Here is a 72,089-nt window from a genome sequence, read left to right as displayed (position 1 = left end):
TTACCATGTTAGTAGGGCTTTAATGTTTTTAGTTGTTTTGATCATTTGAGTAGACATCAAATTAAGAAGTTTCTAGATTCATCTCAGTAATTATCTTTTTAGTTTCTGCCGTAACATGTCAACTACCTACCGTTTTATATATTTTATATATTTGTATTGATACAGCATTTTTTTTTTTTTTTTTTGGCCATTTTGTAGACATTTTGTAGCAGCTTAAGCAGTCATAGTTGCTGAGAATTCTCAAACTATATGGCAGCAGATTATCTGCTGGAAAAACCCAGAATTAGCATGGGATTTTCTAACACCTTTGGATAGCAGTCATCAGGAGGACATTTTATGCAGCAGTCATGACTGCTTTTGTAAATAAAAAATCTATATAGACAGATTTTTAGAGCGAAAGCTTGTAATAGCAGATACCTGTCTCAAAAAGGTGGCAGTTCTTTTAACCTTTGTCAGCTGGACTCAGCAGATATGTCTACTGCTATATCTCATATTTTTTGTATCCATGAAATCTGGTGGCTATTGTATTATACCAATCAAGGTTTGTCATATAAACTCTTGACGGTTCTTTGTAGATTTAGCTGAAAGAAGTAGGAACCTGAGTTAATTGATTGGTGGTAGTATTAATCATCACAAGTTTTTTTTTAAAAAAAAAAAAAAAAAGAATAAATAAATAAGTAAAGACAACAATAGCCTTTACGATTGCCTGAAGTAAGCTAAATACCTTTCTTATTTTTGGCTCGGTAGAGGTGGGAAAATTTGGTGAGATTTGCTTCAATATTTTAGGCAAACTGCTAAGATTCAACTATGATAAGTCAATTTTTGCTCAGGAAATGAAGAAGCTGCAGGCCGAGTAGTTTCAACTTTCAAGTCTATTGAACCGGTGATTTTTAAATTTTTCGAAGGGAACACCATGTTGTGTTGTTGGAGCCTACTGTGTGCCATAAGTAACAAAACTTGCTACATAACCAATTTGCGCTTCCTTGCCTTGGTATTAGAGTGGATTTTAATTCGTGATTCAAGAGGGTTAATTCGTGAATTAAGAGGGAGATGCCCTTCATCTTACTGAAATAATAATAGGATTTCTTGTGGGCGATAAGGTGAGAAAAATTGATCTTCTGCAGTTGATTTTCTGTTTCTTTGTTTGGTGGTTGTGAAATGAAATGGAAATTGTGCCACATGATTTTTATGGTTTTTTAAAGCATTCTTTTCATTTTAAGAATTGAAAGAGAGAAAAAAAAAAAAAAAAAACAAATCTGGTTGATGTTTGTTGTAATTTACATTGCCATGCAAACAATACTCTTAATGTCACTCCCCCAAAACCATAGGGCGTGATAAAGTACGGTTCCCCAAAAATAAATAAATAAATAAGACAGCTCATTCTAATTGGAAGAAAACTAAGCAACGATTAATCAAAAATCCGTAGCAAATTCATTTTAAGTCGAAACGGAACAAACGAAAATGATTTGAAAACTAGATTCAAAGTGAAACAGAACTGAGCAACTCACGGAGGCTAAAGATTTTCCAATTAAAACAGATTTGAGAAGAAATTCAGTAGTGCTTAGTTCAAAGAAAATCTAGGCCTGCGTAAATTGTAAGTTTTCCTCATCATCTAATTTAAATACAGAGGAACAACAATACTTCCCCACAATTTACTCTAATAGTGAACCCGCACAACTTAGCTAACTAATTGCGTCTTTGACCCACCTTTCTACCTAAAACTAAGGAAAATAACACAACACCACTATGAAAAAAAAAAAAATCAGCATAATAGAAATAAAACAACTTAACTCACATAGAATAGGAAAATAAATCTTGATGCATTTTAAATATTAAGGATAAGGAAAAATAAATTCATATGGCAGCAAGAGAAAAAAAAAATAATTGCAAAGAAAAATAATTTACTTAATTAAGAATATAAAGACCCTAATAAAAACCCAAGATGTCACACTCAACATGTTTCATATGATGTATGTTGTATGGGTTGGATAGCAGAGTTCCTTGAACAAGTGCGACATTTATCATTCAATTTTTATAGCTTTAATGTGAATGTGGTTCTATTAGGAGTTATTAATCTCAGAAGAACAATTATTTCATCATACATAACTTTTTGCCATTTGTATTTGATACTTTGGAATAATGCCAAGGATTTTCAGAAGTTCTTCCGATGGTGAGGATAATAGACATTTTGTTATGTTGATAAACAATAGCTGATGATGACAATGACAAGGACATGGGGTTTTTAATACTTTTATTATCAAACAGTTATTTTTATGAAAAACCAAATTAGTATGCGACATATTTTCTTTGTGATTTTATTTTAGTTTTTTAACATGTTTGCATGAGAAAAAGATAAATACATTGGCAAATTCTGCTTCAAATCAATGTGGATTTGCTTCAGGAAATCATCTCCTAGGAAAGATTGTTATCAGCTTTGCTGGAACACATGCAGGCAGACCTGCAGCATGCTTTATATGATGTGATTAAGCTACACAAAATTCCTAACAAAGAAATTCTTCAAGTGCTTAAAATCAGTTTCGACGAGCTAGATGAAATGGAGAAGGAAATTTTCCTTGATATTGCATGTTTCTTCAAAGGGAAACACGAGTGTTTTGTAACAAGAATACTTGACAGTTGCGGCTTCTGCCCAGGGATTGGAAATACCTGTTCTTATTGACAAGTCACTCATAACTATTTCAAACGATCAGTTTTGGATGCATGATTTGATACAAGAAATGGGTTGGTATATCGTTCGTCAAGAATCTCAAGAGTCTGGGAAATGCAGCAGGAGAAGATGTTTGTTGTGTGTTGACAGAAAATACATTAAGATATCTTGTGAAAAATCATCCTTTTTACTAACATACTTTTTGTTGAAGAAGCCATATTTTGTAATCCTAACAGACATTTTATATTGTATCTTTTACTTTTGCTTTGTGGACTCAGTTGTTATGGCACAGAAAAAGTTGAAGGCACAGGCTTGGGACTGTGAACCAGAAGTTGTTGACGTTAATTCTGAAGCCTTCACAAAGATGAAGAACCTAAGGCTATTCAAAGTCCACAATGTGTTGTTCAGTAAAAGCCCTGTACATCTTCCAAATGAGTTGCGGTGGCTTGATTGGCATGCATACCCTTCAGGCTATCTACCAGCAAGTTTTCAGGGAGAGAATCTTGTTGAACTTAGCATGTGTTATAGCTGTAAACTATAATTAATTCGTGTTAAACCATTCATTACAAATAAACATGAATCCCATAATCTTATAATTTCATTATTTTCACATTCTACTATAATGCATAAATAAATATAGTTAGATATAAATACCTCGATTTGTGATTGCAAATATCGTAGAGATCAAGTCCAACATCGAGATCCTTTCTGCCACGAACTAAACTGCAACTCTGATCAATAGGCAAAGCGTGGAAACCGATTTATCTCTCTTGGCCTTTTGCACACATAAACATTATAAGTGTTGTTTTCATTAATCGTACATAATTGATGGAGTATATATACTTTTATATAAAGATAGAGAGAGGACCAGTTTTCTTTTTAATAACATAATTCTACTTTCCATCAAAGTAAGGAATAAGAAAGAAAAACACTTCTCCAATAAGTAATTACCAAAAAGGTAATTATAAGTTGACCAAAAATAAATAATATTAATTGATATCTATTTACTTAGCCACCAAGTAATATGTCACATGTCCAAATCATGTGGGCCACAAATAAATAAATAATCTTACATTCTCCCACTTGGCACAAATGATAATTTCTGTAGTGGTTTAGTAAAATAGTCATTAGTGTGCACCATAAATTAGATTAAGGTATTAAGTTGGTCATCATAAATACCATGGTAAATAAACTACCAATGTGAGTCATGGCGGTTGTATGTCCCTAAATGACACAGTCACTTCCATGTACCATAACACTAGTAACATATTCAACATAGTCTATAAATGAGAAGTATCAATAATGATTTAAAAATAATATTTTTTCCAAGACTATTCCTATTACCACTTATTAAAACAATACGTACATGTACATTAACTAATAGGAAATATCAGAAACACATTTAATGAGCGCAAAATGTCAATTATATATAAGCACTGTTAAGCAATCCACAATTAAAAAATGATCATCATTGACTACATTCAAGACCCATTTTTTTAACATGTTCCATAAATGTTTTGGGTGGTAGTCCATTCGTTAATGGATTGCAATCATAAATTGTGTGCTTATATATTCAATAGATATTCGTTGTTTCTAAATATCTTCTTTAATGATAAAGTATTTTTACTTTAGAATACCTATCATTTTTCATACCAGACTATCAACAATTGTAGCATAAATTTTCAACAATCTGAAAATGGTACCCATAACTCCAAATCCTGAAATAAATTCTGCAATAATAAATTGTAATCTCGAAGCATGTTACAAATTAAAAATTCATAATAGACAAAGTAATAAAAAATTACTTTGTACTTTTTCATAATATTGTTCTTACAACCAAAAGAAACAAATAACCAATTAAAAAATGTCTTTCTAAGTTTGAGCATATAATCTTTTATTCCATACCAATTTGTTTATATATCAAACTCCACAATATATGCATAAGGAAATATTTCTATTCCTATCACGTAGGATACCTCATCCATATATTTCATTTCAAAGTTCTTAGAGATAACTTCTACTTCTAATTTCATATAATAAACTAAGATCACTACTGCTAAACAAAATATCATCAATATATATAGAATTAGAAATATAAACTTACTCCCACTAACCTTATAGTATATACACTGATCAACAATGTTTTATTTAAAACTAAAAGAAATAATGGTATCATTGAACTTAACATACCATTGTCAGGAAGCTTGTTTAAGTTCATATATTGACATCTTAAGTTTACAAACCATGTATTTTTTACTCTCTAATGTAAAGCCTTCAGGTTGTTCCATATAGACTTCCTCTTTCTAAACTCCCATTCAGAAATCAATCAAAATCAAATTCTTACAGATATACCACATAGTCATCCGGAATAGCAGATCTCCTTTTTGAGATCGTTTTAATGTTATTCCTTGTGGTTCTTTTACATTCTATTCATTGATGACAATCTCATCATGGAGTTGTTGATCATTCAATTATTCTTCGTTGTTATATGGTTCAACAACTGAAAGAACAATTATTTCCTTATAAGTTATGGATAAATAAATTTATCACTCCCACTAACTTCACCATTCTCAATGAATCTGACATTACCGGTTTCAATAATTATCGTACTATGTTTAGGATAGTAAAACTTGTACCCTTTAGATTACTTAACATCACAACATTATGGGAATGAGGAATTACTTAACACACTCCTAACCAATTCCATAAAAGTACGATTATACCTTACAACTACACGCTTCTGCTGTGGCATGTATAGCAAAGTGTATTGAACATAAATGTCATATATTTCAAGGACTTTAGCAAATGGTTATAGTATTAACCCGTTTCATTATACTTTCCATAATATTCACCACCTCTATATGACTTTATGATTTTCACTTTTCCATTTCAACCTCATTTATATATACTTCAAGAGTACCCACTGCTTGAGATTTTTCATACAACAAATAGATATATCTATAGCGTGAAAATTTAACTATAAAGGTAGTAAAATATTTGTCTCTACCAAAAGATGGAACATTAGAAGGTTTACAAATGTTTGTATGAATAATTTCAAGAAACCCTATACTTATTGTGGCTCATTTCTTTGTGTGCTTGGTTTGTTTACCCTTAATATAATCTACACACACACAAAAATCAGTAAAGTTTAGATTCAGAAGAATCACATCCTATACTAATTTTCCTAATCTTTAACTAGATATTGACCTAGTCTTTTATGACACAAGGAAAGATAAATTTTCTATTAATTGAGTTATGCTTAATTCTAACATTATGATGTAAGATCAAAAAGGTTTTTAATAAATAAACTATTAAGTTTGAATTTACAAAAATCATCAACAATAATACCATAACTCACAAATTAGAATTTCTTGAATAAACATTATTATCAAATTTAAATAAAAAACCATTAACATAAAGTTTTGAAATAAAATCAAATTATGGGAAATTAAATAAACATAAAAAGTTTAAAATAATTTAAATAAAATCAATTGTCTAACATTAAACATAATGTCACAATGGTTTCAACAAAACTTTTTTTCAATTATCATAAATAAGAAATTCTTATTTGAATTTGTGATTTAAGCTATAAGAAATTCTTGCATCTATTAGAAACACAAATATTAGTACTTAAGTCATCTTATCATGTATTAGAAAGAATTTCAATAAGTAATTCGAAATATACAGAAGCCAAAAGCTTACCATTCTTTTTCGAATCATTCTTTATATTTCATGTACTCTTTCTAAAAGTGTTCAATACATTAATGACACTTTTTCATTATTACATTCCTTTCTTTTATTGAATTGACCTAAATCTTTTAATTTTGGGTGTTGCTCACTTAATGCCTTTTCAAACTTATTCCCAAAATTTATTTATACCTTCTTGAGTTATTAGATGACCATAATGATTACCAACTGCTTAAGTCTTGTCTCTTCCTAAATTAACATATGGTCAATTCATTCACTTCCACTTGTCTTAATTCGAAATGACCCATACCGAGTGGATAAGAAATTGAGAATAAATTTAATGAGAAATTTCTCATCCATAATCATTCATAAGGTTCTCAATTTTGTAGCAACATTAGTCATCTTAAGAACATATACATACATGGTAAGAATACCAACAAAATTGCATAGTAGTGGTATAAATTAATAATTTTCGTTTTAGATAATTATATACAATACGAAAACATTCTTCTAGTCAAAATATTCCTTAACACTATCACTATGGAAAACAATTATTCACATAACTATAATGCTTAATCTGTTCGATCTCTCTCAAATTTTATGGAGAATCTTTTCTCCCTCATTGTCTTTATCAGTAATAACAGTAGGTTTCTCAATTTAAAATGCTAAATCAAGATTTAACACATCTAAATTTTGAACTCAACTTACTCATTCCATTATGAAAAGTTAGTCCTATTGAGAATTAGAACAGATGTAGCATGCGCATTAAGAGATATAATAAAACAAATATAATAAGATAAAATACTCACAACAATAATACTTTGAGTTAACAACACGTTTATATAACTTAAAAATATAAATACAATGTATAATTATAGTACCCTTTTGGGTGGCAACTATAAAATACTAATAATGATGCTTATTTGTATTTATATGTATACCTTCATTGGTGATGCATTATTTAATTAAACACATAAGTTACATTTGGATATCCTATATCTACCTAATTAAAAAATACATGCAATCCCTTCATTTTCATTTAATCACTTGAAAATCAATTCCCTTTGGAGAATTATTTCTCATAATTAAATAAACTCAATATTCATGAATATCACAAAAAATAATAAGCTTCATAATTCATGAAATATTGCAATTATGTTTACTACTAAAATTAATATTCATCAACCATTATGGTTAGGCTACTTTGATAGTTACTAATCTTTACATAATATTAAATTAGATAGTAACTAATTTATGATAATTATGTCTACTACAAAAATTAATATTCATCAATCATTATGATTGGGCTACTTTGGTAGCTACCAATCTTCACATAATATGAATATTAAATTAGACAGAGATTAATTCATCATTAAGTTATATTTACTACTAAAATTAATATTCATCGACCATTATGGTTAGACCACTTTGGTAGCTACTGACCCTCACATAATTTGAATATTAAATTAGCTAGTAACTAATTAATCATTAATTTATCCATTTAATATTATACACTGATCGATCCAAATTTAGGTACGTTCGATCCCAGAAACTTAATAGTCTAAAAATTCAATAAAAAATATCTTTTTACTTTATATACATAATAAAATATGTTATTTTTATTTTCGGACTTGAAGATCATAATTGAATCAATTTAAAATTGATTCTCCAATATGTATTGTCGTGTTCATGAGGGTCAGTTACTCTAATTTTCTCCATTTGTTTCCACAGCCTCTGCCCAAGTTGAAAGTCATCAACCTTAGTCACTCCCAGGATCCCGGACTTCACAGTTATTCCAATCCGGAGACACTGATTCTGTTGAGGTTCATCCATCCACTGGAGTTCTCAAAAGGCTTGTTTTTCTCAGCCTGAAAGACTGCAAAAATCTGAAGAGATTTCCGAATGGTATTCCCTTGGAATCTGTTGAGACTTTTATTCTATCAGGCTGCTTGAAATTAGAAAAGTGTCCAGAAATCTGGGGTGATATGGAATGTTTTTAAGAACTTTATTTGGATAGAACTGCCATTAAAGAACTGCCTTCATCAATTGAACGTCTCACTAACCTTACTTTGATAGATTTGAGTGAATGCAAATACCTTACGAGTCTTCCTAGAACCATTTGTAGGCTCCTGAGTTGTCTAACAACTCTCCCTGGGTGCTCAAAACTTGAGGAATTTCCGGACGACTTGGGAAATATAAAATGTTTGGAGGAGTTTCACACAAATAAAACTGCTATCAAACAACTACCATCCTCCATTAATCTTTTGGAAGGCCTCAAAGTCTTGTCCCTCGGTGGATGCAAGGGAACAATATCTGAGTCATTTTTTTCATCTTGGTTTTTAGCAAGGAAATGTGAAGATACTCTGTTTTTTGTGCTTCCTTCTTTAACAGGTTTGAATTAGTTAACAGAACCCCCATTGATTGCAATCTGTCTCAAGGCGGGATCCCCAGTGATCTTGGCAGCTTTACCTCTTTGAAATATTTTAATTTAAGCAGAAACAATTTTGTCAGTTTACCTGCAAGCATCCCCCGGCTTTCTCAACTTGGAATCCTCGAGTTAGTAAGCTGCAAGAGGCTAGAAGCATTACCAAAGCTTCCATCGTGCAGAAAAGAATAATATGCAAGTGATTGACAATCATTAATAAGCATCGGAGAACTTTATAAAAATAAAGGATCACTACAGTCGGTCACATTCAGTAATTGCTTTAAGCTGTTGGAGGATAAATGGAGTGAAAATGTGGTTGATATGTTGCTGAGATTTCTGTTTCAGGTTACTCACTTTCCCTCTCTCTCTCTCTATATATATATATACATTTGTGCACATCCATATATATGAATGAATGACATGTTTTCTTGGTACTGAGGCTGTGTGTTGTAAATTGTGATTTTCAGAAGTTCTTCCGATGGTGAGTCTTTGTTTGGCATGCTACTGCAGCATCAACAATAAATGATGGCCAGCTAACAAGTGCATGTTTTAGAGCGAGAAGGGTGTTGTATACAAAATATATACATGGGTTGGAATTGAGAGCTGGGTATCTTTTCTGCACCTAGTCGCTAATCCAATCATTGCTCGCCACGTCAAAAGAATGAGTTGTACATATTGTAATTTTCCTAACAAAAATTTATTTATGTGGTACATTATTTGTGTTCTTTTGGTTATGGATAGGTCTTGTGTCAAGTCAACAGCAGCATTTGGAAAGGAGTAATGTTAATTAATGCACACTAATTGTTTGTGTGTGTGTTGTTTAACGTGTTTTACTGCTAGTACTGGTATCAGCCGCATCACTATAATCATATAATGTGATATTTTAATATATATATATATATATATATTTATCTCAAGAGATGTAATGGTTTCATAGTCTTAGATAGCACCAACGATGCATTTATGAGCACATGAACAATGTTATATTGTTCATGTATGCTGTCAAGAAAAAAAAGAAACATTTAATTGCCAATTCCTTTCCTCCTGACTTCTAATCCAAAAATTTGAGATATAAAAAAAAAAAACAGAACAAATGTACATTCTTATTATACATATATAAACACAATTTCCCATAGAAGTGCTCACAATCTTTATATCCAACGGTAATTATGCAAGTGACCAAGTAAACTCCTGCAAAAAAAAAAAAAAAAAAAAATCAAATATTAAAAGAAACACATATCTATTACCCGCAACATGCTTCTATTGAAATTCGAATTATTTAAAAAAAAAGTAAAACATAATTCATAACATCCGAATTGAAAACCTTAATAATATCTTGTAACAACTTTCTTTTAGGGATAACTTCAGTTACACCCCTTGAAATATGTCCAAACTTTAAGGAGACCCCCCACGTTTGCAAAAATTCAGTCAGACCCCTGTCAGACATTGTCGACTGACAAAAACAAATAAAGGAATGAAATGACTAAATTACCCTTTTATCGTTTTCCTATATATAATAGACCAAATAGTCAATCTCTTGAACCAAACATGTTTTATAGCTCTCGGTTAGCTTTATCTCTTGAACCAAACAGTCAATCTCTCTCATCCCTCATATCTCAGTAGTTACAAAAAAACTGGGTTTGCATGGCTCGCCGGAAAGCTCGTCGTCGACGAGCACCTCCATCACAATCGGTTCCAGCTCACCGTCGTCATCCATTGTGCTCGTTGGGCAGTAGCCCGTCATTTCAGGGGAAATTTTTTGCTTCGTTTTCAACAAGCTTCACAGTTTGTAAAATGTTGCAGCACTCCTAGAATTCATAACATTCTAATCGAATCTGTAAAACTGTGTATGTGTGTGTTTACAACCAGGAACCAACTATAAAGAAACTGGAATAATTTTTAATAAAACAAAATCACCGAGATATTGATTTTGAAGTTTTCAAAGTGACAAAAATCTTTAAATCTAAAAAATTGAAAAACCTCAAATTATTCAAGTTCAGGGTAAAGGAAAAAACAGAAACATGCCAGACAATATATTAAACAAAGATAATGAATGAATCATTCTGCTCAGAAGAGGCATTAATCATAGACAATAGTCATATGTCCAGACATAATTTAGTAACTTCATCATCATTGCAGATGGATCAAAGAAAGAAACAATTCAACTAATAATTCAATGATTATAGTAATAGTCACCAAGATAAGTTTAGTTTCTAACAAACTAAGCAGAAAATATATTATAATTTTCAAAAAACACAAATAATCATTACAGAGAAGCAGGGTTGTGACTCTTAGAGACATTCCACAAGTGGAAAATGTGCAAACAATCGCAAAGAACGGCATCAGATTCAGACCGTTCGTTGGACAGTAGCCCGTCATTTCAGTGACTTGATCTCAAAGTCCTGACTCTTCTTGGAGCTCTCTATGTACACCGACAGAGTCGCAAAGAATGGCGACGACGACACCCCATCACCGCCCTCATCATCAACACCATCACCACCCTCCCTCCACGGCTTCATCATCATCTCCACCTGATCAGAACCGTACAATCTGAGCGTGCATAGACGAGGCTGTAGCATGATTTTCACCTTATCCGTCCCCGTCGATGATGCGGACGACACATCGGAGGTCCTTACCCTCTGAACCGGAACAAGAACCGCAAGTTTTTGAGACGCGAGCTCGCAGAAAACCGGTCGAGCCACCTTAGCCATTGGAGAGAATATTAGACCAAGAAAATGGGTTCGCAGAGAGACAAAGTTTAGAGAGAGAAATGGGTTCGCAGAGAGAGAGAGAGAGAGTTTTCAGGGGAATGTTTGGTTAGATGGATAGTATGTAGCCAAACATAACCGTTAAGGGGTAATTTGGGTATTAAAATTTATTTTTTTGCTGTTATTGGCAAAAAATAACTCTGACCAGCTTTGACCGTTGATTAAGAGGGGTGACTGATATGTATCAGAAAAAGTAGGGGGTCTGATTGAATTTTTGCAAACGTGAGGAGGTCTCCTTGAAGTTTGGACATACCGTAAAGGGTGTAACTGAAGTTAACCCTTTCTTTTATGAATAACAGTGTTTGAAGGCACTCAAAAATAATATAGGGCTAAAAACTCTCCTTCTCTCTCTCTCTCTTCATCTCCCATTGAAACATATTTTCAATACATGTGTTTTTAGCACTAAATAAATAAAGAGTACTGCTACTTCGTCGGATTTAAAAAAATTGATATTGCATGTTTTCTTGTTACTAAGGCTGTGTTGTAAATTCTGGTTTTATTATTCATTTACTCGGAAGAGCAAGCTTGTGAAAAGCTCATAGTCCAAAAAACATCTATCACGAACCAATTGAGTCCTCACCCATTGAGCCCAAAGGTTATGTTTATGGTTGGAAACAAGAGTCCAGATATGCTTGGTGGCAACGTTGAAAAAGTGTTCTTTTGCATGATTAGCTACCTATTGAAGCAGTTAATCCCCTAAATTATTAAAAGTTAGATTGTTAATTGCATGTAAAATGACATTTTTAACTATGTACAATGAAAAAATCTAAATAAGAACATTATCTTTATTATACATTCATAGCACCAAAGATGCATTTCTAAGAACAGTGAACAATGTTAAGGCAAGTTTAGCCCCATCTTCGCTCACCAGATTGTGGTTGGCATATTTGCTCAACAATTAGGGCACATTTTTGTTTACGGCTTTACCTTTGGGTGTGGGCTGGTTTGGTGCTCAAGGGTGTCTCTTAGGCTTTATTTTACGGCATATATACAAATACTTTACTTTTCAGGGAAAAAAAAAACACCCAAATCAAATGTGAAAATGGTGGCATATACCAAGGCTAAAATTGTAATTTGCCACCCTTGGATGCCCTTGTCAAAGCCCCGCTTGGAAGAACAGAAAAAGATCTTTCTTTGACCTAGTTTCAGGACCTCAACCATTGAAGGAATTGACCATCGAAGATCCTTCATTGAAAACAGTATAAACTCTTTGTTGACAAAGTCGCTATATTTTTTAAGCTTCTACTTCTGAACAAGGTAAGTACCAGTTTGCAAAAACAATGAGAACGGTAATGAATTTAAAATAAAGCAAAGTTATATAAAATACAAGATAGACAATACCGTCTTATATATACTATTAGAATGAAATTAAGGTACGGTGCGCCGGGCTCACTCAACATCTTCTTATCAATGTTGTCTACGAAGTCCAATGTTAGCCTATATTCAAAGTCCTATCAGGCTCAGGAGTCAAGACTATGCCTTTGGGCCCTCCATTCAGCTTACTGAAGCCCATTATTTGGACTAATCCCATGGGCGTCAAGGTTCCAGACTTTTCATTAAGACCAATAAGGCAATAAGTCTTAATTTAAAATTATTTTTTATTTAACTTCTAAACCACTAAACTTTTTAGTAATTAAGTTTCTTTCCTTATTTTAATAATTAAGTTTCTTTCCTTGGTTTACAGAATATTCCGAGCAAGTTTATTTTTGAGCAGTTTTCTTGCGCTGCTAGTTTCCTTTCAGTTTTAGAATTTCCTTTATTTAAAATACATGCACTACAGTGAAGATTATTCATTCAATTATTAATATATTATCAGATTTCTCTACTGACTTCTTTTTTTTTTTTTTTCTTCCTTGTGGATTCAAGGTACGTTCTGCTTACGTGACATAATTATGAATGCAACTACATTTTATTTCTTTTGCATATATATATAGCATAGTTAAATTGTGCAACTGTCTTTCCCCTCAAAAAAAAAAAATTTATTTTTTTATTCAACTAAACAAAATAAGAGAAAAGCCTACTATTTTATGTCATTCAAATACTTTTTCTAATAAAAATTCAATTGTATCCATCAAATTGTTTGATCAAATTAACGATCACATACACTTATAGATATACGTATTGTAATTTTTTTTAGTTTCCCTTTTCTTTTTTTATTTTTCTTTTTTTGTGTTTCTTTCAACTTTTGGGTTTAGGCCTAACAATTTTTTTTTTCTTTACCTTATGATTTCTTTATTTTCTTTTGCATGAAAAGAGCTCTTAGCCCTTTAAATTTTATTTTTCCCTTTAAATTTGTCAATAAATATATGAGAAATTAAAAAATAGTATTTTATTAATATAAATAATATGAAAACTTACATTTTATTTGATATTTTCTTTAAAATTCTTGATTATCAAATTCATTCCACAAATATTTCATGGAAAAATAGCCAAACCAACACATACTATGAAATCAGACTAGTCATAAATTGTAACCCAATTATTGATGTAATTGAACACAATTTAGATACAGATACAAGATAGAGAAGCCAGAAAGCGTGTAAGGAATAACAGGGATACTACTGTCATTTAACACCTTATGTGTGTGTGTGTGTATATATATATATATATATATATATATATCATCCCTGTCATATTAATATATCACTTAGTTCACTTTGGTTTTTTGATTCTCTTTTACTTGGTTTGAGTCGCTTCAAGAAAGTTATTGTGATTATATAGATTCATATATATTGGCTGAAATTACGATTATTCTACTCAAATATTCATATGCTTGATTAAATTCATGTAAATATCTCTTTTATTTCTTTTTCTTTTTTTATATAAATGGATAACAACAAATGTAAGTTGGCTATAGTTGGTGCAACCGAGCGTGTGCACAAAATAATGCACAACACTTTAGGTTTAGAAATAATGTCAAGTGGGCACCATATTTTAAAATTTATAAAACCACTAAACACTTATACTATGGAATATGAAGTGAGCAGGGATCGTCCCAAGAGATCTAAACAATTATAGGTTTTCCAGAATTGAATTCTACTTTAGTGCTTATGTGATTGCTAAAAAGGTTTGGTTTTGTGATTAGACTAATTTTAAGATAAACGATTTCAATAAAATAAATAGAGTTTAAGAGATTGGAAAGAGACTTAGGGGGTAGGATTCACCACTAAGCACATTCCCTAACTCACTAACTTTCAACTAATTGGGGAAATAAAATGTATAATCTAAATGTGGCTAACAATTGCAATGAAAAGTATGAAACATCAATTTAAAGCTTGAATCATTTACCTAATGACAATTAACTAAATGTAAATCAATTCACCAATTCAAAGCATGGTCCATCAATTCAGTTAGCAATTTCAACTCACATTAATCTAGAGGATAATGTAAATTGTGGCAACAAGCATGGAAATCAAACACAAGCATGGATTGTCTACTTACCTAAGAACGAAAGTACAATTAAACTAATTAAGCCTGAAATTAACTAAATTCAACAAGAATTTAACCTAATTAAATTAACTATGTAGTACAACCCATCTAGTAGAAGAAAATTCCATCAAATTAAAACACAATTACATCTAATTAACACAATGCATAGCCATCACAAGATTCAATTCACAAATAAATCAAGTGTAGAGATTAATTATCAATCAAAAACATATAAGACAATATGAAATTGACATAGATAATCAAATGAAAGAATTAATTTATATTTCAAGGCTATACAAAAATTACACAAATAAATCCCCAAAAAGTGAAAAGAGAGAGAGATTAGGTTACATGCTTAGGGTTTATCCAACCCTAAGTAGAAGATTTAGCCGCTCATAGTTGATGGATTCAAGGTGTCAACAAGTTCCATCATCTGCTTCATCATCTCTAAGCTTCTTCTCAAAACCCTAGCCTGTTCTTGCTTTTTCTCTTCTTTCGCGTGTTTTTTCAGAGAAAATATATCGATACAGATAAAAAAAAAAAAAAAAAAAAAAAAACTTAATTCATAATCTCTAATAATATTCACCTAAATAAAATAAAAACTAACCCTAATCTAATGGCTCACCGGACCTTAAGTAACAACCTTATTAAAGCCCAATAGTTCTTAGCTCATTTTAATTTTATTGCCCTGAAATACACATAAACATAAATTAGGACTAAAACATGAAATTAAGATAGATGCAAAGACTAAAATACCCTAGCTTAGGTGCTGAAATGTGCAACATTTAAGCACTTATCACGCCCCCAAACTTAGATATTGCTAGTCCCTAGCAATGAAATAAAGCATGGAAATGGAACAAACTAATAAAGCAAATAAAGATAACACCACTTTCGTAAGGATCACGGTTGCATTTAGCATATGCAACAAGCCTTTTAAACCCCTAGGTTACCCCTAGTGGACGAGTGAAGTCTCGTGAGGGTTTCCAGAAATGGTACCCACAAACATCAAAAGCTCTTTCTTACTTGAGAAGCAACAACACATATTAAACAAGTGTTGAAAGTAGACTACCTCAAGTATGCAACCATTTCTAAACTATTATCAACATTTCAACATCATGTAAGCAAAAATGGTCCTCCACACATCAATCAATTAATCATGCAAATTGAATCAATTCTATCATCCTTTTTTAGTGAACCGGCATCAAAATGTGTTGCTATCCTAGCAAATCAAAGTAATGGCATTGCCTTACCCTCAAACTAGCATACAGATATAGTACCAGACATCAAGACATTGAATGAACCTTGTTATTCAATTAAACATTTTTTTATTTTATTTTATTGATTTCATTTTTTTTTTTTTTTTTTATTATGTATGACCATGTGCAATGTCCAAGTTCCTTAAGCTCTCTAATCACCCCATGTAACAAACGTTGAGCCAACGACTCCCAAACCAGATGGTCTTAGGGCGTTAAGTGTAAAGACACTCCTAAGGGCGTAATAACTCCGAATGGTTAGGCTACGAACTCAAACTAATCATACATCTTACATTCTTTCCTTGTCTTCTTTTTTAATCAGTTGACATGTTGAAAAAATGCAGTTTTTTTTTTTTTTTCATTCCTCACCTTTGGTGAGTGCTTTTATTTCTTTTCTTTACAAAGTCATTTTATCAAGAATGAAAGCTTTCAAAGCATACTAGCTCAATTGGGATAAACCAAAACAATAATCAACTAAGCATGTACCCCACAAATTGAATGCTAGTGTGCGCAAGTGCAAGTGTAGAATTCTAGAATCAACTCTCAAAACATTTTCAACCAACAAGATGATGTGTACCACAAAAGCAAACATGATGTCAAAAATTAAAATTTACCCCTAAATGGCATCCTAGAGCACACAAGAAATATTAGACTCTAACAACTTGCTTTTCAAAGGCACTATGCTTCAAAAGTTCGAAATCATTGCCAAATATATCTCAAATCTCAATCATACATTTAAAGCTCAACTTAAAGTAGAATGTAACAAGGCTACCTTACCCCCAAACTTAAACTGCACATTGTCCTCAATGTGCAATGAGAACAATGGAAGAAATGGAAAGAGTATACCGTGATGGCAAAAGTTAATGACGCCTGGCAATGATCCATGACGAAAGAGATCTCCCCCAAACTTGGATGCAAAAACCTACTGGAAAAGTTACACTAGCAACTCACATCAATATCAAATGGGATAAGTAAAGCATACATTCCAAAACAATATAGAACAAGATGTAAAGAGATATGATATCAAACCCTTTGTAAAAGATAAAAACATGCATAACTAAGCAGAAGGGCATAACATAAACACATATTTTTGAAAAAAAAAATTTATTTATTTTTTTGTTTGTTTTTTTATTTATTATTATTGTATTTTAAAAGAAACAAAGAAAAAGAACATGTATATACAACCTAAAAAAAAAATAATAATAAATAATGGGCTAAGTTTAACGTCTCTAGCAAGACGAAATGTGACTTTGAAATAATTTTTTTTTTAATTTTTATTTTGTTATTTATTTTAAATGCAACTTTGAAATAAATTTTTTTTTAATTTTTAATTTTTTATTTATTTTTAAATAAATAAATAAATACCCTATTGCAAAATCTACTGAATTGATTTTTTTTTTTAATTTAATTTTTTTTTTTTTTAACAATTGTAAAATCTGCAAATCAATCAACAAAATTCAACAAACAAACTTCCCCAAAATTTTTTTTTTTTTTAATCATCAAGTCCATTTTTCTTTCTTTTTTTTTTTTTTTTATTTTTAATCATCAATTCAACACCCTTTTTTTTTTTTTTTTTTTAAGTACCAATGCAATTATTATTATTTATTTATTATTTATTTATTAATTTATTTTATTTTATTAATTTTATCGCCGGAGAAGTCGACCCACACATGCTCGCCGGAGAAGACGGCGATGCATAAACTCGCCGGAAGGAACAGGCCGCGATGCCGTTGGAAGAACTAGCCGCGACCCAGCCGAAATCGGAGAAGAACAGCCGGAATCGCCTGCGAGACCCAGAAGCGACGCCGTTGAACGAACCGACGCCACTTCCCCAATCGCACCACTCCGGCAACCAAACTCGGCGAAAGGACCCAGCCGACGCTGGAGAAGACGGCGATTTACATGCTCGCTGGAGAAGAGACGACGCCAGCCGCGCGACAGAGAACCTAGCCGGCGCTGGAAACCGGCGACATCAAAGTCCAGAAATGGCAACTCAGCGACCCACACTCTCGGCAACTCAGCGTCCCTCACTCTCGGCAACCCAGAAACCGGCGACTCAACAGCCGCAACCCAACAGCGATCGCCGTAGAAAGCCTTGATCGCTGGAAAAACAGCGACCCAATCAAAAACCGGCGAGGCCCAGATGCGACGCCGGAAGGAAACGGAACGACGCCACTTCCCCAATCGCACCACTCTGGCGACCCAAACTCGGCGACGCAATCTCAGCAACCCTCACACTCGGCAACGCAATCTCAGCAAAGAAGAGCAACCCAAAACCATGGCACCGTGGAAGATGAGAACGAACCGTGAGGGATGGTAGAAGGAATTGGGAGTGGAGGTTGGTTTTAGAGAGTTGCGAGGAAAGAGAAGAATCGGTGAGGATAGATGAAGAATTCCGAGGGATGCTAAGGGCAAAGCTAAGAAGGGCGCTCGATCCCTTTAAGTGAGGTATCGATTATTTTAGGCAAAAAAATTTCGCTACACTGTGGAATGAGTAAGTGAAAGCCAAGTAAAAAGGGATCGATCCACATGAGTATGGGATCGATCCACATGGCCAAATTTTTTGGTGCTCTCTGTCAAGTATGGGATTGATCTCCCAGTTGATTTTTTTTTTTTTTTTTTTTTTTTTGAAAGAATTATTATATACATATCAAAAATGAAAAATAGATAAAAATAGTAATAATAATAATAAATAAATAAATTTGAAATAAACTCACTTACCAACCTATACTAACTAGTACTTCTTTTTTTTTTTTTAATTTAAACAAAACTAAAAAGAAAAATAAATATATATAAATAAGAAAATAAGAAAAATAATAGTAAAAATGGAAATAAAATAAAATACCAACCTACACAATCCATTAATAATTTTTTATTTTGTTAATTTTTTTTTTTTTTGAATTTAAAAAAAAAATGCATAAATATACAAAAGGAAAAAAGAAAAATAAAATGAAATAAAATAAAATAATAATAAGATGGAAATTAAAATGCAACGAAGGAGAAACTCGATACAACTAGTGTTTAACGTCGCTAGAAAGACGTGAGATGCCCTCAATCATCAAAGTAAATGGGATCCACCAAGAGAGCGGATTCCACATTTCTTTGAAAAGTTTGTCCATCAATGTATGGTTTAAGCCTTTGACCATTAACCTTAAAGATCCCTTCATCTTTTATATTTTTAAGTTCAACCGCCCCATGAGGTGAGACGGAGATGATTTGATAAGGGCCTTCCCATTTAGTTCGAAGCTTTCCAGGGAAGAATTTGAGTCTAGAGTTGAATAACCAAACCTTTTGACTGGCCTCAAAGGACTTTTTCACAATATGTTTATCATGAAATGCTTTTGTCCTTGCCTTGTAGATTTTTGAATTATCACAGGCATCATTTCTCAATTCCTCTAGCTCATTGAGTTGGAGCAAACGGTCCTGTCCAGCCTTATCAAGATCAAAGTTGAGCCTTTTATTGCCCAAAGTGCTTTATGTTCTAGCTCAACCGAAAGATGACAAGATTTCCCACAAACAAATCTATATGGAGACATGCCTATTGGAGTCTTGTAAGCTGTCCGATAAGCCCACAAAGCATCATTCAATTTCCTTGACCAATCTTTTCGGGTCGGATTGACAGTTTTCTCAAGAATATGCTTGATTTCCCTATTTGATACCTCGACTTGCCCACTTGTTTGGGGATGGTAGGGAGTGGCCACTTTATGTGTGATAGAGTATTTCAAGAAAAGTTGCTTCAAGAATTGATTACAGAAATGTTTTCCTCCATCACTTATCATAACCCTTGGCATACCAAAACGAACAAAGATATTTGATTTAACGAATGCAATTACCACGGAGTGGTCATTCGTTTTGGTAGCACAAGCCTCAACCCACTTTGAAACATAATCAACGGCAACGAGGATGTATTGAAAGCCATAAGACATTGGGAATGATCCCATAAAGTCTATGCCCCATACATCGAAGATTTCAACAACAAAGACTGAAGTTAAAGGCATCATGTCTCTCTTTGACATTAATCCCAACTTTTGGCACCGAACACACACCTTGCAAAAGTTATAGGCATCTCGGTGGATAGTGGGCCAGAAGAGCCCACTTTGAAGAACCTTCAAAGCGGTCTTTTTTCCACTGAAATGCCCACCACAAGCAAGTGTGTGACAAAACACAAGGACGCTCGGAACTTCACTTTCCGGCACACATCTCCTTATGATTTGATCCGGGCAATAACGAAACAGAATGGGATTTTCCCAAGTAATGGGAAGTTTGCCGGTGACAAGATAATTAACAATGTCGGCGAACTAAAGCAATGTCCCATTTGAGATTTGAAAGAGTTGTTCATCCGGAAATGATTCATGAATTTCAAGATTTAGAGAAGATTCAACCATTAATCTAGACAGATGATCGGCAACGACATTGTCGGAGCCCTTTTTGTCCTTGATTTCAAAGTCAAACTCTTGAAGAAGTAGGATCTATCTTATCAAGTGAGGTTTGGTTTCCTTTTTCATTAAAAGATGCCTAAGAGCGGCATGATCGGAAAACACAATTACCTTGGATCCTAAGAGATATGACCGAAATTTATCAAGGGCATATACTACAGCAAGTAACTCTTTCTCGGTGGTAGAATAGTTCGATTAGGCACCTGAGAAAGTCTTACTCGCATAGTATATAGCATATGGTAGTTTACCTACCCTTTGCCCCAAAACAGCACCTATTGCGAAGTCGGAAGCATCACACATAATCTCAAATGGTAAGGACCAATTTGGAGGTTGCATGATGGGAGCGGATGATAAAAGAGTGCGAAGTTGATGAAAAGCATTTAGGCATGCTTCATCAAAGACAAATGGAGTCTCCTTGGCAAGAAGGTTGCACAAGGGTCTAGCAATTTTGCTAAAGTCTTTGATGAACCGGCGATAAAAACCGGCATGTCCTAGAAAGGAGCAAATTTCTCTCACCGTAGTAGGTGGAGATAATTCGGAAATCAACTCAACTTTCACTCTATCTACTTCTATTCCTCTTTTAGAGATGACATGTTCAAGCACGATTCCTTCTTGAACCATGAAATGGCTCTTTTCCCAACTTAACACAAGATTAGTCTCACGACATCTTTGAAGCACTTTTTTGAGATTTTTGAGACACGAATCAAATGAGGACCCAAAAACCGAGAAGTCATCCATGAAGACTGTTACCCAAGAATTGACTCTAGAAGGGGGGTGAATAGAGTCAATGGCCAATTTTCGCAAATAATATAAATACAATTTCTAATCAACAATATAACCAATTATGCAATAATCAAGATATGAAAGTAATCAATTTAGCACAATTGTAAAAGAGACAAGGGAAGAGAAATTACAAACAATAACACGGCGATTTTTGCGAGGTTCGGAAACTCCTACTCCTTGGCTCAAGATCCCTCTTGAGACTTCCCAAATCATTATGGCTTCTCCTTATGGGTGGAGAGCAAACCTTAATATGAAGCAACTTCTTACTTCACCTTGCTAAGAGACAACCTCTCTTAGTTTTCGTTTTGGGTCACGCCAACCCTTACAAATTGAAGCTAACTTGCTTCTTCTTCCTTGGGCCACACAAACCTTTACAAATGAATATCAAATTTGTTGCATACAAATATATCTCTCAAAGATTGATATGCAAATCAAAGCTCACAACTAGAGTAGATATGAATATAAATGAAGCTCAAAACTCTATGAAAAATATGAATGAGAGAGGATGATATAAGTGAAGAATATAAGCTCTTATAATCTCTCAAGTGTATAATAGAGCAAAAACTCTATGAAGATTAAAACAAGAGCAAAAGCCCTTTTCAATCTTTATTGGAATCTCTCAAGATAGAATAAGAGTGAATGAGAGAGATGAAGAGAAGATGAGAACAAAAGCTCTCTTTGCAATATAATATAATGTCTCTAAAATGGTGTATGTTATTTGTAGACAAGCCCTCTGTATATATAAAGAAATTCATAGCTTAATATAGCTGTTAGAAGTAGTTGGAGGAATTAAATGCAGAAAAATTGTCGTTGTAATTCAAATCCCTCAAAGGAGCCAGCTCTCTACAAAAGAGGAGACGGCTCATTTTCAATTGGAGGCGGCTCAATTAAAAGAATGGAGCAGGCTCATTTTTTGAAATGCTACTGGAGTGAAAAGAGCAGGCTCATTTTTTTGAGTGGAGGCGGCTCTTTTTCAAATGGAGGCGGCTCCATTAAAAGAATGGAGGAGGCTCATTTCTTATAGAAGGTTGCTCCTAATTTTGGATTGGACAGAAAAGAGCATAACTTCAAATGGACATAACTCAGTCCATAAAACTCCAAATGAGGTGAAATTTGAGTCTAAATTCATTGTCTTGAAGTCAGCTTTCGAATGGCACCTTCCTTGCTCAAAAATTCCAACCATAGAAAAAGTTATGGCTGTTTAAGTGCAACCTGGTCAGAATTTTCGCAGAGCAGAATCAGGTATATTGTGATGGTTATATCTCTCTCAATTCAAATCCTTTTTAGGTGAAATTTGAGTCTAAACTCAAGGGCTCGAAGTAAGATTTCCAATGCCACTGGCCTTACATAAAAATTCCAACTACACAAATAGTTATAGCATTTTTAGTACAGGCTGGTCTGAAATTTTTCTGGGCTGAAAATTGCTTCTTATGAGATATCCATCTTTCTAGCACCTAGGACTTTGATGAATGGTTCAATTTAGTTCAAGTCATGTTTCTAAGAGTCTAGGGACATATGTAGATGATAAATTTCAAGTGCATTGTGTCCTAGAGTCATTTACCAAATTATGGCAACAAAGGCTTTAAAGATGAAAGATTAATTTCAATGCCTTTTCCTTTACTTTCTAGAGACCAAAATAAATATTATGATTAATGCGCATGGTCCTAGAATTTCTAGCTTAAATAATGAGTTCTTTCAAAGTTTATAAAGCTTGAACTAACTCTTTCTTAGCAAAGACTTCATATGTCAATATATATAAATGCAGTTCCTAGTCTATTGCTTATGGTCATAGGAGCATATGAATTATGTATGATATGCATGATCCTATATTTTGAGCTTCAAAATATATTCAAATATACTTTGACATTAAATCTTAAGCTCTCACCATCCTATCTACCATTTTCTTCATTCTTTGACCATGATCGTTTAGGCTTGATGAAGACTTGCTTTGTTTCTTTGAAATGCTTTATGTGATCTTTGAAGTCTGAGTTTTTCTTTGATTTCTTACAACTTTGAGGCTTCCTTGAATCCATTGCTTGAGTGCTTGGAATGGATCTTCTAGCGTGAGGATTGAATATTGATCAACTATACATCACTCAATGAAAATATTAGTACTTAAACATCATTAATGGTTTGTAATCATCAAAACATAAGATTGACCTTTAGATAAAATCCTTAGGCCAACAATCTTTCCCTTTTTGATGATGACAAAATATTGATGTGTTTATTGTCAAGGTGGAGTGCATTTGAAAGAATGCTCCCCCTATCGATAAGCATACATTGAGTTTATATCAACAACTAATATTTTAGACATTAAAGTGTATAAGTCTCCCCCTTTCAATATGCGTCTAAAAATATAAGTGAAAGGCAACATACGCACAACATACACATAAGCATAACAAGCATAATGAATCACACATCTTTCTCCCCCTTTGTCATCTCAAAAAGTTGGGAGGATAAACTAGTTTCTTGCCATATTTTGAAGTAGTGTGGCATAAGAAACTTGAAAGGTTTAAACAAATAAGAAGAAATTTGAAACAAATTTTCATTTTACATATATAGAAGCCATAGATAAGTTTAAATTTCAAACTTAAAATTACAGAGAGAATTCGTTAAATAAAAATCTAATGAAAAACTCACTAATAATTTCAAAACTCAAATCAGTTTTGACTGAAGATAAATAGTGATGAGTGAAAGGATTTTGAAATAATAAAACATCATAGTATAAAATTCTCATCCAGTCAAAATTTTGATACCACGTGCTAAGAAAAAAACTTATGCTTGAAAAACCTAACAACAATTGTTATGTGACAAGGTTATAAATAGATTTTCATGCTTGAATAACGGTGATAGTGAACATCAAGGAAATATGAACTTTAAGAGAGAGAGAGGAGTGAAATCAGTGAAGAAACCCAACATTTGGAGAAATTCGCCCATAGCAAGGAGAAGCCCTAAGTCAGTTATGCTCTCTGGAAGGTTAGGAATTATGTGCCAAAAGAGAGGATGCCGAGAAATAAAGGGAATGAGATGATGGAGCTGGCTCAAACTTGAACATGGAGCCGGCTCAAAAATTTATTAGAGGCGGCTCAAAAAAAATTTGGAGGCGGCTTATAAGACATTAGAGGCGGCTCAAAAAATTTAAAGGCGGCTTAAAAATTATTAGAGCCGGCTCTTTTCCCATCAGTGAGTGTATATGTGAAGCAATTTCTTTGAGTAGCACTAGGACATATTGATAACAGAGAGTGAGGTATTATAATGCTTGTGTAAAATTGAATTTTAATCCAATTCGCAATTTGATAATAACAGGAATCTATGGAACTAAAAATTTCTTGCGATAGTGAACAACAAGCCTTGCTCTATCAATTTTCTTCCACTGAATAAACCCAAAAAAAAAAAATTAAGATAGATCTTTTGAGAAACAATGGTGCCTGAAACATAGGTGTTCTAGCAGCAAGTGGTGCTAGAAATAATGATTCAAAAATGAATCACACTTGCAATGTTTTTGGATGCGGCTTAACATCAATTGGAGTTGCTCTCTCACATTTGGTTCATCTTCTCACAAAAGCTCAGAGGTTAAGCAATTTATTTCACAATTTAATTTCAGCCTCAAAATCAGTTATAGACTAGTTTCTGTAGAAAGTCTGCACTCAGGGACAAGGTTGTAAAATCACTGCACCACTGCCTTGAATTCGAAGCCCTCAGTCATATTTCATGTTAATACACTTGCTCAGATAGTAATTACATCAAGATAAGCATGGTATACAATTTTCATAGTTTGAATCCTAGATTTTCAGGACTTAAACCTTAACAGCTTAGGTTTACTAGGCCAAATTCAAGTTGGTCAGTTTTGATGTAACTTCTGAAATTCACTAGCCTCTATTCAACTACAAACACTTACTAGAATGATTAACAGATGAATCACAGTAAGATATCAACACTTCCTTACATAAATCAGAGGCTGAACCACAAAATAAGCTTAAATGAGGGTTAGGGATATGAAAAACTTACTCCAGCTCAACTTTGTTCAAGTGAGCACCTTCTGCAGATGTAAACATGATATAGGAGCTTATTTAAACCTTCTTCAAGCTAAGATAGTGATTCCAGCAAATTTAAATCCTTCTAGTCACCTTTTGAACCAGATTTTCAGTTTATTAAGCATCCATCATCACTTCAATGTATTTTACACTTGCTCACTGATTTCTGAGAATGTATTCAGCTTTCATTCTTAATTAAGAACTCAGGAAATCATGTGTTCATATGGCCTCTCGAGACACTCTCATTTAGCTTTCTTTTCTAGAGTTTTCTTTTTACTTCGAGGCTCACCCTTTTAATTTGCTATAACAGCCTTTATATAGACCACACACTTCCAACCCTACTATGGATAATGCTGAGCTATATTTCTCCTATCGTAGTAAGGAAATACACCTGATCTTCCAGTATGAGAAAGGACTACAATGTCCTTGTATATTTCAGCTGAAAACACCTCATTTAGCAGCCTTTGACAGATATTGATATGTGTAAATAAACAATGCCTTGCAAACTTTAGGCAAATGAATAGTATTCTGTCCACATCCATGAGATAACCACAAAGCCTTTTGAAAAGAACTCTAGGAGCTTATTTTTAACCACATAGGCTATAGATCATTTTAAACATGTAGTTTAAAATATATGCAATTTAAATCCAGGTGGTTTATTTTTAGAGACCTTTGAATTTAAAGTCACTTAAAAATGCATTTGATAAAAATCATTTTATGCAAAAACATGTAGCATTTTTGTTCCTTTAACCAAAGACACATGTGCACAAAGTCATTCATTTAATTCCTTCTTCAAGGTTGAAGACTTGGAGAGATATTCTAGCCTAGTTTCCAATGATGGCACATGTTGATTATCATGATATGAATGAAAAGAAACATAGATAAAAGTTTACAACTATAAGAGAGAATTAGTTCTTTTATCTAGCACATACAGAATGTTCTCCAATGAATGATCACTTGGATAGTGGTGAACACTTCAACTCTTAGGAAGACATTATAAATTCTCATTCTTCATTTTAACGAGATGGCTCTTCCAATGAGATTTGTTCCTTTAGGTATTCAAGATGGGACCTATATGATTTATCATTTCTCAAGTCCATCTAAACATTTTCAAGATGAACAACCTCATTTTCATATAGGCAAGGAGTGATGCCAATAAAATGTAGATAAATCAATTATCATCATACAATTATGTAAAATTTTCTTAGACATAGCCACTTTAATAGGTTCGATTAACTTTAAATGAAGTAGCATTAAGAATCAACAATGTGTCATAACATACTACTTTCATATGAATTATCAAAATCTATATCATAAACATTTTATTATCAAGTAGCATTAATGTCAAGATCACCATCCATATTAATTATGCCATGAAAAAAAATCTTGTATTACCTTTTATCTAGCATAATCAAGACATATTTAAGCTTATCAACTAAAAGCACATTTATGATGAAGAAGGGGATATTTACCGAAGCAAGTAATTTCATTAGCTTTTGCACGGTTTCTCAATGTAGTGCATCCTTCATCCTTTTATTAGCGAGGGGAAATCATGACTTGATTTCTCTTTATGCACTTTAGTAATCCATTTTTGAGAATCCACTTGTTCTCGTAAGAAGAGGTCTTTAACCTACAAAACATACTCAAGTGCCATTCTTTGATACCCAATACTTACCCTTGGGGTTGTTTCAAGCATGATGCTTCCTTCCTAATCCTTGATTGAAGAAGATGCCTATAAGAAAATGTTGCATATTCTTCTTTTGGTACCCAAATTTTCTTGGGTCCATATGAGTTAGGTAATGGCATATAAGTTCCTTTTGGAACCCAAATTCTTTTCGCTGTTGTCTTATTTCTAAATGGACAATTATGAATTTTGTGTCCTAGCCTCTTACAATAATTGCATTTAAAGGAATGGGTACCACTTTTGACAAAGTGATCATACAAAGGCTTTCTTCTTCTCAACAAGCATGCATCTTTAGTATGAGGATCATATCTTATCTCATTTTTGAAATAGACAACTCTTTGATTTCCAAGCATAGGACTTAAGTTCTCTTTTCCTTTGGTTGTCTTTGCTAGAGTGCCATTTTGATCATCAATGACTTCCTTTGAAAATTTATACCCGGAAACACAATCAATTGATGGTGGCTTTATAGATAGTACATTATCCTTTTCCTTTTTCAAGGATTCGTTTTCAAGTTGGATCTTTTGTAATTCTTGCACAAGATAATAGTTTTTCATTTTCAAAGAATCATTTTCCATTTGGACTTTATCATATCTTTGAGAGAGATTGTGATTTTCCTTTTTAAGAGAAGAACATTTTACAGTCATTTTTTCTAGCACACCATGTAACTCTTTAAACGCATCAAGTAATTCATTATGTGCATCAACTAGTTCATTATAAGAGGCTTCTATATCAAAAAATTCATGATTAAAATTTACCTCATCTTCATCGGCCATAAGACAAAGTTTGTCCAACTCTTTAATGTCACTTGCCTCTTTGCTAGAAGCTTGGAGAGCTATACTCTTCTTTTGAGTTGCTTTATTTTCTTCACTATAGGAAGAAGAGTAAGTTCGGATAAGCGCTGAATACTGTATATTCAAGCGCCCTAAATTACATTAACAAAGTCCATTAATTGATTATTTTATGTAGTTTAACTCCATTTGCATGTTTTTGTGCATTTTTAGGTTAAAGTGCAAAAAGGAAGCAAAAATGATGCCTTGTGGAATTTTGAACAAAAAGGGTGTCAATTCTGAATTTCTGGCAGCAGTAGAACCTGACTTTTGTTGCCATTTTCGACCTAGAAAACTCAAGAAATGGACTTACATTATATCATGAAAAATTTAGAGCTCTGAATCAGCTTTCCAAATCTTCAAGCGGTTCGTCATTCGGAGTTCGGAGCAGAGAGTTATGATCTTCTTAACAGAGGTGCGCAGAACTGCCTGGCAGCACTAAAGTACTGCCTTTCTCCCCATTTTCGACCAACCAGAATTGAGAATTGGGTCTTCATCAAAACATGACGTTTTTAAAACACTGAATCAGCTCTCCAAATCTTCAAACAGATCATCATTCGGAGTTCGGGACACAAAGTTATAGCAGTTTTACCAAAGTAGGTCAGTGCTGAGCAAGAAGAGCATGTTGCACATTACACTAATTTAGAGTGCTCGAGACCACTCTTCGAGTGCTCGAAAATCAGGCAGATTGCACTCGGAAATGGCTCATTTTCAGCCACTTGCACATTGGTTTCCTCAATGCCATCTTCCTTCTTTATGAAGTGGTTAGAGGTGTTCCTTGGAGGAGAGAGAGGGTTTTGTTGGAGGACAAAAGGCAACCAAAGGCCACACATTTCAGATGCTTGAATTTTGGCAAGATAGAGGAGAGAGAAGAGAGCAAGAAAGGTGTGTTCTTGGAGCTAGAAGAGGGGAGCTCGAAAATGGAGGTCAAGGCTTTGCTTCCTCCTTCCTCTAGTGCATCAATGGGTAACTAAACCTCCATCTATGGAGGTGATGAAGCTCTACCTTGTAAGCATGTCTAGTTTTTGATTTATTTTGGGGAATGAAATGTATATTTGGCTAGTTCCATGGTCTAAAGCATGTTACAAATTGTAATGAAGATTTTGAATGTTTGAATGACTATGTTGATTTACATACTTTTGTCTTAGATTATTTAGTCTCATAGTTGTATGGCTTATAGTTTCATAGTGACAATGGAATTAAGATTATGGAACGGTTTTAATGGCATGGTTTTGAGTAGCTTGTTAATCCATAGCTTAAGAATTTCTTTTGATGAGTTAATCTTGTGACTTGATATCATGTGCTTCCACCAATTGATTAATTATTTGACAATCTCTAGCTTAGTGAACATGTCTAGGGTTGCATCTTAGTTTAGGTAACTCAACCATGTGAAGCTTTGATAGGTTGTTCTTACTCTTTAATTAATTGAATTTCTTGAAGATATTATAGTAGTCATGTATTATTACATATCAAGGTCATTTCTACATTAATTCCCCAAATTAATCATATAATTAGCTTGTGTAGAGGTTTGGAGTGGACACACTTCCCTAGACTTCCTTCTCTAAATCTTCTCTTTTAATCTCCTTCAATTTATTGTTTTATGCATTCTGAATTTGTAGTTTAGTGACAAACAAAACAAACCCTCTATGAACACCCCTTATCACTCTAAAATGACTCTAGACACTTAGGTTGCCATAGATTAGCGCAGTCCCAGTGGTTCGACTCACCCGACCAATAGCCCTATTTTATAATGATTCGTGCTATTGCGAAGAGGGTTGATTTATAATTGATTTCTACCGTCGATCAATTTTTGGGGCCGTTGCCGGGGATTGCAAACGGTTTAGCAACCAAAGTTTAGGGTAAATTTTAGTTTGATTGTGAATATTGTGTCTTGTGAATATTCCTTGTGTGTTTTGACTATCTTTGTGTTTTAAGTGTTGTAAGATTCTAGGGACTCGAAGTTCGCCGTGGGAATGCTAGCAAATTGTAAGTCTAGAGGACCCCAGGTAAGTCTCGTGACTTCTAGTTTCGAATTGTGGATATTGTGCATGTGTTAACTTTATAAGTAGTTAATTTAGTTGTGAAACCCTTGTAGAGGCTATTATCTTGTTTTAATTTCGTGTTCAAGCATCGGTCCTTGTCGTGGCCATTTATTTTCTGTCTTGATAATTGAGGAGAAAGGGAACATCGTATGTGGAGTTGATGATAAAGATTTGTTGTGATGATATTGTTGTGAATTGTTGATGTTTGACCGTAGGTCATTCTCTCTACCCACATTTGACTCGCCTATTGATATAAATTCACTTGAAAGAACTCTTAAACGGAACCTTAGGGAACCCACTCTTACAAGGGATCTTGAAACTGAATTCAATACAATGGGGGATAACGTAGGAAATCCGGGGAATGAAAGGGCTGAAATTCCTAATGTAGAACCAATGACTCTTAGAGATCATTTCATTCTTACCACCTATGCTTCTCCTTCTTGTATAGTGATGCCAAACATCGATGCAGCTCAATATGAGATCAAGTCTAGTACCATTCAAATGCTTCCATCATTTCATGGCTTTGATAATAAAGATCCATATAACCATCTTGATGAGTTCCTTGAAATCTGTTCGACCATCCGGTTGAGAGGTTTTCCGGACAATGCACTTCACTTACATCTTTTCCCATTCTCCCTAAAGGATATGGCAAAATATTGGTTGAACTCCCTCGCTCCCAATTCCATTACTTCTTGGGCTCAATTGCAACAAGAATTCCTTAAGAAGTATTATCCAGTGAGTAAAACCAACCAAATGAGGCGTTCCATTCTAAGTTTTTCTCAAGTTGATGGAGAACAACTCCATGAGACTTGGGAAAGGCTACAAGATCTTCTTCGAAAATGTCCTCATCATTTGATCCCAAAATGGCAATTAGTGCAAGCTTTCTATGCTGGCTTGACCGACACCCATAGATTCATGGTTGACTCTTCGTGTGGTGGGATGTTCATGTCCAAGAATGCGGATGAGGCTTGGACCTTACTTAAGAATTTGAGTGAAAATTCACTTCAACACAATTCTCGTAGGGCTCCAACCTTAACCACTCCAAACAACACCAACCCTTATCAACCAAAATCAATAAGAGAGGAATCATCTCAAGTGGATGCCATAGCTCATAAATTCTACCAATTGATGGCACCACATCTTCCTCCTTCATTGTCTCAAAATTCGGCAAGTTCAGTTTGTGCTTCATGTACTAGTCCATTCCATCTCTCGGAAGATTGCCCCACACCGGAGCAATTTCCCAATCCCAACCAAGAGCAAGCTAATGCCATGTTCTCGCGGCCCGGGAACAATCCATATTCCAACACCTACAATCCGGGTTGGCGAGATCATCCGAATTTCTCGTGGCGGCAACAAGCCCCACAAAATTCCCAATTCCAAAACCAAGGGCGGCAAAATCAGCCCTCTTCTCAATATCAAGGTAGACCTTTCCAAGCCTCTTCAAGCTACCGTCCTCCTTACAATCCAAATGTCTCCAATCAACCTTCTGTGTGTCCAACTGATGAGATAGTAGCTGCAAACAAGCAAATGATGGAATCATTAAATAAGCAAATAATGGATGCCAACAAGAAACTCTTGACATCCTTGCAGCCTACTCTCCAAATGGTTCACTCTCATACTCAATCCACAGCTAATCTCGAAAATCAAGTAGGCCAAATAGCTAACTCGGTGAATCAATTACTTCAAAAGGACAAGGGCAAGCTTCCCTCTCAACCTTTTGAAAATCCTAGAAGAATGCATGTGATTGATGAAACCCCTCCTCCGAGTGGGCCGACTCATGAACAAGTTCAAGCTATCACCACCCTTCGGAGTGGTAGAGTGGTTGACAACAAGGTTGATGGAGACACAAGTGAGAAAAACTCTCCTTTGAAAAATCCAAATTCAAGCTCTTCTAATCCAAATTCTTGTCCAAATACCATTCACGGAAATCCCACACATGTCACCCCAAATGTGGAAACTACTTATGAGCCAAAAGCTCCGTTTCCTCAACGTCTTCAAGAGTCGACAGATTTTGGGAACAAGAATTGTAAAATTCAAGACATGTGGGAAGTTTTCAAGCAAGTGAAGATTAACTTGCCCCTCTTGGATGCTATCAAGCAAATCCCTCCCTATGCAAAATTTCTCAAAGATTTGTGCACTCAAAAGCGCACTTCTAAAAATCATTTGCCAAAAAAAGTGAGGTTAACTGAAAATGTTAGTGCTATCATTCAGCACAGCACTCCTCCGAAGTATAAGGATCCGGGTGCCCCCACAATCTCTTGCGTCATTGGTGACAACAAAATCGAGAGGGCCCTCCTTGACTTAGGAGCTAGTGTGAATTTAATTCCATATTCAGTCTACCTACAACTTGGTTTGGGAGATCTTAAGCCGACTTCCGTGGTTTTGCAACTTGCCGATAGATCGGTCAAGCATCCACGAGGTATTCTCGAGGACGTTATCATCAAAGTGGACAAATTCTACTTCCCGGTAGATTTTGTGGTTCTTGATACGGAACCGGTCCATGACCCAAAAAAGCACATTCCCGTGATCCTTGGTAGGCCATTTTTAGCCACGGCTAATGCATCAATTAATTGCCGAACCGGGGTGATGGACATTGCTTTTGGAAACATGCAAGTCAAACTCCACATCTTTCAAGCAACTCAACATCCCTCCAATGAGGATGATTGTTTTCTTGTGGATGTTATTGATGAAGTGGTCGAAGAATCTCTCCCCTTCATTCTAAGCAAAGATCCTCTTGAAACTTGCATGTCCCATTTTGACTTCTCAAACTTTGATGTTGATCAAGCCATTCAAGAAGTCAATTCCTTGCTTGATATTAATGCTATCATGGATGTACCTCCTTGGAAAATTCCAAAAGAACCACTTCCCCAACTTTCCACCACTCCTCCGATCCCATCATTGTTATCTCCGCCACAACTTGAGCTTAAGCCGCTCCCGGCCCATCTCAAGTATGTATTCCTTAGTCCAAAGCAAACCCTTCCGGTCATTATTGCCTCGGACCTTCAAAAAGACCAAGAGACCAACCTTTTAGCGGTGCTCCAAGAGCATAAAGAAGCTATTGGTTGGACAATGGCAGATTTGAAAGGAATTGATCCCTCCATTTGTATGCACCGCATTCATATGGAGGATGATGCAAAGCCTACTAGAGAGGTCCAGCGCCGGTTAAATCCAAATATGAAGGAAGTGGTCATGAAAGAGGTGATCAAATTGCTAGATGCGGGAATCATCTACCCTATCTCTGATAGCAAGTGGGTGAGCCCCACACAAGTTGTCCCCAAGAAATCCGGTCTCACCGTTGTTGAAAATTCAGCGGGTAAGCTCGTGCCACAACGAACCACCACTGGGTGGCGTGTGTGCATTGACTATCGGAAACTCAATTCATCAACTAGGAAGGATCATTTCCCACTCCCATTTATTGATCAAATCCTAGAAAGGTTAGCCGGCCAAAGCTTCTATTGTTTTCTTGATGGTTATTCCGGCTATAACCAAGTGGTAATCGCCCCCCAAGATCAAGAGAAAACAACATTCACATGTCCCTTTGGTACTTTTGCCTATCGACGCATGCCTTTTGGTCTATGCAATGCACCGGCAACGTTCCAAAGGTGCATGATGTCCATATTCTCCGATATGGTTGAAAAGTTCTTGGAAGTTTTCATGAACGATTTTTGCGTATTTGGCTCCAACTTTGACTCGTGTCTCAAAAATTTATCTCTTGTGCTCCAAAGATGCAAAGAGACGAATCTCATTCTAAGTTGGGAGAAAAGCCACTTCATGGTCCAAGAAGGCATTGTTTTAGGACATGTCATTTCTAAGCGGGGAATCGAGGTAGACAAGGCAAAAGTTGAGTTAATCTTTAATCTTTCTCCTCTGAATTCAGTCCGTCAAATTCGTTCTTTTCTTGGCCATGCCGGATTCTATCGTCGCTTCATCAAAGATTTTAGCAAAATCTCATGGCCCTTGTGTAATCTCTTAGCCAAGGATGTTCCGTTCAATTTTGATGACGCTTGCATGGAAGCTTTCATCAAACTTCGCACTCTCCTCTCATCCGCCCCAATCATGAAACCCCCTAATTGGTCTCTTCCCTTTGAGATCATGTGTGATGCATCCGACTATGCATTAGGGGCGGTTTTGGGCCAACGTGTGGATAAACTTCCGCATGTCATTTATTATGCTAGCAAAACTCTCTGCGATGCCCAATTGAACTACACCACCACTGAAAAAGAATTGCTAGCTGTGGTGTACACCTTGGATAAATTTCACTCTTATCTTCTTGGCTCCAAGGTCATCGTCTTTTCGGATCATACCGCTCTTAGGCATTTGTTAGCGAAAAAAGAGACAAAACCCCGTTTAATTCGATGGATCCTCTTACTTCAAGAGTTTGACATTGACATTCGGGACAAAAAAGGGACCGACAATGTTGTCGCCGATCATCTCTCTCGTTTGCTTATTGAGAAATCTTCAGAATTCGCAGCCATCCGTGATTCCTTTCCGGATGAGCAACTTCTTCAAGTTTCACATTCTACTCTTCCATGGTTTGCGGATATTGTCAATTATCTTGCGGTTGGCAAAATTCCAGCTCATTGGTCCAAACAAGAGAGGGACCGGTTTTTCTCCCAAGTCAAGCATTTCTTTTGGGAAGATCTAGAACTATTCAAGTATTGCCCGGACCAAATCATCCGGCGATGCATTCCTGAAACCGAGGCCACAAGCATTCTAAATTTTTGCCATACTCTTGCTTGTGGAGGCCATTTCAGTGCCAAAAAGACCGCTAACAAAGTTCTTCAAAGCGGATTCTTTTGGCCTACCTTGTTTCGGGATGCATACAATTTTTGCAAATCGTGTGAACGATGTCAAAAACTTGGATCCATGTCCCGAAGAGACATGATGCCCCTCACTAACATTTTGATTGTTGAAATTTTTGATGTATGGGGGATTGACTTCATGGGACCATTTCCATTTTTTTATGGCTATGAGTACATCCTTGTAGCGGTGGATTATGTGTCTAAATGGGTTGAAGCCGAGGCTACCAAAACCGATGATCATAAAGTCGTGATCCAACTCATTCAGTCCCATATCTTTAGTCGTTTTGGTACGCCCCGAGCAATCATTAGTGATGGCGGATCTCATTTCCGAAATCGTTATCTCAAATCTGTCCTTACCAAGTACTCCGTCATTCATAAGGTTGCTACACCTTACCACCCTCAAACGAGTGGTCAAGTAGAGATTTCTAACCGGGAGATTAAGCACATTTTGGAAAAAACGGTTAGACCGGACTGCAAAGATTGGTCATTAAGGCTAAACGATGCGCTTTGGGCTTACCGGACAGCTTATAAGACACCCATTGGCATGTCACCATATCGACTTGTCTTTGGCAAAGCATGTCATCTCCCGGTAGAATTAGAGCACCGTGCTTATTGGGCCATAAAAAGGTTCAATTTTGATCTTAAACCAGCCAGCTCTAATCGTGCATTGCAATTAAATGAACTTGAGGAATTGCGTAATGACGCGTATGAAAGCGCAAAAATCTACAAGGCAAAGACTAAAGCTTTTCATGACAAACACATCGTCAAGAAGTCTTTTGCCCTCGGACAAAAGGTTTGGCTTTTCAATTCCCGCTCGAAACTCTTTCCCGGTAAACTCCGGTCAAGATGGGATGGTCCATACATTGTCACTACCGTCTTTCCTCATGGAGCAATCGAACTTCGTGATCCTGCAAGTGGATCACTCTTCAAGGTAAATGGCCAACGGCTTAAGCCTTGCATTGACGGCATAATCCTAACCCGAAGAGTTGAGGAAGTCCCCTTGACGGATCCAATTTATGAGGATTAGTGCCTGCTCCAGCTTTGTCTAGCTATCGACATAAAATTTAGCAAAGCAAGGGAAGCAATTCTTTCAATTTCCAAGCTTCCTTCTCTTTGAAATTGCTCGTGCCTTGCAAAATTTTCTGGGAAACGGTTTAGAAAAGCCAAAAATTTGATTTTTCTTAGACCTTCTCAACTCTAATTTTCATTCCCGGAAGTCTCCATCGCTTTCTAGCAATTTCATTAGATTTTTCAAATGCGACTCATGTGCATCTTTTATCATTTTTAATGAAAAGTCTGAAAATTTTCTCAAAATTCTTCATGCATTTGAGATGATTAAAAAGTTGAAAAATTGCAAGGTTTCAAAACAAAACTTTCAAAATTTCCCATGCATTGGAATGGACTGAATTTGCAAGTTTAAAATTTTCTCCGGAAATTTCAATCATGCTTTGTGTGATGTTCTGAAAGTTGGCAATTTTTTCCATGCATTAGAAATTGCAAAGTTTAAAAAAAAAAAAAAGGGGGGGGGGGGGGGGGGGGGGATTTCATCCATTGAAGTATTTTATTTTATTTTATTTCATCTTACTTTATTTTGTTATTGTTTTTATTTTTATGTTTATGTTTATGTTTATGTTTATTTATTTATTTATTTATTATTATTTTTATTTATTTTATCATGCATGCATAAGAATGATCAATCTATAGGTTACAATGTTGCATGCATGCATGCCTGTATTGCATTCATGCATTCTTTCATGAGTTCACGCATTCAACTTTCATCACGTGATCCAACTTCAATATTGTCTGACACTACATTTGCATGCATAGAAACATTTTGAAACTGTGGCACAATCCATCAGCATCCTTGCATGCCTTCACAACTTGCTGCATTGCATGCATAGGTGTCCATGTTGCTTAAATCCTCATTTTTGGAGTGCACAAGCTCAGTCAATGTTGCTTAAATCCTCATGCAAGCTCCTTACATTCAATTTGGCTGCAGCTCACAGGCATTGCACCAGCCATGCCAATCCATGCACTTACCATCCATCCATGCAGGCTCATCCATGCACTCATCTTCCATCCCTGCAAGTCCATCCTTGCAAGCTTCAATCCATGGATGGATGGTTCCATGCACTCATCTTCCATCCCTGCAAGTCCATCCTTGCAAGCTTCAATCCATGGATGGATGGTTCCATGCACTCATCTTCCATCCCTGCAAGCTCATCGATGGTTCCATGGTTTCAAGATCAAGCTCAAGCACAACCTCTTTTAAACCACAACATTCTGAGCCTACTGACCCACTTTCGAGCACTCAAACTCCAATTTGGAGTGCTCGAGCTTCCTTGCATTTTTCCTCGACCTCTCTGGCTTCATTTCGAGCAATCTAAGCTCCAATTTGGAGTGCTCGCGGTCCATGCATTAAACCACTGAACCTACTGCTCTCAATTCGAGCACTCGCAATACCATTTAGAGTGCTCGACATTGCTAACACCCAACACCCAACTCACTGCTCTCAGTTCGAGCACTCGCCGAGCCCTCGCAACCAACCTCCCAACCTCATGCATCTCCTTCCTCTCGGCTTCTCTCCATTCCCTTCACTCCCTCGGCATCAAACACCAAACCAACCTTCCTCATCTCATTTCTCTCTCTCCACAGCACAACAACCCCCCTCAACACCATGCACACACCACCCCCATCAACCACAAACCAACCTCTCGCAGCCAACTATGCAAACCAACTTCTCTTTCTTCCACCATCCTTCCTCTCAACCCCAACATCAACCAACCAAACCCACAAACCTCCAACATCCAACTCCATGCCCTGCATGCATGTATACAAGCCCATGCATGCATGCCCCTCAACCAGCCACCTTCAAAATAAACTAACCTCAACCTTACAAACTCCACCCTCCAATCACCTCCCACCTCTCCGCACTCCACTCAACACAACCCCACGACCTGCATTCACTCACTCATATCCTCTTGGCACCACCCAACTCCACCTCTCGGCCAACCAAAAACCCACAACCCATTCCCACCTATGCATGCATGCATGCAAGCTCCATGCATGCATGCAACTTCCGCATCAAACCCTTCCCATGCAACCACCTGGAGAGTGCTCGAGCACTCTTCCGCAGTACCAATCCAACCTTCCTCTCTCTCCTGTAACCTAAACCATACACCATGAATCAACCCACCAACCATGCAAACCATAAACCATAAACCATGCCTCCTGCAACCAACCCTTCACCAACCTGCAAACCAAACCAACCCAACCAACAACAACCACTGCCTTCACTTCGAGTGCTCGAAGTGAAGCTTCGAGCACTCGCTGCGACCTCTACTTCACTCACAACACTATCATCTTTCGACTTCCCATGCAAACCAATCAACCTCCATTCACCTCCAAACCTCTAACACCCCTCTCGGCATCTATCTCTCTCCCTAAACCAACTCCATCAACCTCCAAAACCTCGAACCAAACCCACCACCATCCCTCATCCTCACACCACCTTTCGGTTTCCACCCACAACCTCCATGCATGCATGCAACCTCAAACCATCTCATCAACCACTCAACTCAACCCCCATCAACACCCCTCTCTACCATCCCTCATCAACTCTCTCTCATTCCCCAACCCACCATCACCAATCTATACCCCTCCAACCTTTCCCTCACTCACTGCCAAGACTTCGAGCACTCGAAGTCCCATTTCGAGTGCTCGAAGTATGGAGCACAATACACAATCCTCACAGCCGAGCTCACTGCCCCAATTTCGAGCACTCGAAGACACCATTTCGAGTGCTCGAACCAAGCTTCCCTCTCTCTTTTAAAACCAAGCCTCTCTCACTCAACCCTCTCGGCTCCCTCACACCCATCTCACACCCTTCCCTCCTCTTCTTCATCCCTCCATCAACCCACTCTCAATGCCACCCCTAAACCATGCACCATGAAGTAACCTATAAACCCATAAACCATGCACACCCATGCCTGCAATCAACCTCTTCCTACCTTCCTTCTTGCTCTCGGATACACTAAAATTCAGGTCTGTGACCTCGTCATTTGTTTTTCTTTTCTTTTGTTCATTCATGATGTTTTACAAGGAGGATGGGCTTGTAATGTTGGAGTTTGGTTCTGTGTTGCTTGTTATTGATATTGCTCTATGCTAAAGCCTTGTTTGTGCACAAAATTTTTGGGCTTCATCATCCACCCCACTCATTTTCACCTTCTCCTTTTTGTGGTGCACGCCAGGTGTTCGCCGAAATTCCTCAACCAAGTCCACCTCTCTAAATGTCTCGTGCCGGTCATTCTCGCCCTCCTAGACCCTCTGCGGGTGCCCGTGCTGTCAATCGTGAGCGACCACGTGATCCTTGGGATCACAAATAACTCAACTACGAGCTTTCTTTTCCGCTCACAGATGCCTTTGATATTCTACCCACAACTTCGTGGGCTGTAGCCGAATTGACTAACCGGCGTTTGCAGCACATTTGCGCACCCCTTGCCAGGGTTGCCTACCCCTGTGTAGTGCGCCTCTTCTATCAGAATCTCCAATGCCCTGAAGAGCCACCCATTTCTCTCACTACATCCATTGATGGCACCACCTATGCATTCACTATGACTGACATCATTCAGGTTTCTGGTTGCCCCATTGAGTGCCCCGATGACATTGTCAATCATGAGAATCTCCCTTTATATGAGGAGCCGGATACATTAACTGTGGAGCAGATTGCCACTGCCATTTGCACTGTTGACAATCCCAATAGGCCCCGGTCTTTTATCTGCAAAACCAATCTTCCGGAACGCCTCTAGTTCATTGACACTGTTTTCAAGCATAATGTCTGCCCTTTGGTGCATATCACCGAGCGTAGGGGCCTCCTTTTGTAAGCCTTATATGCCATGGACCAAGGCCAATGGTTCTCCATCCCAGAGCTCATTTGGACCACATTTATGAAGTTTTGGCATGACGCTCATAATGCACGGGTTCCGCGAGTTGAAAATCGAAAATTGCCTTTGCCGTTTTTCATCACTCGGCTCCTTTAGCACAAGGGTTTCGTTGTTCCTCCCCATGAACCAAAAGGCGAAAAGATTAAAATTTTTACCAAGCGCCGATGGATCAATGTTCTTAGCCATTCTAGTACCCCTCAGCTTGCTGCCCCCCTGTTCATCCAAGCTCCACCTCCTCCTCCTTCTGAGGATGCTTCCACCGCAGCAGCCGCTGCAAGGGTAGAGCCTCCGGTCGGCTCTCACCAGGACCAGGCTTTCATCCGGGCTAGCATTGCCGGTATTCATGAGCGGCTGGATCGTTTTGAGAATTCTTTGTCCGCGTACACTCGGACTCTGTGTGAGACTTCTTCACGTGCTGAAGAAGATCGTCGTCTTGCTGCTGAAGACCGCCGTGTTGCAGCTGAGGAACGTCATTTGGCTTCCGCCGAATGGCATAAGACTCAATCTCTCCTCCATTCCATCCTTGCCCGTTTACCCTCCGGACTGTAGCTTGTTGCGAGTGTTGCACCTTCTCTTTTTGTTTCATATGTACATATTTCTCTTGTATCTTTTGTTTTCCTTTTGAATTTCTGGAATTTGCTATGTATAGGTTGCTCTAGTAGACATGATCTATGTACAGCTCTTTTGTAATCATGTAAAAACTCTTTTTGAAATGCAAATTCTCTCTTTTCTGTTAACTTTATGTACATTATTTTTCTATATTTATGCTTGTGCTATTAATGCTTTTTGTGGTTGTTTCTTTTTGTTCTTCGTGATACTCTCCAGGTTACGCAGTCCAATTCAAGTTTGGGGGTTTTGTATCCCCATGCCGTTTCCTCCCCCCGGGTATTTTTGTTCCTTTTTATCCTCTTTGTCATTTTTGTTCCTTTTTGTCTCTAACTTACATCCATGTCCCACATTGAGGACACTGTGTAGTTAAGTTTGGGGGTGCATCAAAGTATTCTTGGCATAGTTTTGGTATCATATTTTTTAAAAGCAATGATAGTGTAACTTGGAACTTGTCGGAGATGAAGCATATGTTTAATATCTTGTGTATAGAAGCAATTGACATTTTTGAAAATAAAGAAAAATTTGAGTTGAAATGATCATGTAGATTCAAATTAGTCCGTATAAATGTCTCAATTAGATTCTTGCTGGATTTACACTCTTATAAGCTTCACAATGCACAGATGCACATTGGAAACTTAATTGTGAGGCATGCAACTTGATCAACCTTGACCTTGGCCTAGTTAATCTGATTTGATGAACCTGATAGATGAATATCTTTGGCATGATTTAAGTTGAAAAAAAAAAAAAAAAAACTGAGAAAGAAAGAAAAAAATGACCAGTTAGAGTTCGTAGCCATTTCAATTTGAGCTATTAAGCCCTTTGGAGTGTCTCTACACTTAACACCCTAAAGCCATCTGGTTTGGGAGTTGTTGGCCTAACGCTTGCTACAAGGGTTGGTTAGAAAGCTTAAAGGACTTAACATTGCCCGGTCATTCAAAAAAATTGTAATAAACATGGTTCGCTAGAGTTCGTAGCCTTTCCAACTTGAGCTATTAAGCCCTTTGGAGTGTCTCTACACTTAACACCCTAAAGCCATCTGCTTTGGGAGTTGTTGGCTTAACGCTTGCTACATAGGTTGGTTAGAAAGCTTAAGGGACTTTAGCATTGCACAACCATTCTATGTTTCGCTTATGAGTTGCAATAAATTGTCAACAAGCAACAAAAGTTGTCTTGTAAATAAAATCATGCCTTAGGGACCTCATTTAAAGGGGAATTCATTGATTTGAAAACTTGTGCCTTGGAATTGGAAAAGAAAGTAAAAGCCGCATGTTGAGAATTCAATTCACTTTCACTGGAGTTTGAGTTATTTCCATTTAAGAGATGACAATTGAATTATTTATATGGACTATGATGTTGATGCATGCATGTTGAAATGGTTTTTCTCAATTTTTGTATCAATGCTTCATATATGCAAGGTAGTCTTCCCAATGATCCCGTTTCCAGCTCTTTATCTGTTTCAAGTTGTATTTGAGCTATGTTTATGTTTATTTTTGCCATGGTGAATATTTTTGTAATAGCATTCCCATGTTTTCATTCCATTGAGCTTTGCATTTTGGTTTTGCTAAGGGACTAGCAAAATGTAAGTTTGGGGGTGTGATAAACGCTGAATACTGTATATTCAAGCGCCCTAAATTACATTAACAAAGTCCATTAATTGATTATTTTATGTAGTTTAACTCCATTTGCATGTTTTTGTGCATTTTCAGGTTAAAGTGCAAAAAGGAAGCAAAAATGATGCCTTGTGGAATTTTGAACAAAAAGGGTGCCAATTCTGAATTTCTGGCAGCAGTAGAATCTGACTTTTGTTGCCATTTTTGACCTAGCAAACTCAAGAACTGGACTTCCATCATAACATAAAATATTTAGAACTCTGAATCAGCTTTCCAAATCTTCAAGCGGTTCATCATTCGGAGTTCGGAGCAGAGAGTTATGATCTTCTTAACAGAGGTGCGCAGAACTGCCTGGCAGCACTGAAGTACTGCCTTTCTCCCCATTTTCGACCAACCAGACTTGAGAATTGGGTCTTCATCAAAACATGAAGTTTTTAAAGCATCGAATCAGCTCTCCAAATCTTCAAACAAATCATCATTCGGAGTTTGGGGTACAAAGTTTTAGCAGTTTTACCAAAGTAGGTCAGTGCTGAGCAAGAAGAGCATGTTGCACATTACACTAATTTAGAGTGCTCGAGACCACTCTTGGAGTGCTCGAAAATCAGGCAGATTGCACTCGGAAATGGCTCATTTTCAGCCACTTGCACATTGGTTTCCTCAATGCCATCTTCCTTCTTTATGAAGTGGTTGGAGGTGTTCCTTGGAGGAGAGAGAGGGTTTTGTTGGAGGACAAAAGGCAACCAAAGGCCACACATTTCAGATGCTTGAATTTTGGCAAGATAGAGGAGAGAGAAGAGAGCAAGAAAGGTGTGTTCTTGGAGCTAGAAGAGGGGAGCTCGAAAATGGAGGTCAAGGCTTTGCTTCCTCCTTCCTCTAGTGCATCAATGGGTAACTAAACCTCCATCTATGGAGGTAATGAAGCTCTACCTTGTAAGCATGTCTAGTTTTTGATTTATTTTGGGGAATGAAATGTATATTTGGCTAGTTCCATGGTCTAGAGCATGTTACAAATTGTAATGAAGATTTTGAATGTTTGAATGACTATGTTGATTTACATATTCTTGTCTTAGATTATTTAGTCTCATAGTTGTATGGCTTATAGTTTCATTGTGACAATGGAACTAAGATTATGGAACGGTTTTAATGGCATGGTTTTGAGTAGTTTGTTAATCCATAGCTTAAGAATTTCTTTTGATCAGTTAATCTTGTGACTTGATATCATGTGCTTCCACCAATTGATTAATTGTTTAACAATCTCTAGCTTAGTGAGCATGTCTAGGGTTGCATCTTAGTTTAGGTAACTCAACCATGTGAAGCTTTGATAGGTTGTTCTTACTCTTTAATTAATTGAATTTCTTGAAGATATTATAGTAGTCATGTATTATTACATATCAAGGTCATTTCTACATTAATTCCCCAAATTAATCATATAATTAGCTTGTGTAGAGGTTTGGAGTGGACTCACTTCCCTAGACTTCCTTCTCTAAATCTTCTCTTTTAATCTCCTTCAATTTATTGTTTTATGCATTCTGAATTTGTAGTTTAGTGACAAACAAAACAAACCCTCTATGAACACCCCTTATCACTCTAAAATGACTCTAGACACTTAGGTTGCCATAGATTAGCGCAGTCCCAGTGGTTCGACTCACCCGACCAATAGCCCTATTTTACAATGATTCCTGCTATTGCGAAGAGGGTTGATTTATAATTGATTTCGACCGTCGATCAAGTTCTACTAAGAAAATTCAAATGATTAGTAATGTTAGTAGAACTAGAATACATTTCACTAACTAATTCATTTTCATTTATGATGGAAGCAACATCTTTTTCAATAAGCATAGACATATATGATTCCTCATCATTAATTGATCCTCCATAAGTTAATTCAAGTGAGTTCCAAATTTCTTTAGCCGTTTTACAAAAGATAATCTTATTGAACTCATTTTTGCTTAATGCACAATAAAGATGGCATATGGCTAAAGTATTGCATTGTATTAATCTATGATCATTTTCATCCCATTCACGTTTTAATTTAGGAATTTCATTCCCTTCAATAACTTTGGTTGGGATATGACCACCATTTTCTATAACTTTCCATACATCAATATCAATACTTTTTAAGAAGGCCCTCATTCTAATTTTCCAATAAATATAATCATTTCCATCAAAACAAGGAGGCTTATCAATGGGATAACCTTCTAAGTGTGTGATACTACTATTATTGGCCATGATCGTACTCTAAGACGATTAAGTCCTTTAATAGAGTTTAGGCTCTGATACCAATTGTTACCCAAGAATTGACTCTAGAGGGGGGGTGAATAGAGTCAATGGCCAATTTTCGCAAATAATATAAATACAATTTCTAATCAACAATATAACCAATTATGCAATAATCAAGATATGAAAGTAATCAATTTAGCACAATTGTAAAAGAGGTAAGGGAAGAGAAATTACAAACAATGACACGGCGATTTTTGCGAGGTTCGGAAACTCCTACTCCTCGGCTCAAGATCCCTCTTGAGACTTCCCAAATCACTATGGCTACTCCTTACGGGTGGAGAGCAAACCTTAATATGAAGCAACTTCTTACTTCACCTTGCTAAGAGACAACCTCTCTTAGTTTTTGTTTTGGGTCACGCCAACCCTTACAAATTAAAGCTAACTTGCTTCTTCTTCCTTGGGCCACACAAGCCTTTACAAATGAATATCAAATTTGTTGCATACAAATATATCTCTCAAAGATTGATATGCAAATCAAAGCTCACAACTAGAGTAGATATGAATACAAATGAAGCTCAAAACTCTATGAAAAATATGAATGAGAGAGGATGATATAAGTGAAGAATATAAGCTCTTATAATCTCTCAAGTGTATAATAGAGCAAAAACTCTATGAAGATTAAAACAAGAGCAAAAGCCCTTTTCAATCTTTACTGGAATCTATCAAGATGGAATAAGAGTGAATGACAGAGATGAAGAGAAGATGAGAACAAAAGCTCTCTTTGCAATATAATATAATGTCTCTAAAATGGTGTATGTTATTTGCAGACAAGCCCTTTGTATATATAAAGAAATTCGTAGCTTAATATAGCTGTTAGAAGTAGTTGGAGGAATTAAATGCAGAAAAATTGCCGTTGTAATTCAAATCCCTCAAAGGAGCCGGCTCTCTACAAAAGAGGAGACGGCTCATTTTCAATTAGAGGCGGCTCAATTAAAAGAATGGAGCAGGCTCATTTTCTGAAATGCTACTGGAGTGAAAAGAGCAGGCTTATTTTTTTGAGTGGAGGTGGCTCTTTTTCAAATGGAGGCGGCTCCATTAAAAGAATGGAGGAGGCTCATTCTTATAGAAGGTTGCTCCTAATTTTGGACTGGACAGAAAAGAGCATAACTTCAAATGGACATAACTCAGTCCATAAAACTCCAAATGAGGTGAAATTTGAGTCTAAATTCATTGCCTTGAAGTCAGCTTTCGAATGGCACCTTCCTTGCTCAAAAATTCCAACCATAGAAAAATTTATGGCTGTTTAAGTGCAACCTAGTCAGAATTTTTGCAGAGCAGAATCAGGTATATTGTGATGGTTATATCTCTCTCAATTCAAATCCTTTTTAGGTGAAATTTGAGTCTAAACTCAAGGGCTCGAAGTAAGATTTCCAATACCACTGGCCTTACATAAAAATTCCAACTACAAAAATAGTTATAGCATTTTTAGTACAGGCTGGTCTGAAATTTTTCTGGTCTGAAAATTGCTTCTTATAAGATATCCATCTTTCTAGCACCTAGGACTTTGATGAATGGTTCAATTTAGTTCAAGGCATGTTTCTAAGAGTCGAGGGACATATTTAGATGATAAATTTCAAGTGTATTGTGTCCTAGAGTCATTTACCAAATTATGGCAACAAAGGCTTTAAAGATGAAAGATTAATTTCAATGCCTTTTCCTTTACTTTCTAGAGACCAAAATAAATATTATGATTAATGCGCATAGTCCTAGAATTTCTAGCTTAAATAATGAGTTCTTTCAAAGTTTATAAAGCTTGAACTAACTCTTTCTTAGCAAAGACTTCATATGTCAATATATATAAATACAATTCCTAGTCTATTGCTTATGGTCATAGGAGCATATGAATGACGTATGATATGCATGATCCTATATTTTGAGCTTCAAAATATATTCAAATATACTTTAACATTAAATCTTAAGCTCTCACCATCCTATCTACCATTTTCTTCATTCTTTGACCATGATCGTTTAGGCTTGATGAAGACTTGCTTTGTTTCTTTGAAATGCTTTATGTGATCTTTGAAGTCTGAGTTTTTCTTTGATTTCTTGCAACTTTAAGGCTTCCTTGAATCCATTGCTTGAGTGCTTAGAATACTTGGAATGGATCTTCTAGCGTGAGGATTGAATATTGATCAACTATACATCACTCAATGAAAATATTAGTACTTAAACATCATTAATGGTTTGTAATTATCAAAACATAAGATTGACCTTTAGATAAAATTCTTAGGCCAACAAAGACTTCTAAATACTTCTCCACCATGTCTGAAAAAATTGACATTATACACCTTCGGAAAGTGGCAGAAGCATTGCACAATCCAAAAGACATCCGTCAATAAGCAAATGTACCGAAAGGATATGTGAAAGTGGTCTTTTCTTGATCCAATGGATCTAGGGCCACTTGATTGTACCCCGAGTAACCATCTAGGAAGCAATAGTATTGGTTCCCAGCCAATCTTTCCAAGATTTGGTCAATGAAAGGCAATAGAAAATGGTCCTTCCTAGTGGCAGAATTCAGCTTTCGGTAATCTATGCAAACACGCCATAAAGTGGCGGTGTGTTTCGAGATGAGATCACCCTTAGCATTTTCAACAACTGTGATTCCCGACTTTTTGGGAACCACTTGAGTTGGACTAACCCACTTGGAATCAGAGATAGGATAAATGATTCCCGCATTTAGAAGTTTCATAACCTCCTTCATGACAACTTCCTTCATATTTGGGTTCAATCTCCTTTGAGCATCCCTAAATGGCTTTTCATCCTCTTCCATGTGTATACGATGCATACAAATAGAAGGGTCAATGCCTTTTAAGTCAGCCACACTCCATCCAATGGCTTCTTTGTTAGCTTTAAGAACTTCCAAAAGATCATTCTCTTGGTTATTTTCAAGATTTGAAGCAATGATGACCGGAAGAGTCTCTTTTAGGCCCAAGAAGGCGTATTTGAGATTTGATGGAAGAGGCTTAAGCTCAAGAGTAGGAGGAGAGATGAGAGAAGGAACTGGTAGAGTACTAGAGAGTGAAGGAAGAGGTTCTTTCTTGCTTTTCCAAGGTGGGTAATCCAAAGTGGCCACAGAGTCCATCAAAGCATTCACCTCACTTATGGATCCTTCTGTGTCAAAACCACAACTTTCAAACATTTCACAAAGGCACACCTCAAGAGGGTCCTTAGACAGAATAGACGGAAAAGTCTCGTCTATGGTTTCATCCAAGACATCCACTAGGAAACACTCGTCTCCATCTGTAGGATGTTGACTTGCATTAAAAACATTAAGTTTAACCATCATGTTGCCAAAAGAGATGTCCATAATGCCGGATCTGCAATTAATGGTGGCATTGGCGGTGGCAAGAAATGGTCTTCCTAGGATGACTAGAATGTGATTGGTAAGATTAGGGACTGGCTCAGTATCTAGTACCACAAAATCAACCGGGAAATAAAATTTATCAACCTTAATTAGAATATCCTCAACAATTCCCCTCGGTTTCTTAATTGATCTATCGACTAGTTAGATTACTACCGATGTTGGCTTCAAGTCCCCTAATCCTAACTGCAAGTAAACAAAGTATGGAATGAGATTGATACTTGCACCTACATCAAGGAGAGCTCTACGAACCTCTTGGTTTCTAATAACACAAAAAATGGTCGGAGCACCCGGATCCTTGAACTTAGGAGGAGTGTTAAACAAAATGATGGAACTCACTTGTTCCGTTAAAAGCACTTTTTTAAGGTCCCTTCCCTTTCTCTTCCTCTTTTGTGTGCACAAGTCCTTCAAGAACTTTGCATATGGTGGAATTTGCCTAATTGAATCTAGAAGAGGAAGATTGATTTTTACTTATTTAAACACTTCCATCATATCATGAATTTTCCCTTCTTGTCTCCCAAATGATGAAGTCTCTCTCAAAGCTTGAGTAAATGGAGCTTTTGGCTCATAAGACTTCTCTAATTGGGGAGATGATGATGAAGATGACGGAATGTCCTTTTTGGAACCACTAGCATCCAAAGAAATAGGAATAGGATTTGGAATGGGATGGATGCTACCACTTGGTTGCTTCAGTTCACTATCCTCCTTAGGTACCTCTACCTTATTATCCATTTTCCTACCACTCCTCATGGTAGTAATTGCTTGAACTTGCTCATTTCTAGAAAATTCTGATGAAGGACTTGCTTACGCCATAAATTGCCCCTTCGGATTGGTCTCAGTTTGACTAGGCAACTTATCTTTCTCTCTCACATTTAAAGAATTAGCTAATTGCCCAATTTGAGCTTCAAGCTTTGCAATTGATTGAGAGTGAGAATGGAACAATTGATTATCTTTTCGAAGATCACCTAAGGCTTGCAAGACCTTGTCCTCAAAAGCGGAACTTTTAGGAGGCGCTTGATTTGGATTAGAGTAAGCTTGAGAATTTGATGCTTGAGGTTGAGAATAGGATTGAGAATTTGATGCTTGAGGTTAAGAGTATTGATTCACATTCTGAGGATAGAATGAAGGATGGTAACCTTGAGAATTTTGATATTGATTTTGATTTTGAAGATGTGGGGGAACATACGTTTCTTGGTAACCTTGATTTTGAGGAGGGTTTGCACTATCTCCTTGATTTTTCCATGCAAAGTTTGGATGATTTTTCCACCCCAGATTGTAAGTATTAGAATAAGGGTTGTTCCTTTGATAAATGAAAGCTGCATTTGCTTGTTCTTGAGACTCACTTTGTATGATTTGTCCCAGAGGGCAATTTGAAGTATGGTGAGTGTAACTAGAACAAGTCATGCACATTTCATTGGAAGGATGAGAATAAGATTGAATTGCCGGACCTTGATTCAAAAGGAATTTATCAAACCTTTGAGTAAGATTTTTGACCTCGGCGGCAATTTCCATGGAAGAATCTATTTGATTTAGAGCTTTCTTTCCTCCCACATTTGCTAGGTGAACACCCCTAGAAGATGAAGATCTATGCATTGAGTTTTCACTCATTTTTTCGAAAAGAAGCTAAATTTCATCTTCATTTCTTTCTATGTAGCTTCCGCCACAAAAAGCATCAACAATGCCCTTATTGGCATCGGATAAACTTGAAAAGAAATATTGAACTAATTGCCACTTTGGAATGTCATGATGTGGACACTTTCGTAGCAAGTCATTCAAAAGTTCCCATGCTTCATGAAGGGGTTCTCCTTCTTGTTGTTTAAATTCACGAATGGAAGTTCTCATAGCATCGGTTTGACTTACAGGGTAATACTTCTTTAGGAACTCTTGTTGCAATTGTGCCCAAGAAGTGATTGTATTTGGCCGCAAGTTGTTAAACCAATATTTAGCTTTATCCTGAAGAGTGAAAGGGAAAAGCTTCATTTTTAGGACTTCTTCCGGAACATCCGTGATTTTTACGGTGGAACAAACTTCCAAGAACTCATCTAAATGTTTATAAGGCTCTTTATTGCTCAACCTATAGAAAAGGGGGTACATGTTAATGGTGGAAGCTTTAATCTCATAATGATGAGCACGAAAATTTGGCAATTGAATGCAAGTGGGTGCATTATATTGATTTGGAGTATAACGATCCCTAAGGACCATTGGAGGATTGAGAGGAGGATATGGCATTTGACCTTGTTAAGGGTATGCCATTTGAACATATTGTTGTTGTTGCTCACCAATTGGGGGAACAACATTTGGCCTTGGCATCCCTAGATTAGGTTGTTGCACCGCATGATTAACTGGTTGTGGCATTCCCAAGGGTGGATGCACACTTTGAGGATCCACAATATGAACTTGTGGTGGGTGGTGCACACCGTCATGATCCACATGACCAAGATCTACAATGGGATCTTCAATTGGATCTATTGGGTCTTCCATTAAAGGTGATTGAGGATCAAAATTTGGAAGATTAAGATGACTATCCCTAGTATTACCTCTTAAACGCCGAAGGAAAACTTCAAGATTTTGATTTACAGGAACAAAAGGGCGATTAAGTGATCTACGACCATGCATGCACTAGAATAAGTCAACACACCAACACTTCAATTTTGCAACCTCCACATACAATGTTCCCAAACTCCTCAATAATATCAATGCACTTAAAACAATTAAATGCCTCCACACGGGCCGATGCCTTCTACAAGAAGGTATGCTTGGACTTAAAAATAAAACAATTCAAATTAAGCCTCTAATTGGGCTGTCCAAAGCATGCAAAACAGCAAACAATTAAGCACAAAAATTAAAGAGAAACTTACAAATGGTCCTTAAGCAACTTCAAATTTTTTTTTTTTTATTGCTTCAAGGTCCAGTGTTTGCTCCACTTTCCTTCAAGTACCTAATTGACAAATCAAATGAGAAAATAAAAATAAAAATGACTTAAAAGTAAACAATCAACAAAGAACTAATGTCTAATTCAATTCTTTTAAAAACCGTTAGATCCCCGGCAACGACGCCAAAACTATGGTGCGACCGAGCATGTGCACAAAATAATGCACAACACTTTAGGTTTAGAAATAATGTCAAGTGGGCACCATATTTTAAAATTTATAAAACCACTAAACACTTATACTATGGAATATGAAGTGAGCAGGGATCGTCCCAAGAGATCTAAACAATTATAGGTTTTCCAGAATTGAATTCTACTTTAGTGCTTATGTGATTGCTAAAAATGTTTGGTTTTGTGATTAGACTAATTTTAAGATAAATGATTTCAATAAAATAAATAGAGTTTAAGAGATTGGAAAGAGACTTAGGGTGTAGGATTCACCACTAAGCACATTCCCTAACTCACTAACTTTCAACTAATTGAGGAAATAAAATGTATAATCTAAATGTGGCTAACAATTGCAATGAAAAGTATGAAACATCAATTTAAAGCTTTAATCATTTACCTAATGACAATTAACTAAATGTAAATCAATTCACCAATTCAAAGCATGGTCCATCAATTCAGTTAGCAATTTCAACTCACATTAATCTAGAGAATAATGTAAATTGTGGCAACAAGCATGGAAATCAAACACAAGCATGGATTGTCTACTTACCTAAGAACGAAAGTGCAATTAAACTAATTAAGCCTGAAATTAACTAAATTCAACAAGAATTTAACCTAATTAAATTAACTATGTAGTACAACCCATCTAGTAGAAGAAAATTCCATCAAATTAAAACACAATTACATCTAATTAACACAATGCATAGCCATCACAAGATTCAATTCACAAAGAAATCAAGTGTAGAGATTAATTATCAATCAAAAACATATAAGACAATGTGAAATTGACATAGATAATCAAATGAAAGAATTAATTTATATTTCAAGGCTATACAAAAATTACACAAATAAATCCCCAAAAAGTGAAAAGCGAGAGAGATTAGGTTACATGCTTAGGGTTTATCCAACCCTAAGTAGAAGATTTAGCCGCTCATAGTTGATGGATTCAAGGTGTCAACAAGTTCCATCATCTGCTTCATCATCTCTAAGCTTCTTCTCAAAACCCTAGACTGTTCTTGCTTTTTCTCTTCTTTCGCGTGTTTTTCTAGAGAGAATATATCGATACAGATAAAAAAAAAAACTTAATTCATAATCTCTAATAATATTCACCTAAATAAAATAAAAACTAACCCTAATCTAATGGCTCACTGGGCCTTAACTAACAACCCTATTAAAACCCAATAGTTCACAAAATAAGCCCAAACAATAAAAAAAAATCTGTAATGTTGCCAAGTCCTGGGGGATCGATCCCCCCAGAGTTGGAAATTTCCTTTAAGCCTTATTTAGCTCCATTTTGGCCTCGGGCTAATTGGTTTGCTTCTTCATCTTTGGGAACATCATTAAAGGCTCGAGATTGACCCCTTTTGAAAAATAAACACACTACACGAGCAATGGGCTACGACCTCTTTTTGTAATTTTCTGAACTTTTTCTGAATATCTTTGCTTGACTCTAAAAAGGCTTTAGTGGACCGTTATTTGCTCATTTTAACTTTATTGCCCTGATATACACATAAACATAAATTAGGACTAAAACATGAAATTAAGATAGATGCAAAGACTGAAATACCCTAGCTTAGGTGCTGAAATGTGCAACATTTAAGCACTTATCAATAGTTTCTTACGTATTATATGTATATAATTTGTTTGATGAAAATTACAACTATAACTTATTATTATTATTATTATTATTATTATTATTATTATTATTATTATTATTATTATTATTATTTTATTTAATCATTCAGTTTAGGAATCCCATTATCCCATTCGAATTTTTGCCAATCAATTTTTTTGATTTGTCATCATTGCAGTGCTATTGATTCTGGATATGGGCTCAGTATCGGAGTCCAATTGGGCATGGCTTCCGAATCACTTATTGGATATGATTCTGGACAATTTAGTTTCTCTTTCCGACTATATTCGCTTTGGTGCCGTCTGTAAAGAATGGCAATCATTGGCAATACAGAACAAAGTTCAATTCTTTAAAAAGAATCAACAAGTTCCATTGTTGATGGTCCCTACAGAAGATAATAGCGAGGAAAGACGTAGTCTATACAGCATTACTCACAATAAACTATATGATTTTCAGTTACGGGTACCTTACAAAAAGAGGTTTTGTGGTTCCTCACATGGTTGGTTATTTACCGTTGAAGAATCCTTTGCCTTAACCCTAATCAACCCATTCTGTGGGGCCACCATTGAGCTTCTTCCGGTTATTGATAGCTCAAAATTCAAACCTCATAACAGCGATAACGATTCCGATGATGACACAACTCAAGTTGAGGTTGAGTTTGTAGTTAAGAAGGTTGCATTGTTAGCTGACCGTGCTTTATCGGTTAATGACTATATTGTTTCCGCAATCTATGATAATATTAATGAAAGATTGGCATTCATTCAGCCAGGAGACAAATTTTGGACTTATACTGATCGAGATAAATTCAATAGCGCTTATGAAGATGTCATATATTATAAAGGTCAGATTCTTGCTATTGATCTTTGGGGTAGAATCAAAATGATTAATCTTAATAGAAGTGCTCGGGAGAGTAAGGTTCCCCAACAGAAAGTAATTACACTGCTGCAGACTTATAGGGTCAATCAAATGCAAATGTATCTCGTGGAATCATTTAGCGGAAATCTACTTGTTGTAGAAAGGTATCTAAAATATATAGAAGATCAGCTTGCAACCTCAGTGTTTAAGGTTTTCAAGATACTTTTACAACAAACTGAAGAGGGTTTGGCTAAGCGGGTTGAAATGAAGAACTTATGTGGAGACAGCCTGTTTTTAGGAAATAACCATTCAATTTGTGTTTCATCTTCCAATTGGCCCAGGTGTCAACCAAATTCCATATACTACACAGACGATTATATTGACTTTGTTCACCATTCCCCATATGGTCGCCGGGACATTGGTATCTTTAACATAGAGAATGGAAGCTTTGGGACGCATTACATTCTTGATCCTTCGCATAAGCATATGCTGACCTCAATTTGGATTGTGATGGTAGGTAATTGAGTACAGAATTAATTTCTTGAGGATCTTTTGGTCTAATCTAATTTATTTGGTTTTTTTATTATTATTTTTTTTTCCAATGCTGAAACAAATCTTTTTTTTTTTTTTTTTCTTTTTTTTTCTCTGCTCTGGTTGTGAATATTAGATAATGTTTGTGAGACTTTAAGTAAATATTATTTGTGATTGGTTCTCATAATCTATTTATGGTTATCATAAATATATGGCCAGAGATCGATTTATTTATTTATTTTTTTTACAAGGAACTGCTTGTCTTTTTTCTCTGTTAGCATCATGAACAATATTCCTTAAAACCAGAGGTTGGAAACATCTGAACAATGCTTGATAACAATTGTAATTACAGAAGCACTTTATACTGCATTTACCTCATTAATTTGTTTGTATCTAACATACAGAGAGACTACTAAAATAATTCTAACTACTTAATTTGAGACGTTCATTGATCTGTTGCGTTAGAGTGTGGCCTTCTTTAGTCCAACACGTGTTTTCAATTTAAATTGTCAGTCCTTTTACCATGTTAGCAACCATCTACTCTGAAAAAGTAAGTTACGTAATCATTTCATTTCAATTTAGCTTGATGAGGATCAACTGAACCGAATTTCTTAACTACTAAATTGATTTTCAGATCTTAAAATGGATGTCAATGCCTCTCGAGACTTGAGACATGTCTTCTCTTATACATGATTTTGTTGTGATTCATGGTATATGAGTGTGAACATTGTGCTTATGAAATTGTTTTGTGATACAATGTGTTTTGAGTAACTTTTATAAAGGAGACCTACTTTCATGGTTTCACATCTTAAAGAAATATTGTACAGTGAAGTTTAAGAATTTTGAAAGCTAAAAATGACAGACAACAAACATCTTGAGACCTAGAAATTTTCTGTTTTCCTTTGTTCCCTTATTTTTATTTTCCTCCAAACCAGACCAAATATCATTCATATAAAACAGGGATATATGCCAGGCTTTACCATGATCTTTGCCTCCCTGTTAAAGAACCAATTAATCTAGGAAATGAAAGTAAAAGCAAAAATAATAACTTTTCGTATCAATTTGGAGAGCTGGATGTTGTTTGTTGTCCTTACTATGTAACGAGTTTCAAATTGGCAATTTGGTTGAAGAATGTTTATGTTATTGCTGCTGCCTACATAGTTCGGTGCCATGCCAATAATGGCAAGGGCAGATTTAGGAAGGAAAATGATACGTGAACCGAATCAAACACCCGAATCAGAGGTCGAATTTAACGTGGCTTATCCACGTCAGGTTATTTTCTAATATTGTACCACTTTGTTTCTCTCTCCTCTATTACTCTTTGTTTCTCTCTCCTCTTTTCTAGCTTCCTTCTCGGTTATTCTCTCTCTATTCTGGTTCTATCACGTTTTGATTTCTTCAATTTTCCGTTTTGATTTCTCAAAATTGAAGGTAAACATATAAAACCATTAAAATTTCTTCCAAAACAATATGCATAAAACTAAAAAAAGGAAATTTTTAAGAAGATTCATCATTTTCTTTTCTCTTAGTTAATTTTTTTTTTTTTTTCTAAATAAACAAATTTGTTTTCTTTTCACATATATTTTCATTCTGTAAGAGAATAAATGTCTCTTGTAATGGAAACTCTTGTGCATGACCACCAGATTTTGAGAGAGAGGAAAGGTGAGAAAAAATGATGAAGGAAAAGAGAGAAAAGGTGAGAAGAATTGATGAAGGACGAGCAACCAGATGATCCAGATCGAAAGAGGAGAGAGAAAAAAAAAATAGAGAAAGAAAGGAAAAGTGGGGAGAGAAAGTGAAAGAGATGATAAAAAATTATTTCACGCGTAATTAGTCTGACGTGGCAAGTTCGGCATTTTTTTCCGGTAAAAAGCTTCGGTTTCTCTATCACTGCTCATTTAGGAATTGTTAATGTGGTGAGTTAATATTTTTTTGAGTGGGTTAATACTAGTAATAAATTTTTTTGGGATGGACTCCAGTTCACTCCCTAGATATGCCCGTGTCTTATGGTATTAACAGCAGTATAGAACTGTGAAACTAATAGTTCCTTGTCAAAGTTCCGATTGGAAGGATTTCTTTGGCCTAGTTTTAATGAAATCGAGGCACGGTGCGCGGGGCTTACTTAATACCTTCTTATCAATGTTATCTACGAAGTCCAATGTTAGCCCATATTCAAAGTCCTATCAAGCTCAGGAGTCGGGACTATGCCTTTGGACCCTCCATTCAGCTTACTGAAGCCCAGTATTTGGACTAATCCCATGGGCGTTCAAGGTTCTAGACTTTTCATTAAGACCAATAAGGCAATAAGTCTTAATTTAAAATTATTTTTTATTTAACTTCTAAACCACTAAAATATTTATTTATAACTTTTCCAAATAGAATAAAATATTTGCAATTATAATTTTCATTTGAAATTTTGATATACTTAATCCTTTTGTTTTATGTTTTTATGTTCTTTTAATTTAAATTAATAGATATATATTATATTATGAATTTAAATTATAATAAATTTAGTTAGATCATTGCAATTCCAAAAACTTGTGAAGAACTTAGGATGATAAAAATATTAAAATAAAAAAATCCACTAAAAAGAGGCAATAGAATATAATAATTGCTTTTTATCAAAATAATTTGAATAATTTATCATCATCAGCATCATTGTTAGATAGACTCATTATTTTGAGAATAAATATAGAGCAGTGATATTTACATTGAACACTTGCAGTGAATTGTGTAAGCGAATAATTTTAATTGGCTATTTATACCAAATTTAACTAAGTGGTTTAAAGTTCAGTGCAATAATAATTTTCGTAAAATATATATATAAAGTGAAAAAAATCCTTTTGGTAGAAATTCTAAACTTATTAATGTTATCATATAAAAAAATTGAATCACATATCAATTCTGATAGAAGTTATATTTTCAAAAATTTTAATATAATTTGGTAGGATTATAAATTGAAGATTGGGTGGTTTAGAAATTTTCGTAGTCAACAACTATTGATTCTCCGAAATGTATTGGTTACATAGGAACAAATAATCCTTTCTGTCCCGTGTGTGTATTACTAAGAATTATATCTTATAAAAATAAAAACAATATTTTTTTTATGTCATTGCTTTTGTATGTCGCATTTAGGTCTGTACATGGATTAGATTCGGACTGAATCAAACTTGATCCGATACGATTATTTGATGAATTATTTATAAAGGAATTCCTATTTGATTTGTTATTAATTGAACATTCGATCTGATAACTCGATCCATTAAATAAGTAATTTTTTTGGTTAAAATTTAATATCAAATGAAATTCGGAAACAAAGAGAAAAATAGAAATCACAAAAAAATAAAGAATAAATAAACAAAAAAAAGAGAGTAAAAAAATGGTATTTGGCTTTTTAGTAAAGAAAAAAATAATAAAATAGAGATAAAATAGAGAGACAGAAGAAAAAGACAATAATGACAAAGAAAAGTATTTTAATCATTTATAAATATTATTATATATTATACCATTAGTAATATATTTATAACATATTATATATTATATTATATTGAATTAGATTATCTGATCGGATCAACCACAATCTATGTCATGTCATGTGGTCAATAATTTATTGCTCAGTGGCCATTATATCTTTATTATTCACGGATGAAGACTCTTCAAGGCAAGAACAAAAAATAAAAAAAAATAAAAAAAATAGAGAATAAATGGTTTTATGAGAGAGAGTTTGTATATTAGAGACATATGTGAAGAGACAAATGATTGAAGCAACTTTTTAGAAATTATTAGGCCTGCTTAGTTTGTAATGAAAATAGAATTGAAATTAGAAAATTGTATAAAAACTTAATATGGTTCAATTTTTTGAAAATTCTATTATAAAAACACCTATTTTCAGATAATTATATTTTATTATTTCCTTAAGAAAGTTTTCTGTTTTTTGAGTTTTTCAAAACTATTTTTAGAGTCACAAATAAACATCCTCTAATTTAGAAATTCCATTAATGATTCTTTGTCCCTTTGTTCTTTTGAAGATCTTCTCTTTATCCTTGATATTTGCGCATGATGGAAGACTTTTCACCACTACAGAATTGGCGATTGCAACAATGTTGACTAGGTCTTTTTTGCTTTGGAATCAAATGTGAGGTTGTCAATAACAAGATTGAGGAACACCCATAAATGATTCTTCACATTATGACCTTCGAGAGGTTAGCATTCATGTTTTTTTCTTTTTTAAAGATGGAGAGGTTAAACCATTGGGCCGAAGGCCCTTTGGTAGGTTGTTATTAACAAAAATGACATGAATGAAATAACATGAATGAAATGGTAGTTGAGAAGGCTAATAAAGACCATAAAGTACTTAATTTGACCATTTTCTGTTTCTCCTCAATACCTGCTGAAATTGCCCGTCACTTAAACTCGCGCAAACCTACCACCTTTCTCGACCTTTTCTGCAATCTAAGTGAAATTACTAAATCTTATTATCAATACCAATTAAATATAAAATGAATAAGACTGATAAATAGAAAGATCATGGAGAGGACCATTGTCATGACCTAAAGCCAGAGGGTTCGGGTCATTGAAGCACGAAGATACAAGTTCGGGGTCATACCCAACCCGTCGTTATCAATGAATATATTCTTTTGTTCTTTAAATTAACAAAATACGCCATTCATAAATTTAGAAAAAAATTAATGTTGACGTATCCGAAAATTCATTATTACTATGCGAAGGTGAAATAAATGTGAATAACTTTTATTATGTTAATTATCCTATTGTAATGATGTATAACAATATTGAATATGTGGAAAAAAAATAGAGTTTATGACAATTTCGATAACAAAAATAAGATTAAAACCTAAACTCGAGTCTAGAATACTCTTACAGAAGAATAGAAGGTTGGGTTTCATGACACATTACATGACGAAACAATATTTTCAAACCCTAATTTTAGGTATCAACTCTTGATTAGTCCAATTGAAAAGTAATTTGGGAGTCTTGCAAATTTGAAGTATCAAATAGATTACAGACCGATTTTACCCTAAACCACAAATATTGAGGTGTAATAATCTATTAGATGACAATATTAGTCATCAATTTTGTAACAGATCATATAAATAAACTGTATTTTGAATCCCTACGTTAGGTTTCAAATACAATGAAATCAAATTGAAAAGTTAATTGGGATTTTGAAAGTTTGAATAATCGCCTTCATAACACAATATCTTGATTTAAAAATGAGTATATGAATCTAATTTCAATAACTAACAAACTGAATCTAGAGTTTTCATTAAGGAGAAAACGAACACAGATGTCGCCCCTCCAAATAATGCCCGGTGATGGTGGACCTCGCCGAATAATATATACTCCGTGTATGTGTGTGTGTATACATATATATATGTATGGCAATGAATATAGAAAGTCCCCAACTGTTCACCTCACATCAATTTGTAAATCAATATTATGTTAGGAGTCATGTTATTTAGTTCCATAAATAAAAACCTATACTAAATCGATGTATCTATTTATATGTCAAATATAATGGGATCATATTAAAATCTAAGGTAATTAACTATTTAGAAAGTTGTAGTCTTTTTTTTTACGTTTTATCTTAACATATAGTATATTTGTTGTCAATTAAAGTTTCAATCACGGATCACACCATGTGTATCAAATTGTGTATCTATTACACACACACACACACACACACACACACACACATCACATTTCATCCTTGTAAGATTATGTATCCCTCGTTATATATAAAACATTATATCTTTGATGATTAATATACATCAATTACTTTGATATACATTTGCTAATCGTTATAATGATCAAAACTATTGATATATTTAACTCCCATAAACAGAAATAAGAAGGGAATTTTTTTTAAAAAAATGCAAAATATTGAAAAATTGAATTTGCAAAGTATTGAAAAATTGTAAAAAAATATTGTAATTTTTGTTGTAGATTTTGTACCAATCAAATTCTTATATTTGAGTAACACGAAATTTGGTGTGAAAAAAAAAAAAAAGAAAAAAAAAAAAAAAGAATATGATACAACCATAAATGAAAAACTAAAAAGAAAAGGGTTATGAAAAATTGAAACATAAGGAAAGAAAAAGAGGATGTATTTTATGGAAGCAAAGAGCAGTAATAATGCATATTTAAATTGAAATTTTAAAATAACCACGATATATTTTATCTAAATCAGTTTTAAATCGAGGTATTAATGTGATCAATAATATCATTTTCCTTATTTTAGTAACTTAATTAACTTGATTCCGGTTGTTTTTGTTAGATTACTAATTTAATTCTGCTAAGTAACTGTTTGCCCCTAGATTTAGTGTTACCCTATTAAAAATAATGAGGTAAATTCACTTTTCTTAGGTGGCACCCAACTTACTTACCAAAAACGACGCCGTAAAATGCCCGTTTTTTACTACCCCATGATTACAGCAGGAAACATTACGGATCCCCGGCCACAAGACTAGTGTGTGTATGTGTGTATGAAAAATGACGTGTGAGTATCAATGGGTTATGCTATGGTGTGCATAAGTGTACATGGTGTGAGTGTGTGGGAAATAATATTTAAGTGTTTGTGTGATGGAGAGTAACGTGGTGGGTGCAAGTGTAATGGCCCAATGGGGTATGTTAAGGCATGACTGAGTGTATGTGATCTAGGTACTGCAAGTGTGGGTGTGGAGGGAAAAAAACTCCCTCCAATAAAAAGCGCACACGTCACCACTACCCATATCTACATTCCAAGGACATATAAAGCCCATCATGCTCAAGCCCAAATTGAGGGTATTTACAGCCCAAGACCATTGTTATTTATCCTCCAACTTCCATCAAGGCCGAATCAAGAAGTCATCAGCCCAGCTTGTCGTCAGCCCAGCGGATGAGTATTTAACATCCGGCCTGTTACCCAAGTCCAGCCGGATCAAAATATATTCAGCCCAAGAATGCACAAATCCTACCATTTGAAGGATTTACTGTAGAAGGAAAATTCGGATAGGAAGTTCTGTACAAGGCAATTTCTATGTATGGAAGATTCGACAATGGAAAGAACTCTATTAGAAAAGAATGGTTATATAGAAAGAATTGGAGGGCAAGCAACGCGAGTCCTACCATAATTTTGCAATCTTTTGTATATAAATAGAGGCTAAGACCTCCAATAAAGGATCAAGCAATTCTACGCTTTTCTACACACTTTTCCTATTTATTTGTATTATTTTTGAGTGAGTTGTTTTATTTTTCTCAATCATTATTGGTTGGGCGAAATTTTGCACCTACACTTTGGCGCCGTCTGTGGGAACCGTATAGAAATATACTCCCACTTGTTCTTCAAATTAGATCATTTAAACGTGTCTGGAATGTCAAACGGAGAGTCAGCAATGAATCAACAGATAGAATTGATGCAAAAGATGCGAGAAGAGTTCTTGCATCAATTTGAGACACTCCGGCAAGTAAACGATACGAGTGTCGCCCAGATAGCTGCGCTTCAGCAGCAGACTCATACGCTGCACACGGCCATGGCCAGGCTAACGCCACAACCACCACCAGGCGATGCTACGGCACCACCCCCCACCCGGAATTTACCTCCGGTTCACGAGCCTCCAGCCAACGAGACACCACCCAACGGGGCTCGACCTAGTGAGGTTCAGTAAAAGCAAGGAACGAGGTCTGAGGCGGTTGCTTCGGATAATCTCCCGCATCGCACACAGGACGAACAGGTCGAGTCCAGCCATAGGCTTACGGTATTGTCTAATGGCGTTCCAGATGGCGCACGTGTACAAGATGCCTTCGACGAAAAGAAGCTCTTGAGAGTCCAGACACCAGCCGAGATGGCTAGAGAGTACAAGAACTCCTTGGTCAAGACCCCCTTTACTGACGAGGTATACCTTGTGGAGAGGCCGAAGAAGTTCACTATGCCATCCTTCACCCAGTTCGATGGGGCAGGAGACCCCTCTCGGCATCTCGATCATTATGCGCAAAAGATGGCACTGGACGATCATAACTATCCGTGGATGTGTAAGGTTTTTCCTACCAGTTTAACCGGAGCAGCGTTAGAATGGTTCAGGAATAGGCCACACAAGTCTATCCCTGACTATGAGACCTTGTGCACTATGTTCTTAGCCCAGTATTGCGGAAATAAGAAGCAGAAGAAAAGTATCGCCAGCCTTTTCACCATAAGGCAAAGGAAGGGAGAAACTTTACAAGATTTTTTATCCAGGTTTAACATGGAGGCCTCGGAGATAGCAGATTGCCATCCTGCCACGGCAATCGAAACGTTTAAGTTGGCAATGATCCAGGGAACCAAGTTTCATACATCCTTGGTCAAATATTCCCCCCCGGATATACAGACTTTGAACGCTAGGGCACAAATCTACATCCGGTTGGAGGAAAACGTAGCCCACCGTGCACAGCACGCTACCCTCGTCACGGTGGAAAACAAGTCTCGAGAGAAAGCTGTGAGCACAAGGATGCAGAAGGTTCCTCATACCGCCACACAAGTCACCCAAGCGTCTGAGAAAAGGCGAAGGATAGAGGACAGGCTTACCCCTCTCCGTACTACCTTGGCGCGCCTATTCCAAGAGAATAAGACGAGGTTCGCGACTCCTCAGCCCATGAAGCAACCCTTGGAGTAGAGGGACAAAAGCAAACATTATGCCTACCATAGAGATTATGGGCATACCACCAATGACTGCAGGTCCCTACAGCGACAAGTAGAAAGCATGATAGCGAGAGGAGAATTGGTGGAGTATCTCGCCACGAAGGAGCACGTAAAACCTCGGGAGGTTAACCCTCGACGGGTAGAGGGCGATCAGGTAAAGGTTATCCATGCTATACACGGAAGGTCAGAGGATGATGAAGAGTCTGAAAAGTTGTACAGATCCAGGCTGAGAGAGGCTCATAAGTTACGAAGAGTGTCTTCGGTCAACACGGTTGCGCCAGGTAGCATCAACATTGGATTCGGTAACAATGATCTTTCTAGAGTCCAGCACCCGCATGAGGACCCCTTGGTCATCAGCCTCCTGGTAGTGAATTACATGATCAGGAGAGTGCTGATAGATCCGGGAAGTAGTGCCAACATCATTACAAAAATAGCTTTTGATCAGTTGGGGGTTTCACCATCGTCCATCAGGCCAACTTCCAGCCCCCTAATGGGATTTGATGGTACTAAAGTGAATCCGCTCGGGGTGATCGATCTATCCGTTACTACAGCAAAGAGGACTCTGAAGGAAAACTTTGTCATAACAGAAATTCATCCATCTTATAACCTCATTATGGGGAGAGGTTGGATCCATCGTATGAACGGAGTCCCCTCTACACTTCACCAAGTAATGAAGTGTTTATCCCCGGATGGCAGAGAGGTCATCGACCTCTGGGGAGACCAGGTTGCTGCAAAAGAATGTTACATGCTAACGCTACATGAAGCAAAGAAAGCGTCGAAGTCACCTCAGTCAGAGGCGAACCCCGAAGACACGATCAAATAGCAGTTACAGTATCCTCTGCCCAAGTATCTCAAGGCAGAGGAGGAAGCCGAAGCTGAAGCACCTACCGAGGAGTCCCTCGAAGCTATAGAGGTAGTCCTCGGAGACCCCCAGAAGATCACCTACATTGGTTCATCTTGCACAGCCGAAGAGAAAGAAGCATTGATCAGGGTCATTCGGTGCAATTCGGATGTCTTTGCCTGGGATCATTCGGACATGGTGGGGATCGATCCTGCAGTCTCATGCCATAGTCTGAGGGTTAACCCAGAGTTCAAGCCAGTCAAGCAGAGGCACCGACGGTTCGCACCTGAACGGAATCGCATAATAGCCGAGGAAGTAAATAAACTATTACAAGCAGGATTCATTCGAGAAGTGCAATACCCGCAATGGCTCTCAAATGTAGTAGTCGTTCAAAAGAAGAATGGGAAATGGAGGGTATGCGTAGATTATACCAACCTTAACAAAGCTTGCCCAAAAGATAGCTTTCCTCTGCCCAAGATTGATCAAATGGTGGATGCTACGACGGGTTATGAAAGGCTCACATTCCTCGATGCATACTCCGGCTATAATCAGATTCCCATGAATCCTGAAGATGAGGAGAAAACCGCTTTCATCACAGAAACAGGCAATTACTGCTACAGAGTGATGCCCTTCGGTCTAAAGAATGCCGGAGCCACCTACCAACGACTTGTCAATAAAATTTTCAATAATCTGCTGGGAAATACGGTCGAAGCCTATATCGATGATATGGTGGTCAAAAGTATATGGAAAGAGGACCACCCGAAGCACCTCCAGGAGGTCTTTGATACTCTCAAGAGATACAATATGAAGCTGAACCTCACCAAGTGCTCCTTCGCCGTCTCATCAGGACAGTTCCTTGGGCACGTCGTGAATAAAAGAGGAATAGAAGTAAGCCCAGCTCAGGCAAAGGCATTAATACAGAACCAGGAGCTGAAAACCCGCAGGGAAGTGCAAGTTCTAACCGGCCGAATTGCGGCTCTCAGCCGGTTCATATCCCGATTATCTGATAAGTATAAACCTTTCTTCGATGCTATTCGATCCAAAAATAAAGATATGTGGGGACCTCAGTAGCAGGAAGCTCTCAATCAATTGAAAAGCTACATAACAAAACCCCCAATCCTTTCTGCTCCAACGCCCGGGGACACTCTCATCCTGTACCTAGCAGTATCAGCTGTAGCAACAAGCGCAGTGTTGATCAAAGAAGGAGGCAAGGTTCAACACCCAATCTTTTACACAAGCAAAACGATGACGGATGCCGAGACACGGTACAGCAAGACAGAAAAGGTAATCCTGGCGTTAATTTATGCCAAGAGGAAACTTCGACATTACTTCGAGTCTCACAGCATAGTGGTACTTACAAATCACCCTATACGGGCTATCCTAGCTAAACCAGACCTGTCTGGTCGAATTACAAAATGGGCTATTGAGCTTAGCTCTTTTGACATCACCTATGCACCGAAGGTATCTCACAAGGGGCAGTCAGTAGCGGATTTCCTACTAGAGTACGAAGATCAACCTGAGGAACTGACACTTCAAGAGCCATACTGGGAGTTACGGGTTGATGGCTCTTCCAACCGAAAACGAGCAGGGGCCGGTATTGAAATCACAACACCAGAGGGTACCAAGCTGCAGCAGTCAATTTTGTTAGATTTCCCATCTACCAATAACGAGGCCGAGTACGAGGCGATGCTTGCCGGACTTCGGCTAGCTAAACAGCTGCAGGTACGATGTTTAAAAGTTTTTAGTGACTCACAGCTTGTGATCAATCAAGTGACAGGGCAATATTCTCCCAAGGAGGAACGTATGAAGTCGTATAAAAATGCTGTAGAGAGTGCTATCCAGGAGTTCGATCAAATCGAGTTCCATCAGGTACCACGAGATGAAAATGCCGAAGCGGATCGATTGGCCGCAGCCGCATCATCTTCAGATGAAGAGTTGATTCGGCTTGTTCCAATCGATGTTCTCGAAGAACCTAGCATTAATCCCCGGCAAGAGGTGATGGTGATCCCGGAAGTACCACGCGAGCCCTGCTGGATTGATCCAATCGAGGCCTACCTCAAGGAAGGGGTTCTCCCGAATCAGAAAGCTGAGGCAAGGAAGCTTAGGCTTACCGCGGCTAAGTACGCAATCATCAATAACCAGTTGTACCGAAGGTCATTCTCCGGTCCCTATCTCAAGTGTTTAACTCCTACTGAGGCTCTCACAATTCTAAAACAAGTTCATGAAGGAGATTGTGGAAACCACTCCGGAGGAAGATCCCTTGCACACAAAATTCTAACCCAAGGTTATTTCTGGCCATACTTGGCTCGGAATGCCGAGGAATACACAAGACGATGTGATAAGTGTCAGCGCCATGGTCCAAGAAAGCACCAACCTGCCGAAGGTTTGCACGCCATGGCTAATCCATGGCCGTTCGCCCAATGGGGGATTGATATAGTAGGACCATTACCCAAAACCATGGAAAAAAAGGAACATGTGCTTCTGGCTACAGATTACTTCACCAAGTGGGTGGAAGCTGAAGCCTTTTCTAGCGTCACCCACGAAGAAGTAAAACATTTCATTTGGAGCAACATTATTTGCCGGTTTGGGGTACCAAAAGTCATTGTAATGGACAATGGTAAGAACCTCGATAACAGAAGTACAAAGAAATTCTTTGGCGAACATGGAATCCTGCAAAAATTGGCTGCAGTTAGTCATCCACAAGGCAATGGGCAAGCTGAAATAACTAATCGCACGATATTCGGGTGCTTAAAGAAAAAGTTAGAGAAGTTGAAGACAAAGTGGTACGAGAATCTCCCTCAAGTGCTTTGGGCCTATCGAACCACTCCAAGGCGACCCATGGGAGAAAGCCCATTTGCTATGGCATATGGATCCGAAGCTGTCATTCCTACCGAGTCCATAATCCCAACCCTTCGGACATCCTTGGTACTGGAGGGGAATAATGAGCAACAACTCGAACATAGCCTTGATTTGGTGGACGAAAGGAGAGATGCAGCAGCAATTCGTCTCGCGGGCATACCAATAGCAGGTGTGTAACAGTTACAACAAACGCGTCAGATTCAGGAGCTTTGTGGTAGGCGATTGGGTTTTGAAGCAGGAGACAGCTCATATAAAGAAACTGGAACCTAATTGGACCGGCCCCTACAGGGTTACCGAAGTAGTAGGGAAAGGAGCATATCGTTTGGCCGAAGCTGGCGGACGTCCCATTGCGCGTCCTTGGAACGCAATACACCTGAAAAGGTATTTCCATTAGTTAAGTTTGTCCATTTTGCTACAACTTCTTCACAAATAAAGCTGTGTATATCCACAGTCAGCCAAGCTTTTCTTTATTTTGCTTCTATATTCAGTATCACTTTCCTCTATTTTTGTTTCTTTTTATAAAAATGGGGGGCCATACTATGCATGGCATTCGTTTGATTTGATTTTTTGACACAAAACAAAAATTCGTCTGATTTTTTGACCAAAGAGAAAAAAGCACAAAGCAACAAAACATGAGTTATGGCCTGTGCTTAAACCTTTCTATCCCACATCGACAAAAAAGTATGTGCCACGTTCTGTTATATATGGAAATATTCAAATAGTTAATCACGGTGTAAGGAGGGCCCACTGGTATTTAAGGCTGTCAAGCTCAATACTAGAGGCATTCCTTACACCGACCTTTTTGACAAAATTTAGTCTATGTCCCACATCGAATAGAAATAGAAAAGAAATGCGGTTCATATATGCGTGGTCCACAACATTTGGTTGCCAAGAAGGGAGTATCAGTGGAGGCAGGTCTCTAAAGTCAACACTTGGAAAACTTCACAGCCACTGTTACTCGCTTTCTTGGCCTCCTATCATTTTTGAGTCCTCGGCCTCATGATAAGTGGTTTGAGGAAAAATATAAAACAAACCTCCCCTCAGGCTCAGCGCCGAGGAATAATTCATTCGCCTCGGACCTTAAGTGTCCGGTTCGGCACAACCTCCCCTCAGGCTCAGCGCCGGGGGGTAATTCATTTGCCTCGGACCTTAAGTGTCCGGTTCGGCACAACCTCCCCTCAGGCTCAGCGCCGGGGAGTAATTCATTCGCCTCGGACCTTAAGTGTCCAGTTCGGCACAACCTCCCCTCAGGCTCAGCGCCGAGGAGTAGTTCTCTCGCCTCGGACCCTAAGTGTCCGGCACGGCAAAACCTCCCCTCTGGCTCAGCGCCGGGGAGTGATTCATTTAAACCTCCCCTTAGGCTCAGCGCCAAAGAGTAGGTCATTCGCTTCAGACCCTGTGTATTTGGCTCAGCAAAAATCTCGCCTCGGACCCGAAATGTTCGACTCGGCGAAAATTTCACCTCGGACCCTAAGTGTTCGGCTCGGCGAAACCCCCCCTCCGGCTCCATGCCAGGGAATGGATAATTCGCCTCGGATCCTAAGTATCCGAGACAGCTTCGGACCCTAAGTGTCCTATTCAGTACTAGTCCTCCGCACTCAGTGCCGAGGAGTAATTCGCTTTAGACCTCTGGTACCCGGATCAGAACTCTTTCCACCAGACTCCAAGTGTTTAAAACCCTGTGGATGCGGATATATCATAAGTTCATCATACCCCACCTCACATCAGGAACACATGAGAAGGAAAGAGTATGTATACGTCTACCACAGGCAAGTAAAAGGCAAGGAGGGTTCATTTAACAGTTAAATCATTGTCCATATGAATCATCCTGCAATATCAACTAAACTATTAAAAGGATCTCTTTCTTCCCACAATCCTTGCGTTTTCACGGATAGCATAAATCCGAAGCATAAAGACAATATTTAGTGTTTAAACACACTACCAGAGAAATATGAACAGTATCAAGAGCATACAGCAAAAACAAGTCAGGCAAAGCCTAAAACGAAAAATTATATTCATTATCCCAAAACAGGCTGTTCATAAAAACAAAATACATGGCTCTACTTCCTCTTCGGATCGAAGGGAGTAGATTCAAAAGCATCCACTACATTAGGACTTGAGGTAGGAAGAGTTGAAGCCGCAGGAGCAGGGGAGCTAGGAGTACCCTTCAGGTGCGCCTTCACCATCTCGGCAAAGCGGATTTCAGCTTCCAAAGCCTCTGGCCCTTCATCGTATGGGAAGTGCACCCCCACTTTCTTGTCAAAAGCATCCGGATCCATCGTCTTAGGGCCTGAGCCCTGATTGTAGCCAGACCGGAACGCTTTAGCACTAGCCAAGTGCGCCAGACAAGAGTAACGCCCCTGCATTTGCTTCCCCGCCTTGAAGCAAGTAGTAAGAGCCTCGGTCAGGCGTTGAACCTCGGCCTGAAGAGAATCCACCTTAGCCTTAGAGGCCGACAACTGCCTCTTGTACGCATCCTTGGCTTCAGAAGCTATCTTCAGATTGGTAGAGGCAGTAGTGGCTCTCTTCTCTGCATTGTCAAGATCCTTCTCCAACTTCTTGATGGAGAGGGATTGAGCTTCAGCAGTGGCGCAGAGGGCCATGGTGTGGTATAGACTCTGTTTAACAGGGAATCAAATATAAGCATAAAGAGAAACATAAGCAAGCAAGAGTAACTTAATGCTGAAGGAGCAATGCGAACCTCTATGGCCCGGACTGGGGCAGAGGGGAGTAGTTGCTCCAACCCCATTTGGCTGATGGCTTCCTCGTCCTTTGGGAGCCACATTCCTCGAGCCACCGCCAGTGCAGTTGAAGGGTCTGTAATCACAGAATCCCCTGAGTGCAGGACTGACCTGTCAGCCCTGGTGAAGGAAGGAGTCCAAGGAGCCCCAGTCTCAGCCAAGACAAAGGCCCTGACTTCATCTTCAGGTTCGGCCTCTCCAGCCTTTTTCCCTCTGCTTTTAGAAGGGACCTTGCCCTTGCCAGAGGATGAGGGGTTGAGGCGAGATTTCTTCAATGGTGGTTCCTCAATCTCCACTTCATCCTCAGTTGATCCAATGACGACCAAGGGTTGGGCATCTTCGGCTTTCTTTTTTAAAGCCTCAGCCCTCTGTATTTCCTCCTCAGTCATGGGGAAACTGTCAAAGGATGGTAGAGACAGATCCATGAGGTCTACAGCAACGGCACTGGAGGCAATGTCCTTGAGGTTTGAAGAAGTTAGCAGGTCCTCGATAGGCAAGGGGTCACTCCAGACTCGTTCCTCAAGAAAAGAAAGTCTGTTCCTTGCTGCGGAGGATGGGAATGTAGCTGAAAAAACACTAAGAAACTCATAAATACGACGAAATATTAAGACTTGGCAAGGAAAACAGCCAGAACACTTGGTATGAAGGGAGGTTAAATATTCTATACCTAATTTCCTGAATTTGCGCGGGATAGGGAGCGCAATTGATTGGGACACGAACCATTTTCCTTTAACTACAACCATCCTTTCTTTCCATTTCTTTTCGGATGAAGGGAGGTTCGTGCATATCCTCTGATGAAGGGGAGAAGTAAAAAAGAAGCGACCAGGCTCGGTCCCATGCTTAGATATATTGTAAGTAAGCAGAAGGTCGGCAAGGGTCAAATCTAGAGCCTCTAATTTCCGGCGCACCAACAGTGCCGAAAGGATGCGAAAGAAATTAGGATTTACCTGAAGGGGGGCGAGACCTAGCTTATTGAAAACTAAATGATAGAAGGGATGAAGAGGGAATCAGAGGGCATTAAGGTGCCCTACCGAAAGAAGCAACTCATCCTCCTCAATTCCCTCGCCGGAGGTGAAATCGGCACCCTCGGGATATTCTGTAATTTCTACTCCCTCAGGAATATCAAATTCTTCCATTACCGAAGCAATAGAGAACTTGATGCGGCGAATAGAGATGATTGCTTTCTTCTCTTCATGGGTAAGAACATAATCAGAGCCTGAGGTGGATGTTTCGGTTGGGAGAGGGGAAGTACCTAATGGATTCAATGAAGGGCGATCTGTAGAAACCCTAGGAGGGGGAGCCCTAATGCGAACGGGGGAAGATGAAGGTGTGGATTCAGAATCCCCAAGGTTTGCACGTTCGGGAGTAGATGAAGTACTCATAATGAAAGATGGAAGAGAAAGATGCGAGACTAACCTGACAAAGCGAAGGAAGCGATGGAATGAAGGACGCAGAAGTGCAGCAAGGGCAAATGTAACTCTTGCAAAATCTTGTGTGACGGAGTAATAACGAAAGACCACGAACCGTTTCTGAAGCGAAGTAAAAACCGATTTCAATTCCCTCTTTAATAGGAGCCGTCACTCAATTAAAAATGGAATTTGGGGCAAAGTGTGGAGGGAAAAAAACTCCCTCCAATAAAAAGCGCACACGTCACCACTACCCATATCTACATTCCAAGGACATATAAAGCCCATCATGCTCAAGCCCAAATTGAGGGTATTTATAGCCCAAGACCATTGTTATTTATCCTCCAACTTCCATCAAGGCCGAATCAAGAAGTCATCAGCCCAGCTTGTCGTCAGCCCAGCGGATGAGTATTTAACATCCGGCCTGTTACCCAAGCCCAGCCGGATCAAAATATATTCAGCCCAAGAATGCACAAATCCTACCATTTGAAGGATTTACTGTAGAAGGAAAATTCGGATAGGAAGTTCTGTACAAGGCAATTTCTATGTATGGAAGATTCGACAATGGAAAGAACTCTATTAGAAAAGAATGGTTATATAGAAAGAATTGGAGGGCAAGCAACGCGAGTCCTACCATAATTTTGCAATCTTTTGTATATAAATAGAGGCTAAGACCTCCAATAAAGGATCAAGCAATTCTACGCTTTTCTACACACTGTTCCTATTTATTTGTATTATTTTTGAGTGAGTTGTTTTATTTTTCTCAATCATTATTGGTTGGGCGAAATTTTGCACCTACAGTGGGTTAGTTCATTTATTTTATTTTCTGTTTTTCTTTTCTATTTTTTTATCTTTTTCTTTTATTTGATAGTTTTCTTTATTTTTATTTTATTAATCATTATTTTTCTAAAACAATAAGAATACATAAAATTATTTTAAAAAGTGGTGCAAAATGGAGTGTCTATAGTATAATTTTCATACCATTTTTTTATTATTAAATTTTACAAAAATAATTTTTTTTTGGACAAATTACACAAACCACCCATAATGTTTCTATATTGTGCATGTAGATAGAAGTTATAACAATATTACAGAAAGGTCCATAATTTTAAGGTTAAAAGCATTATAATTTTTGGCATTATGATGTTCCTTCCTACGCGAGAAACAGTGCAAAAAAGCATGAGAAGCTCCGGTCCCTCTACATAATTTTGTGTTTACTTAAGGCTCAGCTGAGCAAACAAAGGCTCATCTGCTGGAAAGCCAATATGAAAAGTAACAGTTATGACATGAACAGAGAGCAACAATTCACCACATCAATTTTCTCTACAGCTCCAAGTCATGTTTTCCAAGCTTTGTCTTAGAAAAAGACACACCTGATGAAAATCTGCGAGCTTTCTATTGCCAATATGGAAAATGATGTTGCAGAGGTAATATTAGCTCTTGGAGAAAAGTTTGTTATAGAAGTGGAAGATACATATACTGAAGTTGAATGCCAGAATAATTTTCAAACAATGGTTGCTTCTACAATTGTTTCATAATTAATTAGCCATTTAATAAGCATCCTTTGAGGGTGGAGGTACAAATTCTTGCTTCACTTTCAAATTTTGAAGATTCTGTTCATACAGGAATGGTGAAGACTTCACAAGCAAGGAGAATCTCATTAATAGTGCATGTTTGGCTTTAACTTGTAATAGACATTTTTTATCCTTTCTATTTTCAATGTAGAGTTTTTTGTGGTTAAACTGTCAATATGGACCTTTCTGTAATACTATAACTTCTATCTACATGCACAATATAGAAAACTCGTAGGTGATTTG

General features: G+C 37.0%; 2 protein-coding genes and 1 non-coding gene across 3 annotated transcripts; 2 read left to right on the top strand and 1 right to left on the bottom strand.

Annotated features, from left to right (window-relative positions):
• Positions 1–11,152: 11,152 nt before the first annotated feature.
• On the bottom strand, positions 11,153–11,488 carry LOC132270278 (stress enhanced protein 2, chloroplastic-like). The gene has a single exon (XM_059771464.1). The coding sequence runs from the start codon at positions 11,486–11,488 to the stop codon at positions 11,153–11,155; it is 336 nt and encodes a 111-aa protein (XP_059627447.1).
• Positions 11,489–49,376: 37,888 nt separating this feature from the next.
• LOC132272180 (small nucleolar RNA R71) lies at positions 49,377–49,485 on the top strand. Its single transcript, XR_009469980.1, has one exon. It is a non-coding gene; the product is annotated as a small nucleolar RNA R71 (small nucleolar RNA).
• Positions 49,486–52,563: 3,078 nt separating this feature from the next.
• LOC132270277 (putative F-box protein At3g25750) lies at positions 52,564–53,748 on the top strand. The gene has a single exon (XM_059771463.1). It carries the CDS (start codon positions 52,564–52,566, stop codon positions 53,746–53,748), a length of 1,185 nt encoding a protein of 394 aa, XP_059627446.1.
• The last annotated feature ends 18,341 nt before the right edge of the window (positions 53,749–72,089 follow it).

This window comes from Cornus florida, unplaced genomic scaffold, assembly GCF_030987335.1.
Source record: "Cornus florida cultivar Cherokee Brave unplaced genomic scaffold, ASM3098733v1 CherokeeBrave_3.0.0_Hap2_Chr08, whole genome shotgun sequence".
Lineage (NCBI taxonomy): Eukaryota > Viridiplantae > Streptophyta > Magnoliopsida > Cornales > Cornaceae > Cornus > Cornus florida.
Note: the sequence above shows the minus strand (reverse complement) of the source record. Positions and strands in the feature narration are given on the sequence as shown.

Bases quoted from the DNA above. Each gene is read 5' to 3' on its own strand.
- LOC132270278 (XM_059771464.1), bottom strand. From the start codon at position 11,488: ATGGCTAAGGTGGCTCGACCGGTTTTCTGCGAGCTCGCGTCTCAAAAA.
- LOC132270277 (XM_059771463.1), top strand. From the start codon at position 52,564: ATGGGCTCAGTATCGGAGTCCAATTGGGCATGGCTTCCGAATCACTTA.